General features: G+C 35.4%; 2 protein-coding genes and 1 non-coding gene across 7 annotated transcripts; all 3 read left to right on the forward strand.

Annotated features, from left to right (window-relative positions):
• Positions 1 to 12,293: 12,293 nt before the first annotated feature.
• LOC108475966 (uncharacterized) lies at positions 12,294 to 27,831 on the forward strand. 5 transcript variants are annotated; one of them, XM_017777980.2, is made up of 12 exons: positions 12,294 to 12,921; positions 13,006 to 13,153; positions 13,923 to 14,077; positions 15,102 to 15,284; positions 15,997 to 16,072; positions 19,251 to 19,328; positions 19,657 to 19,742; positions 22,327 to 22,400; positions 24,096 to 24,141; positions 25,115 to 25,224; positions 25,572 to 25,746; positions 26,976 to 27,831. In XM_017777980.2, exons 1-12 carry the CDS (start codon positions 12,664 to 12,666, stop codon positions 27,060 to 27,062), a joined length of 1,476 nt encoding a protein of 491 aa, XP_017633469.2. In that variant the 5' UTR covers positions 12,294 to 12,663; the 3' UTR covers positions 27,063 to 27,831. The 5 variants fall into 5 exon arrangements, with proteins under 5 accessions (XP_017633469.2, XP_017633468.2, XP_052881475.1 ...); XM_017777979.2 differs by having other exon boundaries at positions 27,357 to 27,831; XM_053025515.1 differs by having other exon boundaries at positions 12,294 to 12,900.
• Positions 27,832 to 30,803: 2,972 nt separating this feature from the next.
• On the forward strand, positions 30,804 to 33,220 carry LOC108475692 (glycosyltransferase BC10-like). Its single transcript, XM_017777677.2, has 2 exons — positions 30,804 to 31,659; positions 32,354 to 33,220. Exons 1-2 carry the CDS (start codon positions 31,105 to 31,107, stop codon positions 32,996 to 32,998), a joined length of 1,200 nt encoding a protein of 399 aa, XP_017633166.1. The 5' UTR covers positions 30,804 to 31,104; the 3' UTR covers positions 32,999 to 33,220.
• A 30,282-nt stretch (positions 33,221 to 63,502) lies between these two features.
• Positions 63,503 to 63,609, forward strand: LOC128290765 (small nucleolar RNA R71). The gene has a single exon (XR_008280552.1). It is a non-coding gene; the product is annotated as a small nucleolar RNA R71 (small nucleolar RNA).
• The last annotated feature ends 8,480 nt before the right edge of the window (positions 63,610 to 72,089 follow it).

A 72,089-nucleotide genomic window follows, 5' to 3' on the forward strand; every position in this document is an offset into this window, starting at 1 on the left:
AAGAAAACATATAGAAAATTAAACACATATGTTGAAATTTAAAATTTGAATAAATAAAACAGATTTTGATAATAATAAAAAAAGAGTAAACAAACAATTTTACCTTTTAATACGGCTTGATTGCTAGTATGCCAGAGAAAAAAAAATACAAGTGTATTTTAATTTAACCATTTGATTAAGATGGGCAAATTGATAAGCCTACATAAAAATTAAAAAATGAAGATGGCCTGATTTGTGTCATTTTAAAATTGAAAGGGACCTAAGAGATATTTAACCCCAAAAAGAATAGAGGAAAGGTTCAATTTGTCTAATTTTGATATTGTCAGGGACCTAAGAGAGGTTTAAACCAAAAAAGTTGGGAGCGAGGGATCAATTTGGTGCAATTTTAGAATTGGCAGGAGCTAAAAGGATTTTAACCCAAAACACTTGGAGGCTAGAATCCATTTTCGCTCCTTAAGGGGTGAATTTTGGGACGGTTAGTTTTTTTTTTTTTTACACCGTGAGTATGAAGCTATTATAGTTGTCGTAACCATTTTTTTGAAAAAACGGGTATCGGCTTGGAGAAAAAAAAACGAAAACAGGAGTCGCCACCAATCTTTTTAGGTGTGATCGGATCACCTTAAGTTAATCATTTTAATAAAAGTTAAGATTTACTAAAACGATAATTTTTGGTCTACGAAAATTAGAAAATGAGTTCGGGAGTCGGTTACGCACGAGGAAGGATTAGCACCCTCGATACGCCCAAAATTGGTACCTAGTTGATTAATTAGTGTCTTAGTGTCGAAAATTTGAAAACTTGAAAGAATTTAAAATATGACCCCTCTTTGTAAAGAAAATGCTCAAATGTTAAGGACCTTCTCGTCTCACAATATAAAATGTCACATCCAGTAAGTTAGGACACAACATCTTGAATTTTCGAGAACGAGCTTGCCTTTTATATAAAAATTCGTGTATTTCAAAAAGTTATTCAGTTAGTTAAGGTGAACGAGGAAAATCGAAACCCAGTAAGTTAGGGCACGTTTCCTCGAATTCTCAAACACTGAATATTGCCTTTACTTGCAAAAATCTTATTTCGAGGTAACAAAATGCCATACCCAGTAAGTTAGGGCACAACACCTCGTATCTCCGAGAATAAGCATTTTTCAAAACTCATGTCACGATTTAAAAGAGTATTCCGTTATTTAGGTTAAAGGAGAAAATCGAAACCCAATAAGTTAGGGCACGATTTTCTCGAATTACCAAATACGGAATATTACTTTATGAAAGAATTATTATTGGGTTGGATATAATGATAATAAGAATAATATTAAAGTAAAGTAAACAATAATACTATATATAAATATATATATATATATATATGTATATAATAGAAATACACACTACTATATAATAATAATAATAAATATAGAAATACAAAAGAAAATATAATAAAAATATTAAATTAAAGTAATAAAAACAATACTATATATAAATATATATATATACATAAAAATATACACTAATATATAATAATAATAGTAATAGCAAAAATAATGAAAATATGAGTAATATTAATAATATATTAGAATACAAAAGTAAAGTAATAACAATAGGGTGATAATAATAATAATAATACAAACAATAATACATATATATATAATAATAGTAGTTAGAAATAAAAATAATAAAAGTAACAATAATGATAGTAATAATATAAATAAATATGGAGAGGCATATATAATATAATAATAATATAAATAATAATATATACATGAGAAATAATAATAATATAAATAATAGTAAAATAATAAAATAATAAAACAAAGCTCTCAACTCTCTTTCTCCTTTTTTCTAAATCCGTTTGGTCCGGCTTTGCTTCAGTCATAGACCCTCCATGGGCATCATCAGTATCACAGACACTGCAATGGGGACCTAAAAAAACCTTTTTCGGTAATGAAAATATGGGTAAACTTCTTACTTTTATTTTTACTTTCGTATAAAAAAAACAAAATAAAATTGAAAGGAAAACAATAAACAAACAAAGAACTAAAGATGAGAATAGACAAAAGAAACCTCTTTTACTTTGATCTTTGATTAATCTCCAAAAACTAGCCTTTCCAAGAAACAAAAACAACCTTCTTTCCAAAAAAACAAAAAAACACCTCCAAAAAATAAAAAAAAATCTCCTCCAAAACAAAGAACAATCCTCCTCCAAAAAACCCAAAACCTTCTAAAACAAAGTCTTGAATGGCTTTTATAGCCAAATTTTACAAGTGGAGTGGTTGGGGTGGTTTAGGTGGCCAAGGGTGGTGGAGTTGGTGGCCAAGGTGGGTGGCCAACAAAGGTGGTGGAGTAGGTGGCCAAGGTTTTTATTTTTAATTTTTTTTTTGTGTTTGGGTTGGGATTAGGTTGGGCCAAAATTGGGTTTGGGCTTGTAACTGGATAATAGGCTAGGTTTAATTCGGGTTTGGTTTTATTGGGTCCCGGGCAAAATTTGGGTCTTACAGCTGCCCTTCTTTGCTCATTATCGTGTAACGAGAATGGAGCAAAGACTACAAAAAGACCAATTTTGCCAGGGCTCGCAGAGTCTTGAGTTCTTGATCTTCTTTAAAATGGCCTCTTGGCGGCTTCAATCACTTCTTGCAACTCGGGAAGGCGATATCGCTATCTTTGATCTGCTTCACTTTGTAAGCACAGGAATGTCGATTTACTATCTTCGATCTGTTCCCTATAAGTGCAGGATGCCGTCGATGTTTTCAACTTGTTCCTATAAGCACGGGGATGCCATCTTTGAAATCTTTGATCCGCTTCACCGTAAGCACAGAATGTCGATCTGTTATCTTTGATTTGTTCCTATAAGCACGGGGATGTCAAATCGATGTTTTCAACTTGTTCCTATAAGCACAGGGATGCCATGCTGAAATCTTTGATCTACTTCACTTGTAAGCACGGAATGTCGATCTGCTATCTTCGATTTGTTCCTATAAGCGCAGGGATGCCAAATCGATGTTTTCAACTTGTTCCCTATAAGCACAGGGGATGCCATGTTGAAATCTTTGATCCGCTTCATTGTAAGCACGGAATGTCGATCTGCTATCTTCGATTTGTTCCCTATAAGCAGGGGATGCCAAATCTGCTGTTTTCAACTTGTTCCCTATAAGCACGGGGATGCCATCTGAAATCTTTGATCCGCTTCACTTTGTAAGCACAGAATGTCGATCTGCTATCTTGATGCGCTCCTCTGCAACTTCGGAAGATAAGACTTGTTTTGATCTTCTTCCACTTGAAACTTCAAGGAGATCTGCTGTGGCTTTTAGCCTCTCCAATGCCATTTCGGAAGAAGAGGTTTGCTGAAACTTCAAGGAGATCTGTTGTGGCTTTTAGCCGCTCCAACGCCATTCGGAAGAAAAGATCCTCTGAAACTTCAAGGAGATCTGCTGTGGCTTTTAGCCGCTCCAATGCCATTTCAGGGAAAAAGAAATTTGTAATTTCCAGCCTGTTACCCTACTACTTAGGGGTTTAAGGCCCATCATCTTCGATCTATTTCCCAACCGCTTGGGGTTAAGATCGTAAATTCAACTGTTACCCTCTTGGTTGGGGGTTAAGATTTGTAAATCTTGACTGTTACCCTATTGCTTAGGGGTTTAAGGTTTGTAAATTCGGCTTGTTACCCTACTGCTTAGGGGGTTAAAGCCCATCATTTTTTATCTGTTTCCCTACTGCTTAGGGGGTTAAGATCTGTAAATCTTCAGCCAGTTACCCTCTTGCTTGGGGTTTAAGGCTTGTAAATTGACTTGTTACCCTCTTGCTTGGGGTTAAAGCCCATCATCTTTGATCTGTTTCCCTCTTGCTAGGGGTTAAGATCTGTAAATCTTTAGCCTGTTACCCTACTGCTTAGGGGGTTAAGGCTTGTAAATTTAGCTTGTTACCCTACTGCTTAGGGGGTTAAAGCCCATCATCTTCGATCTGTTTCCCTCTTGCTTAGGGGGTTAAGATCTTCATCTTCGATCTGTTTCCCTACTGCTTAGGGAGATAAGATCTGCAATTCGGTCTGTTACCCTATCGATTAGGGGTTTAAGACCCTTCGTCTTCGATCTGTTTCCCTACTACTTAGGGGGTTAAGATCTGTAAATCTTCGACTGTTACCCTCTTGCTTAGGGGTTAAGGCTTGTAAATTTGGCTTGTTACCCTCTTGCTTGGGGGTTAAAGCCCATCATCTTCGATCTGTTTCCCTCTTGCTTGGGGGTTAAGATCTTCATCTTCGATCTGTTTCCCTACCGCTTAGGGAGATGAGATCTGCAATTCGGTCTGTTACCCTACCGATTAGGGGTTTAAGACCCTTCGTCTTCGATCTGTTTCCCTACTGCTTAGGGGGTTAAGATCTGTAAATCTTCAGCCTGTTACCCTATTGCTTAGGGGCTTAAGGCTTGTGAATTCACTGATTCTAGGGACATCACCTGTAGAATCAGTTCCATATATCTATGCTTATGTCAAATGATTAGGATGCTATGATCGAAATGAATCAAATGCTCCTAACTAGATGTGTTATGAATGTGTCAAATAATTAGGATGCTATGATTGAAATGAATCAAATGCTCCTAACTAGATGTGTTATTATATGAATGTAGAAATGTCATGAGCCCTTTTTAAAAAGGCTTAAGGTATCATCGTGCGTTGTTCATTAGGACATTATCGCTGACGTATTACGTTGGCATCTTGTTCGGCTGGTATTCTTGACAAAAAAGTCAAAGAAACAATCACATTTTGCTCGGAAAGCTTGCCCCACTGTAATTTTAGAGTCCCTTCCATTGTACCTTTTAGGACATAAAGTTTGTGCCTCCTCGCAATTTCGGAGGAATAACATTTGGCTTCTTCCATCCATTCCATGCAACTCAAAGGCATAGTATTTGTATCATCTTCAATCGGTTTAATCTGTTACACTATTCCCTAGGTGTAATGACCGGATGTACATGAATGCAAAGTATCAATTCTTTTCTCGAGAATGACCCTCTTTTACACTTAGGTTGACATTACTCGTCATTTGTCGAGGTTGTATCACTGATGAAATGTCTCGTCTTTTGGTTCAACCAATAAAGAGTCCAAAGAGATAATATTTCCAACCTTTAGGCTTGGTGAGTTCTAAACAATAGTCTGTTTGTGTTCTTGTATTATTTAGAAACTTCGAGTAATATGCAAAATTTCTTTTGTGAAAGTGTTATTAGTCCATTAATCATTATTTCAATGCAAAATGCTTGAAAAGATCAAAACAATTAACAAGAAGGAAATTGGTTATGAGCATAGCTCGAAATGGATAAATTAATCAAAGATTGCAAATGCAATAAGAATGAAATCAACTCAAAACGAATGATTTAATCAAAGATAGCAATGCAATAAGAAGAAAATTTATTTGGACATATCTTGAGAAGAATCAAAGATAAAAAATTCAAAATGGGCAAAATGGAAGCGGATGCCCCGGATATCGCAGACTGAGCTTCTCTGTACCAACTTCTTGAGGACCTTTCTGAGTTCAATATGTGTTTAGGGGATCCGGAGTACTTTGTCGATGCCCCGAGACGTAGCATACTTCTTCATTGTTAATTAAGGTATAGCAAAACTAATGTATGCCCCACTTTGATCCAAATTTGAGCTGCCCTTTTCGAGTTTTCAACTTGAATCCCTTTTAGTCTCAAGGCTCCATTTGCGGGGTTTCGCCCTAGCTTCCTTTTTTTTTCGCTTTTTTTTTTAGATTTTTTTTTTGTGTTTTTGTGTTTTTGTGTTTTTTTTTTTTTTGCCTTTGCCTTTGCCTTTGCCATATAACGCCTAATCTTTAAACAGACTGCGACCTTTTGATATTGTACAATTGTGTTAGACATTATTTTCGGCACTCTTTATTGGCACCCTTTTTGAAATTTGATGATTGTCGACCTAGTGACATTGGCATATGAAACAACTTTTATCCTTTTCATGGGTAAACGATGACCCCAAAGGCGAATCGGTATTGGTTAGAAGCTTTCAAAGAGATCGGCCCATAACCTCCATGCCCCACATGAAGGGGCACATGAATTTTCTCTCTATAAATTTGGCATTTACAGTATACTGATGCAATCCCTTTCTATGGTGGGCCAGCAGAACCCAAATCTCATGATTAGCCTGGCCATCGTAAAACCATTAGCATATGTCATTCAAAACCCTGCAACATCCTCATATCTTAGTAGCCAGGCGTATCTTGATATGATCATGCAAAAAATCTTTAAATACTAGGAAGTGACTCAATGACGTCTCGTTTTGCCTTTGTGGTAATGCAGACTCCGATGTTTACATCTTTCTCTTGTCATAGGCCTACTGTCTACTGTCTTTTTGTAAGAGATGATCTGTTTTCATCTTACTCTACCATCCTTAACAAATTAGAGAGTAGTCTACATCTCTATCATCTTCAGAGTGTTGAGATCCCTTTAGGCCCATATTTCGCTCAAAAGGAGACTCGAGTCAATGACAATATTACTCACATCATTGATATCTAGGGACCCGCTGAAGGCAGATTCCAAAGAAATAAATGATTCTAAGGATGATTATTTGTATGGTATGATCATGAATGAAGAATAAATGAATATTTGAAATAAATTCCAAAGAACAAAAGAATCTAAGAACAATTATTTGTACCGTATGAGATGAAATCAAAGAATATTTGCTAAAAAAGATGCATTTTATTGAAATAAAGACTTAGGATACAAGCCTATTTCACAAAAGGGGTTTAATTGCTTCCAGGCTTAAAGTAACAAGCGTGTTTTGAATATTACTCTAGATTAGCTCTAAAAACTACAAGAGGTTCCTCTACAGACTAATCATTCAAAACATTTCCAGGTTTGTAAGGACGAATGCCTCACAAGTTTCTCTACTCAGGATCCGATGCTACTAATCCTCTTCTTATTTTTCTATCTTTGACAGATTCCTTTAATCATTTGCTCTTATCATCGTGATTTGGTAACAGACTCTTTGTACCAGGGGTGTCATCAAACTTCACAATCCCCATCTCGAGGAGTCTTTCAACCGTCTTCTTGAAGGCATCATAGTTTTCTATTGAATGCCCCGATACTCCCGCATGATAATCACATTGAGCGTTTGAATCATACCATTTGGGGTATGGGGGTTGCAACGGCCTTATATAATATGGGGACACCACGTGTGAATCAAATAAACTTTGATATAACTCCTTATATGACATTGGGATTGGCGTAAATTGGAGCTTTTCAAAATTTTGCCTTACACTTGATTCCTGCTTTGTCGAACCTTGTTGCCCCTCGTAGTCACCTTTGGTTGATTGACGATTATTGACCTTGAGTGATCTCTATTGTATGAGCTCATCTTTGTTCACTTCATTCTCCTTTTCTTTGGGCCGACCTCTTGGTAGTTTCTCCAACTTCAATCTTGCCACCTCTTATGGCATTCTCAATTATCTCTTTGCCATTACCATATCGGAAAAACTTTTGGTAGTATTCCCAATCATATGGATGATGAATGGGGCCTTCAAAGTATTAATGAAGAGCATGGTCGTTTCCTTCTCCAAAAGAGGTGGCTGGACTTGCATCGCTATTTCCCTCCACCGTTGTGCATACTGCCTGAAACTCTCACTCGGCTTCTTTTCCATGTTTTGTAGTGTGATCCTATCTGGTGTCATATCAGTCACATGGTTATACTGTTGCATGAAAGCCTGTGCAAGATCTCTCCATGAACCGATCTTTGCACGGCTCAACTGATTGTACCATCTAGCCTCTGCTCCCATTAGGCTGTCCTGAAAACAATGGATCAATAGTTGATCGTTGTTCACATAGCCAGTCATCCTTCTACAAAACATTGTTATGTGCGCCTCTGGGCAAGTAGTCCCGTTGTACTTTTCAAACTCCGGCATTTTAAATTTATGAGGAAGCACCAAATCTGGAACCAAACTTAAGTCTTTAGCATCGATCCCCTGATGATTGCCAGCGCCTTCTAAAACCCTAAACTTCTCCTCTAACCACCTGCAACGATCTTCCAATTGTTTCGAGGATTCAGTGGCCATTCTTTCCTTCTCTATTAAATCCAGATCAGGAGTAATAGGGTTGACCGAGCTATCACCCAAATTATTTCTCAACCTAGATGGGAAATTTATGGGGATTCCAGCATCCACTGGCCCATGTTGAGGCCTCACTGTGACAGATGGCCTTCTAGGAGGTGCCTCAGTTTGTAGGGGCACATGAGGTGGGGTAAAACCCGGAGGGTAGGTAGGATCTTCATTATCTTCTCCCGCATTGATCAAAGGGCTTTTCCCCTTTTCTAATCCGCCAGCCAATAGACGAGTTAATTGATCCATCATGCTTTTCTGGGACTCTAACATATGGTCCCTCATATCTTGCTGTATCTTAGCCAGTTGCTCTTGCATCTGCTCTTGTAATTGTTCTTGCATCTCCCTTTGCATTTGTTCTATCCTTTCTAATCTACGGTCCATTGCTTTGGTTTCTGGCGGGTATAGTGGCTGTGTTCGGTTGCTTGATTCTCATTGGTTTCCAGATTAATGAAATAATTTTGTTTAATCAGGGTTCTTTAGTGAAAGTTTAATGCAAATGTTACAATGTAATGCAAATGTATGGAATGAATGCAAAAGAAAGGAAGATGTTGATCTTGAATTCAATTCCATTAGAATAACTTTTCTAGAAAACATATTTCTTTACATGAAAATATATTACATATGCGGTATTGCCCTTCATATCCCAAGTAAACGCTGATCTTTTCTTCATGGTCGAATCTTGTAAATTCTCTAAAAGATGCCTTTACTAGTTCCTTGCTGCTTAATCTGAGCCTCGATCTCTTGCTTACTTATCTCCATGATACTCATCAAAAGTGCCGGCTCTTGAATAATCTTCGTTGGCAATTAAATCAAGTCATGTATTCCTTCGTGGACTTCCAGCTTTCTCTCGTCATGCTTTTGTTGGCTTGAATCTCTGGCAATTACATTATGTATTCCTCCGTGAACTACCAGCTTTCTCTCATCGTGTTTACTTGGACTATATTCAGGCGATCGCACTATAATCTACTTTATCAAGAAATTCGTTTCCTTATGACAAACTATTCTATTTAGGAATTGAATTTCGAATCAACACATTCTTTTCTTTGATGTAATGTAATGCAAATGCATGAACGCAGAAAAAAAAGGAAGGCATTGCTTCTAAATTTAATTTCATTAGAACAACTTTTCTAGAAAGTAAATTCTTTTACATAAAACGGACTACCTATACGGCTTTTCTCTTGTATTCCAAGTGAAGACACCTATCTTCCTCTTCATATCCGGATCTTGTGGTCGAGTCGTGAATTCTCCAAGAGATGTCTATATTAACTCCTTTTTGCTCGATCCAGTTGCGACTCGTTGCTCACTTATTCTTGTGATACTTGTCAGCTCCTTTAAGAAGGTCAAGATGTGACGGCTCTCGAATAATCTTTGTCAGTTTCTGTCTTCAGGCAATGAAGCGAAGTCTTGTATTTCTTTACAAGCTATCAGTCTTCTTTCATGTGTTCACTTGGATCATATTTAGACAACCGTATTATAATCCACTTTATCAAAAAATTCGTTTTCTTATGACAAACTGTTCTATTTAGCAATCAAATATGAATTAACACCTCCTTCCTAGGATGATGTAATGTAATGCAATTATAAACAAAACAAAAATAAAACACGTTAGTGTAGGATAAATAAATAACAAATAAAGCAATTGGGTGACCACTAGGGGTTGGAGTGGCTCTACCTAGGTGGGCTCTAGGTCTCTCTATATGTGGTTTGGTTCTAGAGTAAGGGTACTGAACCAGCAGATTCCTCGATCCTCACCCATTATAGGCTCATTTGAATCGAGTTCAATTCAGGAGAATACATTTCCCTATGGCTACACGGAGATGAAAATCTCACGAAACCATAGGTACGGATGTATTCCGAAAGTGATCCACTATCTTGCACAGAGGTGAAAACCTCACGAAGGCGTAGTTTTTCACTCCTACTTAAGGGTGTGACCACAACGGTCATGCAATGCAATGCGAGAAGATATATGCATAGAAACTTGAAACAATTAAAGAAAATAGGAATAAAATGATGAAAAGCAGATCGAAAACGGGTGAAAGCGCAATAAAGTGATCGTATATCAAAACCAAATTCTCAATTTTCGAAAAAGACAAAAGTTAATCAACTTGTGGCTAGACTCTCTTATAAAACTCCCAGTGAGTCGCTAAGTCGTCGTAACCATTTTTTTGAAAAAGCGGTATCGACTTAGAGAAAAAAAGCAACAGAGTCGCCACCAATCTTTTTAGGTGTGATCGGATCACCTTAAGTTAATCATTTTAATAAAAGTTAAGATTTACTAAAACAATAATTTTGGTCTCTGAAAATCGAAAATGAGTTCGGAGTCGGTTACGCATACGAGGAAGGATTAGCACCCTCGATCGCCCAAAATTGGTACCTAGTTGATTAATTAGTGTCTTAGTGTCGAAAATTTGAAAACTTGAAAGAATTTAAAATATGACCCTCTTTGTAAAGAAAATGCTCAAATGTTAAGGACCTTCTCGTCTCACAATATAAAATGTCACATCCAGTAAGTTAGGACACGACATCTTGAATTTTCGAGAACGAGCTTGCCTTTTATATAAAAATTCGTGTATTTCAAAAAGTTATTCATTAGTTAAGGTGAGCGAGGAAAATCGAAACCCAGTAAGTTAGGCACGTTTCCTCAATTCTCAAACACTTGAATATTGCCTTTACTTGCAAAAATCTTATTTCGATGTAACAAAATGCCATACCCGAGAAGTTAGGGCACAACACCTCGTATCTCCGAGAATAAACATTTTTCAAAACTCATGTCACGATTTAAAAGAGTATTCCGTTATTTAGGTTAAAGGAGAAAATCGAAACCCAATAAGTTAGGGCACGATTGTCTCGAATTACCAAATACTGAATATTACTTTATAAAAGAATTATTATTGGGTTGGATATAATGATAATAAGAATAATATTAAAGTAAAGTAAACAATAATACTATATATAAATACATATATATATATGTATATAATAGAAATACACACTACTATATAATAATAATAAATATAGAAATACAAAAAGCAAATATAATAAAAATATTAAATTAAAGTAATAAAAACAATACTATATATAAATATATATATATACATAAAAATATACACTAATATATAATAATAATAGTGATAGCAAAAATAATGAAAATATGAGTAATATTAATAATATATTAGAATACAAAAGTAAAGTAATAACAATAGGGTGATAATAATAATAATAATACAAACAATAATACATATATATATATATAATAATAGTAGTTAGAAATAAAAATAATAAAAGTAACAATAATGATAGTAATAATATAAATAAATATGGAGAGGCATATATAATATAATAATAATATAAATAATAATATATACATGAGAAATAATAATAATATAAATAATAGTAAAAATAATAAAATAATAAAACAAAGCTCTCAACTCTCTTTCTCCTTTTTCTAAATCCGTAGTTAATTAAAACTTTTATTTCATCATAGACCCTCCATGGGCACATCATCAGTACCACCACACACTGACAATGGGACCTAAAAAAACCTTTTTCAGTAATGAAAATATGGGTAAACTTCTTACTTTTATTTTTACTTTCGTATAAAAAAAACAAAATAAAATTGAAAGGAAAACAATAAACAAACAAAGAACTAAAGATGAGAATAGACAAAAGAAACCTCTTTTACTTTGATCTTTGATTAATCTCCAAAAACTAGCCTTTCCAAGAAACAAAAACAACCTTCTTTCCAAAAAAACAAAAAAACACCTCCAAAAAATAAAAAAAAATCTCCTCCAAAACAAAGAACAATCCTCCTCCAAAAAACCCAAAACCCCCTAAAACAAAGTCTTGAATGGCTTTTATAGCCAAATTTTACAAGTGGAGTGGTTGGGGTGATTTAGGTGGCCAAGAGTGGTGGAGTTGGTGGCCAAGGTGGGTGGCCAACAAAGGTGGTGGATTAGGTGGCCAAGGTTTTTATTTATTTATTTATTTTTTTTTGTGTTTGTGTTGGGATTAGGTTGGGCCAAAATTGGGTTTAGGCTTGTAACTGGATAATAGGCTAGGTTTAATTTGGGTTTAGTTTTATTGGGTCCCGGGCAAAATTTGGGTCTTACAATAGTAATTGCATGTCTGCATTATCCTTTTTTTATGTTGAAATATTTTTTAAAAAATTACATTTAATTATTTAGTTGATTTTAAAAATATTAAAATTATTAAAAATAAATAGTAAAAATTAAATTGAAGCGAAATTGAAGATGCATTCAACATTCACTGTAGAGCGAGTAGTGAAGCAAAGCCTGCTAATTATGGTGGTGTAGCATCCACCCGGCGCCGCTTCAGTGGCATCCCTACCTCGTCTCTCCACGTAGTTCCGTCCCTGGTCATCAACCGCCAACTAAGCTATGAACTCCCGGTCTCAGTACCAGTATCAGCACTTTTATTTTATTTAATTCTTAACCAATAATTTACCTACCCGCCGCAGCCTACCTTCCGTCGACAACCATTTAAGCTGTACGTTTTAATCACCTTCCTCACTATGGATTCAACCTTCTTCTCATTTCTCTAACAACCAAAAAAGTAGGAAAAAAATGGCTACTCATAATCTTGCTGTTATCCTCAAAAACCAGTCAAACGACGCTGAATTCCTCCTCCTTAAGCAAACTCCACCGCCTAAATTCAGCGAAGACCAGTACGATTCTTATGTGGATTCTGATCTCTGGGACCTTCCTTCCACGCTTCTCAACCTTCAACACGATCACTCCCACCCTGGGATCGTTATCCAGGGCGCCCAGTCCTCTCACAACATTGATTTGACTAAATTTGATGTCCAACTTGCTCTTACTGGGGTCAATTTTATTTCCTTTTTAAATGAATAATTTCATTTTCGAGTTTCTGTTATCTGATGGTGGTTAATTCGTTATTCTTTCTAGGTGCTGGAAAAATTGGGTTTAAAGGTGAATGATGTAGGGGAGTGGAGTTTGTTCAAGTATGTGGAGGAAGCTGAGTTCGGACCTGGGTTTCCAGTTAATACTGTGTTTATTATGGGCAAATTGTTGGACGGAAATCAAAATTGTCAAGGTATGTTTATTGTACTCGTTCATCAAGCTAAATATAGTTGGTTTAACTTTGTATTGGCTAAGTCTTCTAGAATCTCGATGCTTATTTCTAAAAATGCATAAGAGAAGTTATTGGGTGAAAAAATAAAATGGAGATTTTTAATTCATAGATTAACTTGATCTACAAAGGGCTTCAGCTGAGAGTTTGTTAAGTTGTAAAATTGATCAAATTGGGGCTCGCCAAAAAGAGGGCAGATTTTATCTTTAATTGTTACCAAAAGCTTATTAGCTATGAAGCACGGACACGCCGGAAAGTCCCTCGTACCTATCTCAACAGGTTACCCGACATGGACATGCCGGAATACCTACCAGACACATCAAAATACGGAAAAAAAAAAATCAGATACGGCGAGACACACAAGGACACGGGATTTTGGTGGTTGAAAATAGTTGAAAACATCATAATAGTGATAGAAAATCTCTGTTTGAAACCTAGATCTAGACTTTATCGTTAAGATTTTCTAAACTCTAATCTGGTGCATGTGAGAAGTTGAGAGAGATATACTGAGGGTATTTTACAATATTTCGACACCATTGACAGCAGCTGGAGTGGCAGTGGTGACCCTGTTCTGTATTGTGTCGTACCCGTATTGTGTGTCTGTGTCTGTGCTTCATAGCTTATTAGAATGTTATTGTTCAAACCCTATGGGTTATGATTTTGTTGACTCTGTCACCAGAATATGCTGTAGCACAAGCAACTTATTGTTAGAAATGCTCCATTACTTGTTCAGGGCTGTGGAAGTGGATGTCTACTGAAAGCTGTCTTACTTGGCTTCTGGAGGTGAAACCTTGTAGTGATCGTGTAGGGCCTTTGGTAGTTCTTGCTCTTATAAACGACTCATTGCAGTCTGCTGCATGGACATTACCACCCATGTTGCGTTATCAGGTTTGCTGTCTTTCGAGTGACTGACTGATAATGATCTATCACAGCATGCTGCATTAGCCATAAGGAAGAATGTGGTCTAGACATTAACAATTTAGGGGTGTTTATGACCAAATTTTATGAAAGTATAACTTCCAAGGGCAGTAGATCGATTCTTAATTCCCTATTATTAGAAATCCATCTCTTTGTTTTCATGCTTCGATGAAGTTTGCTCCAGAAAGGCAAGTTATTGGAGAGATGATTAGGCTGTGCTTTTTAATTTTTCAAAGTGAAAATATGAATATGAAAGTCCACTGCCTACTTCTAGCAAATGAAGATTCTATTGCCAAAGAAGCTTTAAGTACAACTTTTAAGATTGCAGATTTTTAGCCTCTGATGTCCAGTTGGCTAGGAGAGTTTTTCTGGAAGTTTAAGGTCTGCTTTTCTGGGCACGTATTTTCATAGTTTTCAACTTATAATACACTTTTAGCAAGTACGAATTTGAAGTGTACAGAATTGATGTTTAACCGCTAGTGTGCTGCTAGATACAGGTAGTTCCTAGTGCTTGTAACAGTATAAGTCTATAAGACTATGAATGGAGTTGTTTATTCTCTGCTATGTACATCATCCTAGAAATAAAAATTGATTTATTTCTCATCTATGTGCATACATTTTGGGTTGCCCTTTATCAGAGTTTTTATTGACCGTATGACGTGTATTCGTCATAATTTCTGGAATTTTTAAGGAAGGATTCCTTTATGAATGTAAAGGCTGTCAGCCTTGTTTGTTTTAACATCTTTCATTAAGTCTCCATAGGAATCCTTTCTTAATGTTTGCGTCTTGGAACATATATATATATTATATGCATATGCATATCCATATATGTATACCTTTATGTACACATATACATATAAAATAGGATTTGGCTTAAGATTGTCCATCTTATTTTACTTGGAGAAAAAGGATTGACATTTTTTTATTGTCGTGATTACTTGAATTTAGAATTTAGCATTAAAATGTCTTTGTGGACTGAGATTTATTCTTTCAGGAGTATCCTCCTGGAGTTGTAATTCTACCTATGCGAAGTAAAACAAGGAAGCCCTTCCTTACAACGAACTTGGTAATATTTGCACCCAAACAAGTTTCAGATACAGTTGGGGATTGCAGCTTTGTTGCTCATGGAGATGCATTGATTGTGGATCCAGGATGCCGACATGAGTACCATGAAGAGGTATGAAAAACCTATTTGTTAGCATGAGTTGTCCCGTGCTTCCTTGAACAAACTAATTTCATTATGAGCTGCATTCTGCTATGTCAGAGTTATAGTTTGAGTATGTTGTCCAAGTTAACACCTCACTTCCTTGAAAACAAAAAAGGTGTGCTTATCCATGAATTGCTTTATACAGGATTCTTTGCTGGATTTCCTAGTTTATCTCTCAATAAAAGCAGTAACCTCTAAGTGAGCTTGCAGCTTCTCTGAGAATTGTGAGATGTCAATTTAACTGGTCTTTCAGTTCAATATAGAAGTTATTTTTACAGAAGCAACTTGAGAGTGATTACATAATGTTCAGTTTCCTAGTTTGATCATGAAAGGAAAGTCTGTGCTTTACAATATAGGTGGCATCAGTTTCACACTTTATAGTATGGGAGCATTTTCACATATGAATGGAATATTTCTATAGCAATTACGTTTTCTCTTTTGTCAAAAACAAATTAAAGGCTAGATACTCAAGTAAAATGGGAAAAGAAGACGATCATATAAACGCGTGAATCTTTGTTTAGCTCAGTACCTAGTCCATATCATTATAAAATAGTAAACTTTTACCCCTTAGTAATTTATATGATTTTCTTTTTGTTTATGGTTATCTAACTGTGTAGTGTTCATTTTGGCATGTTTTACTTATAACTCAACATGATATTGACATTATTGTTTATTTGACCAGCTTAAGCAGATCGTAGCTTGCTTGCCTGAAAAGTTAATTGTCTTTGTTACTCATCATCATCTTGATCATGTTGAAGGTCGGTTTCACAAAGTATTTCTATCTGATATTATGTGATTTTTGCATTATTTAACATTTTTCATCTATCTAATTACCTCATTAAACCTAGGTTTATCTTTCTTAAATATACTTATTTTCTGCCCTAAAAATTCTCAAAAAAAGTGCCAAAGGTTAGAGTAGAAGGCCAAGTCGGGGGGGGGGTTGAAAAAGGAAACCCTGACGCTAAATTGATCCAGCATCGCAGCGCCAGAACAGCGTTGCACTGCTGGCCCTGCTGAAATTTTGGTGCAACAATGCCCATCGCAGTGCTATAGTGCCCATTGTGGTGCTGTGGTGTCAGTCCCTTTGGTCAGTTTTGTCATTTTTGCCCCTTTTTTATCTTGTTTTAATTTTCACCTTTGATTCGTCTGTTTCACCGAAGAAAGATTGTTAATTGATTTTAATCTACAAATATGAAAAATAAGTAATAATTTTTAATTTTAATTATAAAAATAATTATTGAACGTGGTTGATCTCCTCGGGATTTCTCCTACGTCACAAGCAGCCCTAGTGTGTTGCCTCCAATGGTGCTCTACATGGATGATTGCTGGAGCCTTCATGAGTCTTGGGGTTTTTCTAATGCTAGTTGTACGATCGACAATCACAAACAAAAGTCATGTTCTTTGGTTTCACATTTTGACTGAAGAGAGTTGTAATGGCTTATAGGCTTGAGTTAATGTGAAACAAATGAGGCCTGGAGGCTTAGACAAGGGCAGCTAGGGTTTAGAATGCCTATTGCAGCTTTGTCTTGGATATAAATAATTATCAAGCAAACTAGAAGTTGTTAATAAATATTTTTTTTTTCTAAAAGTTAATAAAGGATTTACTTGTGTTACTAGTGTTAAAACTCCAATATTGAAGCACAACAGTTACCTTCGGACTCCTAGTGTTTAATTTAACTTTAAACTGTTTAAATGAATTCATCCTCATATAGCTATAGGTTCGGCCAAGGCGGTATAATTAGGATTAATTCTCTTTGATTTATTTATCAGATGAATAAATTAATCTAGTCCTTTAATGTAGCAAGTAAATTCAATCTTTTACCCTTCTAAAGGCTAGCCAAAATCGAACACCCAAGTAAGCAATGTAATCACTGATTTTTCTTAGGATTTCAGAGCCTGATTTCTGTTCGACTTTTCACAGTCTATATAAAATCTGAATAGCTTGATTTATATTGTCAATCTCTTTAGTAAACACTTTCACTTCACAAGAGTTAGAGTTTTAGTTAAATTCCAATTCTCAAACTGGGACTTGGAAATCAAGATGACAATTTTGTAATTTCAATTTAGTCATTTTTAAGAAAGTCAAATTTGATTGAATCAAATTCTACCAAAGTGAGAAATTTTTTCTCTATTTGAACATTTTAAAAAAAATTGGTCAGGACATAGTATGTAATAGTTAGGAGATCATTGTACCTATGTCTTAATTAGGACTTTCATGAATGTATGAAACAATACGTTATCTTATTCTTTTTGTATAAATCAACACATTATCTTAATCATGTATGAATCTCATCCATTCTTAATTGAGAGATTATCTTATCCAATTAACCCTGTCCACTTTGTTTAATTTTAAACATATATGGATTTTATTCAAAACTTGTTATCAAATTTTCAAAATTGAAGTTTTCGAATTTTTAGCTTCAAATTTAACCTTTCATTTGCGAGAAGTTTATTTTTCTGTACATGGCTCATTCAACTTCACTATGATTCATGCCATACTCCAAACATCTTACCTTAGGCATCCGTTCTTGGGACCCATTTGTGATGAGTTGAAATATGACAATACTCATATAAGATGACATGATATCACAAGTTAGAGTGCTAGTTACACAACTGTCACATGAGAACATTTTCCATGGACATCTGGATGACTCCAATGAGTGAAGTTCTCACAATGGGTCATGTTCGATGAACTTGTTTCCCAAACAAGTGCCTACTTGTTCTCCCAAGTATCCCCATATTTTAACCTAAGAGATCTGTTGCTTACTTCACAAGTAAGAAGGTAACATGTATTAGTCTCTTGTCTTGTCAATGTCTTGTCTTGACAATACTCAACAAAAGCGTTTTCTGGAACATGAATTTATGCAGAAGAATTCCATAATTATGACTTATAATTCCTTTGCCAGGCCTTGTATGTTTCATGAAATTCATCCCATTAGTACCTTAATAATTTAGAAGTTATTGTACTATCATGAAGGAAAATCTTGTATTACTGCCTATTAGTGATGATTTTGCTTTGTTAACTAATATATCTTATTTCCAATCTAATTGGCACTAGGGCATTTGTTCATTCAGGTTATATTGTAAAAAATGATAATAAATGGGGAAATTTTGAATCGACCAGCTTGCTATTTGTAGATTATTGGGAGCTTTTTAACTTGTGGCTCATGGTTAAGTCTCCCATTTGTTAGGGCTGTTCCCATCTTTTACTAAATTTTCATTATTTTCATGGGAGAAAAGAACAATCATCCTTGATCAATGTAGGATTTAGGGTTGATATGTTCGGGCTTTTTAACGAATAGTGAGGTTGATATGGTCATTATCTTGTGGGAACAAAGGTCTTGGACTTATAGATAGGTAGAAACCTATCTTCTAGTATTTAGTATCGAGCTTTGAATAGGGAAGTAGTGAGCCTTTTAAGTAATTGGGTCATTGTAGGTACTCAGTTTTGGCTACTAACATTTATCTCTTTCCAGATATGATAAAATTATGTTTTAGGAAATTGCTCTTTTAAGGTTAATAACAGAGTTTAACTCAGAACAGATAGCAATGTTGCTTCACTTAATATCTCTTCCGGAAAAACAACTGTTGTTTGGAATAATTGTTGTTTAGAACAACCGTTGTTTGAGAATAGCTATGTCTGGAATAGTTATGTTTAGAACAAGGTTTCAGTTCGGTTCACTTTAATTTAATTGGCTAATTGATTTTTTGCTCACCTTAATTTGGAGCCATATTTTCATGATTTTTCAAAATGTTATATACTCGAGGCTATCCCTTACGATTTCCATGCCAACTGAGATTATTTCTTCCAAAGTAACGTGCTCTTAGTTGTATATTAATGATTATAATTACTTTTCTAGATGCATGATATGGGTCCATTTGCTTTGCTGTCATGAAAAGTCTATACTGAATATATTGATTTATGGTTTTTCTCAGGTCTTTCAATTATCCAAAAATGCAATCCTAATGCTACACTGCTAGCGCATGAAAATACTATGCGTCGCATTGGGAAAGGTCAGAAATGGTGTTTATATTTGAATTCTTATCATTTTGTTTCTATAGCCTATCTGCTAACCCTACTAGTTAAAAAGGGAGGCAGAACTCTAAGTTTACTTTCCTTTAATTATGGATTCACAAAAAACAAAAGGCTACTGAGGATATTTTTCTTTCTTTAACTTGTGAGGCATATTAGTAGGTAAATGCCTCATCCAAGCCTGATGATTCATTGCATGACTGAAACAAGTATATACCCTATTAAATAGTTTGTCATAATGTTACTCATAAACTTGACTTACCTCAAGATTCTTTGTTTCATGGCTTAGTTGTGGTCGTATGTTGACAGGTGACTGGTCTCTTGGTTATACCTCAGTTTCTGGAGAAGAAGACATTTTAGTTGGTGGTCACAGATTGACTGTCATTTTTGCTCCAGTATTTCTCTTTTAACTCTTGATCTCTTACAAATTGTTCATTCTGTTCTTTTTGATTAAATGATTAGGTTGCACTCTAGTCTAGACATTGTGACCTGGTCCTACCTAAACAGACAGATTGCAAGATAGGAAAAAATAATGGGGAACATATTTTTGAAGTTGTGACGTAGTAATTTTCTTGAAAGTTAACCTTGTGCATTACTTATCCTGAAGTTGTTCGAGTTAAACTTTGAATGAGATTTATGGAAAAACTTCATTGATATTCTCAAGTAGGGAATACTTAGAACTTAAAACCAGGAGCTTCTATATTAGTAGTACTCTATTATGGAGTTGTTACATTTGTGATGTTGGGATTGATAGTTTAACTCATCAAATGGGGACCAAAACCTTCTAGCTCATTAAAGGGTGATTGAAACCTTAGAACCTGAACTGCTAGGGGTTCAAAATTGATTAGAGTATTTGCCTTTAGTTTGATTCTTATTTTTGTCCATCCTGCAGAACTCTAAGGGAGTTGTCTACCTTAATGTACTGACACTTTAAACTTTTTTTATGCATTAATAATTTTCCTTTTAAATAGAGGTTTACAATTCTAAGAAAGCAAAAATATAACAGCAAACTATCTTAATTTGTTAGGAAAGTTTATTTAAACTAATAAGCAAGTTCTAGGGAATAAAATCAGAATCAAATCCTATTGAAGATATGTTGACCATTGACTACTGACAGGCTTGTTAATCAAGGCTGATCTGATTTCTTAAGGCTAAAAGTATTGGGATTTTATTGATTCTATTTCTTGTGAAGATTGTATTTCCTTAAGTAGTTCAACATAGTTGTGTATATATATCCATGTAAATACTTGAGTTAATTGATAAGAAAAAGAGTTCCTATCAACAAGATACGCGTTTTACTGAAGACCAATTCCTTTAGTTTAGTTTAAATTTAATTTGTCCCTGTATGTAATTTTTGTGAATTCTTGTTATTTAGATTTCCTTTTTCTTAGTATTATTTTTGTTATTTTCTTTTATTTGTATAAATAGGTAACTAAATTCATTAGTAAAATCATCAGTTTTTGGCTTCTCACTCAAAACCTCTTTATGGTATCACAAGCCAATTTTCTCTAACCGAGTGAATAATCTTTCTTTTCCATCAAATCTTCAAGATCGTTATTTGTTCTTTGCTTACTCTTCTATTCATTCCTTCATGGCTCAAGTTGTAACTAATGCCAACGCTCCTCCAACTCCTTCAAGCATCTTGGTTCAATTTAATCCTGTCTCCCAGCTTCCTCTCAAACTCAATGGAAGCTCTAATTCTTCCAATTGGACTATCAATATAGGGTTTGAGTAGAGTTTGATGTCTCTGGGCAATAGGTAGATAGCTAGGTGGCATGGTAGAGTTAGGGTTTGAGTCATTTGGGTGGATGACAAGTTTAGGTCAGGGCGGGTGGATGAAAGCTTAGTTTGTGGTTGGATTTCAATTGATGGTAATTGAGTTTGATTGTGAGGCTTGGGGTGAATAATGGAGTAGGAAGGTTTTTTGGATCAGGTTTAAAGAAAAAAGATGACTTGTTGTATATGAGTTTATAAAGGGCTAATGAATAAGATAAGGAAGTGGAGTTGGTATGACTACCACGGTTTTTGTCGAGATGGGTTTAGGAGGGTTTGATGCATAGGATAAGGTAGAGAGATAGGTAGAAGCTGCCATGGTTTGGTTTTGTTCAGTTAGAGGGTTTACCTTCGTATTAATTATACCGCTACTAACCTATTTACTGGCAATTGTTTTATCTATTCCTTGACACATTTGATCAAACAATTGGTTTTCGTTTTAGCAATACTTTTGTGAATATGCTACAATGTATGACCTAATATGTGTTCTTTGTTTGCACATGCTCGAGCTTTTTGCGTATTTCTGCTCTCCACTCTGTCGACCATTGTTTTGCCATTGTTGAGGATTGTTGGCTTTGATGCCACATTCTTACATTCATGATCTTGGGATTGATAGTTCATCTCATTAAATGGAGATTGAAACCTTAAGACTCCTTAGAGAGATGCAAACCTCTTTAAGGTTTTTGATAGAAATTCTGCTTAGCCTTTTATTATTTCATATGTCCCTTTAAATAAGGACCATGCTTATTGCATAAAGAGGAAACGTTTTCTTCAAAGGAAAATAAATAAACTGAAATAAAAACATAATCAAGAAACTTAAGGAAAAAAAATAGGAGCGAATCCAAGCCTTAATTAAAGAACCCAAATTAATGACCTTTCCCAACATAGATTTGACACGTAACATTTGTTTACTAAGTATTAGGAAGCCCAAGGTGCAATTCCTGGTTGAAAATTCCAAGATCATAAAGGTGTTTGTCAACTAATATGGCATCTGCAAAACAACATAATAAGAATGCATAATTATCAGTGCAGTGCTTGGCTAGTTTGTCTGTATACCATCCTCACTAAATGATTACATGTTCACTTATAATACAGCCAATGCCCCTCTTCTTTATGATCACTAATTTTTTTGATCTCTTATATGAAATTTGGATATGCAACTTTCTCTTTTATCTGGATCTAACAAAATTATTCTTCTTAATTCAGGGACATACAGATAGCCACATGGCATTGCTTGATGTTAGTACTAACTCATTAATTGTGGGCGACCATTGTGTGGGGTAAGACTTTTTCGAAAATTCTTGTATAATAGTATAGTATAATAAAAGAATCTAAAAGAAGATGCTTTATAAGTTCGTGCATGAAAAGTACGATTTACGGAACTCTAGTGTTTGCGACAGATATGCATATTGACATTGGTGAGATGAGTGTTTGCAACAGATATGCATATTGACATTGGTGAGATGAGTGTTTGCAATCAGATGTGCATATTGACATTGGTGAGATGAGTGTTGCAATCAGATATGCATATTGACATTGGTAAGATGAGTGTTTGCATATATTTACTTTGGTAGAAAGAAAGATTTGTCTTCTTCTTGATTAAACTAAGGTTGTTTTTGATAAAATTGGGACTCAAAACTGAAAAATAAGTGCTGAAATTTGTACGCTGTATTTGTGCTTTAAAAATTGTTTGCTCTAGAAATTTAAAAGTTCAAAAAAATACAATTAGATTGTTAATTGCAAATGCTGAATCCAAAAAATTGTATATTTATATTTATCTGTATAGCATTTGACTTGTATAAAACCATAGATTAATTTGTTTTGAGACAACTTCAATATAGTTTTAGAGATCTTTCTTTCACTCTCCATGTTAGTATACTTTTTTTATTATTAGAAACTAGAGGCAAAAATATCACTTGGAAACAAAAGCTTATTATTACTATCCATTGATATATTTTAATACAATTAATAAAATTGATTAATCTCAAGAAATTTAGAAGTTTGTCTCATTATAATGTCAAAATCATATATGACTGAAAATTTTACTTTCATGAAATTTATTTTTGTAAATGATGAGCTCATTAGGCCTTAGGCTACATGCTATAGCTTTATACCTCTTTCCTCTCAATAAGCTCCGTTCCCTTAGTAAGATTGAACCTAACGCTGTCATTCAAGATGGAAGTCCTAAAGTTATCTAGCCATTGGGACGTTGGAGTGAGACAAGCACATGAACATACAAAAGTAAAGGGAGAAAAAAGAAAGAGATATAAAAAACTTGTACTTATTGAAGTGTGAATAAATTTGCTATAGTAGATGGTAAAACAAGGTTCTACAAAAAGGGTCTTTTGCAAAGGTGTGAAGAGTAAAAGAGATCCATATGTTAAAATTGTTTAGCAACTAGGATTCAATATTAAAATTGTCAAATAGCAAAACTTTTAGATCCATCTTAAGCAAACAAATCGTACATTCATTAATAATTAAAACTTAAGACTTATATATATATATTAGCTTAAAATATATTCTAGCAGGTGATGACATGATAAGTTTTTGTTAGTTTACTTGAAGAAAATAGTTGTGGAGGCAACCTTTTGGCAACTTTGATTTTTCATTAATCAGAATATGTTTCAAAAAATTTAATCTTGCTTAATGAACAGAGCAGTTCCATCAGGCTGGATGTGAACTTTATGTTGTGGGGTGTGCGACTTATGCCCATCCAATCCTATGAATGAAGATGTTTTAATACCTATGGTTTGAGATTGGTCTGTAGCTTTTAAAGGTTTTTAGCATATTAAATATATGGATTATTCACTTATGTTCCTATTGTACAATGGGTTGCAGAAGTTTGTGTCTTGAAAGATGAACCCATGAAAGATGACTCGATTTTGAACCTAAACAAATAATATAAGCTTTTCTATTTTTATTTCTTATTTTGTTCATGGAACTCCCTTGCTAATATGCCTGTTGGTTTGTTACAGTCAAGGAAGTGCTGCTCTGGACATTACTTCTGGTGGAAACATGACTGTAAGTGCATTTAAAAGCCATAGTATTTTTTTTTTTTTGGCATACTATTTCAGTGGCTAAATTCAATAAGCTTTATTTATTCAGTTCTTGTTTCCTATCATTTAACTAAACATTAGGTAAAGTTTTTCTTTAATTGTTTTTTAATTTAAATGTTATGGGAGAACATGAAAGGCATATTGAGAGTGTAATAGTAGAATTTTATTTTCTGAACCAAGACCATAACCAAGTTGATTGTTGGCATATAATAAATGCATTCTTTCTGAAGTTACTTCTGTTTTGCTTCTTTTAGCATCAAATCTTTTTGTTTGTATGGCTTCTGCTACTATCTATGTTATCAGCTCAATCTTGCCTTGCAGATTTTATTTTCTTCAACATAAAAGAAATGGTTCTATCTCAGTTTTCTTAATGCAACATCATGACTTGAATGGTGCTGATAGCAGTTGGGGAAAGGGAACAGTGCTTACTGTGGAGAAACAGGGGGTGCTTAGTATGTATTGAAACTTGATCAGTTGGGTTTAATTTGCACCTGAATAAAACCCTAACCTCCACGACATTTACTTAGAAAAACCCTTTACCTTTTTATTTGTACCCAAATACTATGTTACATGGACTTGGGTATGCATGTATGCTCAATTTTGTCTAAGTTTTTCTATATATTTAGAGAACTATACCCTCATATCTATGTCCGAATGTGTGTTGGGTATGGATGTTGAATACCTGTATTTTAGGGAAGATGAAAAGTTGGAGTAACGTAGCACAAATAAGCCCAAAATATAAATCAATCTTTTGTTTGAAATAGGAAGTTATTTGGGTACAACTGGAAGAAATGGCCCATCTTGTTACTATAAAAGTATAGGGGCTTACTTAAGAAATGTAGAATAGCTCAGGAGTTGTTTAGAGTATAGGGGCTTTTCTTCTACTTGAGCCTTTTTTATAACATTGTTCCTAAAAGAAATTTCTACTTTTTATGTAGGAATACTTCCAAACAAGTTACAAATTTTTGGAGCTTTCACCACATACCCTGATCCCCATGCATGGGAGAGTCAACCTGTGGCCAAAGAACATGCTTTGTGGATATCTCAAGTATGAAGCTACTACTTCTTTACCCGAAATATTTGGAAATCCGTCTTGGGACCCTAGAAAATCTCTTTTTATAGCTAAACAATTGACAATTAGCATTTCTCATTTCTGATTATCTTTTCAAGTTTTATGTTTTATTTTGGTAATATCATTCATAGGTACTTACACAAAGTTATGCAATGTTGAGAAATGATAAGTATGTATATATATATATCAAATCTCATTTTGTTTGTTGTACAACAGTATATATGGTGCCATTAATCATTTTTAATGGACAATATGATTCTCTAGCATCATGGAATTGCAAACAACTTAGAATTTTTCTTGACAGAGAAATTCCTTCTTATCAGGAACCGAAGGAATAGAGAAGAAAGCATTTTGAAAGCCATAGAAAATGGAGCAGAGACATTGTTTGACATAGTTGCTAATGTGTATTCTGGGGTAGACTGCAGTTTATGGACTGCTGCTGCATCAAATGTCAGGCTACATGTGGATCATCTAGACCAGCAAAAGAAGCTACCAAAGGTATTATTTACCAAATGTTAGGATAAAATATTTGTCTGTGCTTATAATCGATTGCATGCTTTTATAAAACTGCACTGAGTCTCTACTCGTCATTTTCCTCATATCTAGCATGTATTGTTCTTAAAATTTTTTGTTTGATTATTAATGTTATATAAAATCAAATCAAAGTAACTGAAATTGGTCAACTTGTACTCGTATGGATTAGGAAAATGTTAGATTAATTACATATTTTAACAGTACTTTTCAGGTCCATAGTTATACATGAATCTTCAGCATGCTTTATGCTGAAATACTAGTTGAAACATTAGAAGTTCCAGCTGAAATTGCTGGAAACTTGACACCATGATTAGATAGTTGAATATTTTCTCAAGCATGCTTTTAAATGATTATTTTCCTATATTAGTTGGTATTGTGTTCTGTTATCTCTCATTAGATTTCATATGGTCCTAGATTCTACGTTGGGTCTCTCCATACAAAGCCAATTGGTTTTACGTTAGAAGTTTAACATGGTATTAGAGCCCAAGGTGATTTTGTTCTTGTTGCCTCTTATGAGTTTGTAATATGGTCAGCCCTTTCTCGGTTTTTAGCCCCCTTACATGTCAGGGAACTGTTGGGGTGGTGTTATGTCACACTGGTTAAGTACCTCTCTTTTGGTTGTTAGTATTGGGTTTATACTTGACGAGTGTGGAGTGATATTTTTCACATTGGTAAGTCTTGGGTTTCTTGTACTCTTATATCAAGTTGAGTGTTTCCATTTATCTTCGATGCAATTAGAATTCTTCTTTACGAATTGGATAATATTTATTGATATTTACAATAAAGATATTTGAAATGATAATTTAGAAATAACAAGTAAAACTGTGGTCAATACAAAATTTTTTCAACGTAAGTGTATGTAAGGAAAGATTTAACTAGTCACTGGAACTAAGAATGTATTACATTATAGATTATTGATACTAGATAATTAGGTTGGTTGTCCATTATCATCATAGCTATGTATCGATGAGTGTGGATTATGTAGCTTCAAATGATTAGTATGTGTAGGAAACATATCCTTTTAATTGTTGCTATAATTTTTATCTTGTACAGTTTTGAAGTAGCATGTGCCCGAGGGACCTATGGTACTTAAAGTTAGATATTCCTTTCAGATTTAAAATTGTTAGGACAAAGCATTCTAGTGTTTTTACATTATTGAGACGAAGTGGAACCTTTACTGTGAGAAAATGCAGGGCTTCTCTATGGAAAACTTCATTGACAGTCTGGTTGCATTTGAGAGCCTTGTGGTTGCTTTTGAACCGAACTCTGGAGAGCTTTAACATTGGACCACCACTCACCTACCTGCCTTCTCTGTTGGATGGCTTTCTTATACATGCAGCTTCTCTGATTCACATAGCTAAGGAGATCCTGAAAACTAGTACATTTTACATGCAATTATGAAGTCATTTGAGATCTAAACCAGTTTCATTATCTGATGATAGAAATTCACTAGTGATATTTAATTATATATTTTCTTCTGGGGCTCATTCAGGATTTGCATTTTATCATAAATTTTGGCTATTGGGATAGAAAGTTTCGTTATCCGACCCAGTGTGCTCAATTGAATCCTGTAGGAATTTTCTGTTCAGAGGTTCCATAAAACTTGGGTGCCTTTCTTTCTGAAGTGGACATGTGCATATGTTAGTAGCAGGATTCAGTTCAAGTGTCCGAAGCTGAAGATATCTAGTCTGCTTATTACTGGGACAGTGATTGGCATTGCTGGGTATTCACTAGGTAAAAAGGCATGCTTTCATTTGAGTGAAACAGGGAAAGGGGCATGATTTGGTTTTTGGAGTTCGTGAGAGGCTCTGGCAGCCATCTAATGGTAATTCAATAGTCAATTATTATTTTTTATTTTCTAGCTTACATAATGGGTTACAAAATGGGTTATTGGAACAACAGCTTTATAGTTGACATTATATTTGTTTGAATTGTTATATAGATTGTGAAATGTTAATGGATGGTTATGACATCATATTAATCCTTGTGAGGAATAGTATACCATACATGTCAAAATGGCATTGTAGGTTAAGTTCAAAGTAAACCAAATGAAGTGTGGTTGGTTCAGCATGATAAAATGTAGGGTAATTGGAGAAAATGTTTGAAGTTAGATTGCTTAATCATTATGATTAACTGCGGGATGTTGCACCACCCACCCTTGGAGCCCTCAACAAGCCTTTTAACTGCTGCTACTTAATTATTCAATAAGGAAAACGCTTAAATTAGAGAGGAAGGTTAGGAAAAGTAAAAGGATCGAGTATTATCATAGTTGAAATCAGTAAGGGAAAAGAAACGAGAGTAATTTTAAAGGAAAGGATTTACCAAAATGGTTAAAAAAAGAAAAGATAAAAATGATATTTTACTATTTCAAGAGATACTCAATTTCCATGCCTTTTGTAGCTTAAATAAAAAGTTTTTGTTATCTTACTTTTCTTCCCAATCCAATCCAAACATAGATTAGGGACACGGTAAATGGTGAAGGTGCAATTCTTCCCAATTTGGTCAAACTGTAATCAAGTGACCAAAGTTCTTGCAAAGCCAAAAACAAATAAAGGCTTTTTAACCATGATTTAGCCCAACAGCAAACAGGAACTTGACACTTCCATTGTCGAATTTCAAGTGAAATTTTCCTTCTGTCTTCCAACACATGGTATATACATGGTATATACATGGTTGGCCGATTTCAGTGGGTGAATTCATGCTTATCCACCATTTTTGATATCTGGTAACACCCCCAGTGCCACAAACTGTAGTCTCTCTCTTTATCCATCTTCCAATATATTGATGTGAATTGTGAACCCAACCTAAAGTTGCATGTCAAAAATCGAATTAGAATAAGTTTTAGAGAAGGAAAAACTCAAATTACCTTAGTCGAGTCCAACCAAATGCATAATTTTGAACGAATCTCAATGCCAAAAGAATAGGATTAGAATTATAGAGATATTTTAAGGCTTTGCTTGGTAGATTGGCAAGAAAATTAAAAGGGTGAAAAATAATTTTTTTTTTCTATGGGTGTGCTTAGTAAAAGAGATAAGAAAATGAGAAAAAAATCACTCTATTTTTTCATCTATTGCTTGATACAGTTAAAAATAGAAAGAAATAAAATAAAATAAAATATTTAAAAATGTATAATTTTAAATTAAACATATCTTTTTATTTTCTTTCCTCTCATCATTTCAATTTGGAATGATTGATTTTTATTCATTGATATGAAAAATAATTTCTCTCTCTTGTCTTTCATTTTTTTTTTCTTAACCAAGCACACTTAAAATTTAATTTTTTCCCAATTTTTCACTTCCTCCTCCCATCGTTTACTTTTTCAACCAACCAGACATACGGTAAGAGATGAACAATAATGAAGATAAACAATTGCATTAATTCTTTTAAGGATAAACATAAAAGTATCATGCGTGAAAATATTAAAAGAACATTGATAACTTTTATTAATTTATTCTTTTTTTTATCCACATTAATTTTAAAATTGAATTTTTTTTCAAGTTGATGCTTAATTTTTCTCAACTTTCTTTTGAGAGAATATTATATCATCACGTCAAGATTATATAAAAGTTATATAAAATGTTTTTTGTTACACTTAAACCTAATAATTTAATAAGGTAATGAATGTGTATTGGAGAAGTTATTTTAATTAAATATCTCCTTTTCTTTGGCATGAATATGATTAATTTTAGTTGTATTTTCCCTTGATGTGGACAGCTAATAATACAACACATTTCATCCCTTTTTTTTCATTATTTTTTCACTAGTTGGTATGGAACTCATATCTTAATCACATCACATCCTTTTTTTAACCCATACATATTAATTATATATTATTCTTTCTTTTTCTTTCAGTTTCTCTTATATTTGTTTCCTTTTCCGTCTATTTTCTAAAAATAAATAAATAAAAATATTGAATTTTTCATAACTTAATAAAATGGGTTTTGTTGGAAGAAGAGTCCTTGCAAGTTACATGAGAGTGGGAGGTCACTTTCTTTAGGCAAAAGTTATTAAAACATGACAATTGTCACAACTAATTAATTGCTCCAAATATCGCTGATTATGTGGGTACATTAACATCATGATCTTCTCCATTCACCCACGTGATTGAGTGATCGGAATGTTTGATTTGTCACAAATACTTAGCCCTCAAAAACCCCATCCCATGCATCTTCCAAGAACCTGTGTGATAATACGTAAAGACCAACTCTTGAATTTCCAGCCACTAAGTTCTCACATCCTAAACATGACTTTTTCCCAGTTATTAGTTTGAAAGAAAAATAATAATTAGAAATCGATTAAATCAATTTTAAAATATATATTTTTAATTTTTATGAATTTTTTATTTTTATCTATTAAATTACTTATTTAATTTTTTAATAATTTTATTATAGATTATAATCATATCTTTTTTAAACATGATATTTAGAATTATTAATAGTCACTCCTCAATCTTTCAATAGGAATATAATACGCTTCAATGTACTCAAATTTATGTTATCTTACATTGAAAACCGATACCGGTGAATAATGTATTAAATTTTAAACCTGGTGCAAAAGACAATGTAGCCATCGGGTTGGTCAAAGTCCAACACGCAAACCACTTTACTTGGTTGGAATTTGGAAATAGAGAAAATTCATTGATTGGCGGCGAAACATGGAAGAGTTTGGTATCTTGTTTTTGAAAGCACTTAGCCTTTTCAAATACTCGCTTCTGCATCATTAAACAGCATGTTCTGTAGCACGTAGAAAACGCTCTCTTCCCTAATTTCCTTATTAATAAGCATCAACGTAACTTAAACCCAAAATAAAGGTTCCCCCTTAAAGTTGGATTTATTAACTAATTAATTAAATAAATGGCAGTTTTGACTTTCTATTCTCTATGTGACCTTCCCATCGCTTTTTCCAGTGGTCTAGAAAGCCAGCCACCTCCTCACAATACATTCATTCATAAATTCCACTCAGCTGACTCACACGTTTCTCCATTCGTTTTGCCTCTTTCTCTTTCTAGAATTTTCATCACTTCTTCGTTTTATCGATCATCATCTGTTTTATTACAAAAGCTTTCCATTGGGTTAGTTCTTTAATAGCTAAAAAGTTATAATCTGCAAGTCCAGCTTGCTGTGTGGAATTTAGATTTCTCCCAAGTGTCTTGTTTGTTCTTTTCTTTTTGTCCATCTGCATTGGCATCTCTTGTCCTCAAAGAAAAGAACTGTCAGAAAAGAAAAATCCCTTTTCTTCTCTGCAAGGCTTTGTTTTGAGTTTCCATATATATATATATATATATATACAAAACTCTCGGACTAAACTCCCTTTTTGGCAAATATGAAGGGTGAAAACAGCAATCAATCCATCTCTTATTGGAAGCTCTTTAATGCACAAATGCATTTCTTCAATGTCCTCTCTTATTTTTTACTATTTGGGTGCGGCCTCTCTCTTGGAGTCATACTCAGTTTTCATCTCAAAAACTATTCTCTTGCTTTACATATCACACAGTTACCTTTGAGTACAAGATCAGCGTCAACATTGGCTCAGCCGCCGCCCTCCCAACCATTTAATCCGGTTTCTGGAACCTCTCATGGTGACCGCATTGGATTAACAGAATTTCTCGAGCCACCACATGTGATGCATGACATGGATGATAAAGAGCTACTATGGAGGGCTTCTTTGGCTCCTCGAATCCCACAATATCCATTCCATCGAGTTCCAAAAGTTGCTTTCTTGTTCTTGACAAAAGGGCCTGTTCCATTAGCTCCTTTGTGGGAGAAATTCTTCAAAGGGCATCCAGGGCTGTATTCCATCTATGTCCACTCCGATCCATCTTTCAACTTAACAGAGCCTGAAGGCTCAGTGTTCCATGGCAGAAGAATTCCCAGCAAGGTTAGATTTTAATTTTCCATTTCCTTTTTTTTTCATATATGTCAGCATATATTATATTCACTCTCGTCTGATAATAAATCCTGCCATTAAACAACATTGTAGATAATGGTAAAAAGGTATTTATTGTGAACATGGAAATTCAATGCGTACGCTATTTTTAGGAAGCATCTGTTTTTTGTTGTTCTTCGATTAATATTATACATGTACAAAAACACACTTTTGGGCTAATAAAACAAATATAAAATTCATTTAGGCCGGCAATGAATTCTTAAGAATTCACCATTGGCTCCAGATTTTGGCTCTATTGAAGTTGCCATTCTTTTTCGATATTTACAGTCACTTTATTTGCTTTCCCTTATTTTTGACCCTTTTTTGGATCCAAAAGGCTTTAAACTGTGTTGCCTTGAATTTCCATTAATCAAACAACTTTTTCTTAATTTAGTAGTGGAACCCATTTGTACTTACAACGAAAAGATAAGAATGATCCATGCCCTAAATTTGATGACAATAAATCATTAAAGCACCATGTGCATACTTTATAAACACAACAGTGAAAGGTAGGCATATGTAAGATGCCCTATATTAAAAGCATTACAGCACAGCCAACCGGGTCCTACATGTTACTGTTAATTTGTGATTTTATCAATGACGTGAAGCTTATTTTTATTTTGGCATTACCTGATGATGCATGCAGGAAGTTGAATGGGGGAATGTGAACATGATCGAAGCCGAGCGCCGGCTTCTAGCCAATGCACTGATGGATTACTCTAACCAAAGATTTGTTCTTCTATCCGAAGCATGTATTCCACTCTTTAACTTCTCCACTGTCTACTCTTACCTCATCAACTCCACTCAGAGTTTCGTAGAGTCATACGATTTACCGGGCCCCGTCGGCCGAGGCCGATACAGTCGGAGAATGAGACCTCAGGTCACAATTCAACAATGGAGGAAAGGAGCTCAATGGTTCGAGATGGACCGTGACCTCGCCATTGAAGTTGTTTCAGACCAAATATATTTCCCAGTGTTCCAAAAGTATTGCAAGGGCGCTTGCTATGCTGATGAACATTATTTGCCGACCTTCGTGACCATGAAATTCGCGAACAAGAATTCCAACAGGACATTAACATGGGTAGATTGGTCCAAAGGAGGGCCTCACCCAGCTAAGTTCATAAGGGCAAATGTTACAGTTGAATTTTTGGAGAGATTGAGGAGCCAAAGCCAATGCCAGTACAATGGAAATGCCACAGATATCTGTCACTTGTTCGCCAGGAAGTTCTCGCCCGATGCTTTGTACAGATTGTTAAAGTTTGCGCCTAAAGTTATGCAATTCCATGAATAATATATTCATACAAAGGGGTTTTTATTATTCTTTATTCATTTTTGTATTCATTTCGGAACTCAGGGAAAAATAAAAACCTTTGGATGCCGAATTAAATATTTATGTTTAATGCAGAATAGAAGATGTAACATCACAAAAAATGTTTTTAGAACTTTTATAGCAAATGAGCTGTCAAAATGATTGGGTGCTGATAGCATTGAATGGCAATGATCTGCTTCTTTGCATGTCTCTCTTTTGTGGTCCTTTTCGCGCATTGAGTTGATAATGTTAGGTGGATATAATTTTGTGTAAGTTAAGCTTCGTGTGAAAAAAAAAAAAAAAACTGTAATTGTGGTGGTTGACAATTTCCAAGTTGTCTGTTGACTTAAGATGTAAAGGACTTTGGTATATGTCATAATTGCCGCAAAAATATTTTTCTTTTAGCTTTTGGTTCTATTCTCCTTTCAATCGGTTATAGTTTTGTTTTGTTATCCTTCAATTGGTATCAAGTGCATGAGTTAGGGTGTTTTTTTTTTTAATTGATTGAGGGGAATAGATTATTTGGTTTCAACTTAAACTCTTTTACTTACATCATAATTCTATTGCCATTGAATAAAAAAAAATAGTTGGTGGAATAAGCTAAAGCATTTAAACAAATCAAAATATTATTAATTGAATTAATTGAAGTTTCGAACTCTTAATCATTAATAAAATTGAATTAGTTTTGATTTACGGAATTAACGAAATTTGTAACATTTTTCTAAGATAAAAATACAATGATGTTATCAATGTTATTAACTGGATGTTCAATATTTCACCTTTCATATTCTTTAATCTTAAACTTTTATCTTCTTGAAACCTCTTTCCTATTTATGTATTAGAATATAAAGAGTCTAATCTCCTTATATATAGAGAGGAGTATGCTACTTGTAAAGAAGATGAAAAATATAGAATGCAATAGAAATCTTCATATTATCATATATATATTCTATCTATTATTTTTGTTTATAATACGTTATCGGCCGAGTGCTTAAATTAATCTAAGAGTCTTGTGTTTCTTGTTAGTTTAGATCAAAGTATGTAATACATTTTATCATGATGTCCATCATGATAAAATTACTTATGTTTATAATTTGGTTTCATTTTTTTAAGGGTTTCACTAGTCCAGTAATTTGTTAAAATTTTCTAAAATAGTCAAATTACTTGTAATTTATTTTATGACTAAATTGTTATAATTATTTGAGTATTTTTTCCCCTGTTATGTTATGCTTGAAAGTTTTGTTAAGGGATTACTTATGTTTGCTTGAAAGTTTTTTAAGGAACTTCTTATATTTATATTTCTGTTGTAGCTATATTGTCAATGTCAAACCTTGCAAAACTTGAATCTGTGTCTCTTGATATTACTGGAAAGAATTATTTATCTTGGATGTTAGATGCTGAAATACACTTAGATGCAAAACGTAATGGTGAAACTATTAATGAAATAAATGAAGCATCTAGTCAAGATAAGGCTAAAGCTATGATATTTCTTCGGCATCACCTCCATGAGGGACTAAAGACTAAATATTTGACTGTTAAAGATCCATGTGTCCTTTGGAATAATCTAAAAGAAAGATATGACCACCAGAAAATTGTAATACTTCCTAAAGCTCGCTATGATTAACTACATTTGAGATTACAATATTTTAAATCTGTGAGTGAATATAACACGACTATGTTTAAAATCATTTCCCGGTACAAATTATGTAGAGAGAATATAACTGATGAGAATATGTTGGAAAAAATACTCTACATTTCACGCAAATTGTAATGCCCCAAAAACATATTTTTAGTTTTTGTAATTTTTTAACACAACTGTGTATTTGCTTTAGTGGTTAAGTGTTTTGGGTATGTGTGTGAGGTCCCAAATTCAAGCTCTAGCTTGGGCAAATTTTGTTATTTTTGGAATTAAGCCCTGTCTCTGTTCAATGGGCTTATATTTAATAATCTATAAATTCATATTAGAATGAGCTTACTGGTTTAAGTGGTAAAGGAGTTGGTGTGATGGAGGTCAAGTATTCGAATCCCCACGCGAGCAAGGGAGTTTATTTTTGCTCGGTTAATTGGAAGAGTTTTAGTGGAATTGGAACTCTGAGGTAGTTGAGATTGAAATGTTAGTGGGGGGTTAGGATAGTGTTGTATCAGTTTTAATTTTTGTTTTTTTTCAAAGAATTTCGATTCTCTCCTTCTTCCTTTCAAAAAAAATTCTTATGTTGGTTTCGTTTTTCCTCTCCTCTGTGTTTTCTTTTGTTGCCAATTCAATTGTTCAACTTTGGTATTCCGGCTTTTCGATTGCTTGTGCTTTGGTAAGTGGGGGTCAGGTTTTACTCGAGTTAAGAGGGTTTTTTTTTTTGTTTTAGTACCGTTCTTATGATGTTGCTTTCATTAGTTTAAATTCTGGGTTTTGACAGCAACGAATCACGAAGGACGGGGCTATTCTCTTACAGAATCTTAAGTGGAATCGTTCGAGGCGTTGGGGTAAGTGTCGAATGCTCATTTTGGACTATTTTGATTTTAGGATTTTGATTCAACCAAGAGTTATAACTGATTTTGAAAGAATTGTGGTATCAATTTTAGGTGTCGGTCTGTTTGAGAGTGTTTTTGCATTGAAACAATACCAGGTGTGTATCCAAAAAGTAGAAAAATAGGATTCAGCTGTGCGTGAGACACAGTCGTGTGATGGTCGGGGTGTGGCCGTGTGAGACACAAGGGCCAGGCCAAGTTGGGCGTATGGGCCACACAGGCGTGTGGATTCTAGGCCAGGCCGTGTAGGCCACATGGGTAAGGCCAATCTGAGCGTGTAGGCCTATTTATCTAAAATTTTCCTTAGGGTTGCATAGGTCGTCCCAAATGACTATGGGCCTACCGTAGGGTCAGTAAGGGCTAAATAAACCCTAAACTTGATTATCTGTTTGCTTGATATACTGATCTGATTAGGATACTGATGCATGTCTACTTGCACTATTATCTGTATATTTGTTATCTATGTAGGCTTATATGTAAGCATGTAAGCATGTTTGACTGCTCATCTGTATTTGTATATTTCTGTATCTGATATTGGAGATGGGATGATGTATTTTGGAGGATGTATTCTGAAAGGCAATTTACGCCTATTATCTGGTAGCATGGCTGCATTATATCTGTTATGTGCCGCATCGGTACAACATGGTGTGTAGGGCTGGGTGAGTATTTTAAACCCCACATAGTGTGTAGGGATGGTCGGAGATGGTGTGTAGAGGATGGGGGTAGGATATCTGATTTCTGATTCTGAATTGCATATCAGTATCTGAATCTGTAATGGGCTTAAGCCCGAATCTGTATCTAACTGATTATGATTTTCTGGTTGTGTGTATGCTTAATTCTGTAGGGTTACACACTGAGTTTACGTAAACTCACTCTTTTCTGTTTATTTTGTATAGGTAATCCACAGTCTTAGGTGGATCGGTGCAGCAGGGACTTAATGGTGACCACCTTTCCATAAAACCATTTAAGTTTTCGATTTATGGTTTTATTTTATATTTTGGGTGATATGTTGAGAGTTTTTAATTTCTGGGACTCTCTAGACTTTATGATTTTTAACTGTGGTTTTGGTTTGTTTATCATCTGCATGCTATGACAAAATATTTTCTGAAATCAGGATTTCAAAAACAAACTAAGTTTTAGAATTAAATGGTTTTTCACGAGCTTCCACTGTAAAACACGTTTTAAAGGAAAAATAACTAAGTAAATAACGATTTGAAAATGGTTCTAAGCAAATATGAAACTGATAACTAAAAGGCTTTATCGTGATGACTACGTTTTTAAAATCCATTTCTTGTGACATCATCAGATTCAGCCATAACATTTAGGTTGGGTTTGAGGTGTTATAGTTAGTAGTATCAGAGTCAGGTTGCAAAACTCTGCTGTGAATTTTGGTTCCAAATTTTGGTTTTAAAGAATTAGTTTTCAAATTATTTTAAAACACTCTGATTAAGTATGTGGTACACTGAGTCTCCGGTGCCAATTCTATAAGTTTTCTGAAACTTAGATAGATTATTTTGAAACACTGTAATTTGTACTATTTGAAACTGTATTGAAATAGTTAGAGACTGAAACTTCTGAAAACATCTCTAAACTTCTGAAATTTTATGTATAAAACATTTGTTAATAAAAATTAAAATTGATGCATAAAATTCTTAATGTAGAAAAAACTTTAAAATCACAATGAGCGTGCGAGCTATCCGTGGACGAGGTATTCGAGGCTGAGGTAGAGGCCATAGGGAGCTCGAGTTGAGTTCTCATCTCTGGCTAGCATGCCAAATCTGGACACTAATGTGACACCTATGTCACCTGCTACTGAGACTAGATCTCAGAGTCGTTCGGCTAGGGATGACGTACTGTCCCAAGCCATGTTAAGGATATTAGAGAAAGTTGCTGGGCCCAATACTGGATCTGGGGGCTGACGGTCGATAACTGAATGACTCAGTCTAATGGTGCTGAGTTATTTAGGGGTGTCACGGGAGTCGCCCATAACGTGGCCAAGTACTAGTTGGAAGCCACCGAAAGAATTATAGATGATCTAGACTGTACTCATGAGCAGAAATTAAAAGGGTGCACTTTCCTTGCTTTGCAATAAAGCATACCAGTTGTGGTTAACGGTTAAGGAGGACACTCAGCCTAATCGCCTGACTTGGAAATTCTTTAAGACTGTATTCTAGAGCAAGTATGTGGAAGCTAGCTACGTGATGCTTGCTGACGTGAGTTTCTGAATCTCACACAAGGTGACCGATCTGTGGCCGAGTATGAGGCCAAATTTCTGAGGTTGAGCCACTACGCTCGAGGCATAGTGGTGTCTGAGTATGAGAGGTGTGTTAGGTTTGAGGATGGCCTAAAGGATAATCTAAGGGTTTTGATTGCTTTGCAGAGGGAGCGTGAGTTTTCTGTTTTGGTAGAGAAGATGAAGTTCGTTAAGGATGTTAAACACGCGGAGCACCAGAATAGAGATAGGGAGAGAGGTAACAGCAAGAGGGATTTAGAGTCCTCGAGTTCTGTGCAGAGGCCTAAGGAAAATGTCAGATCTGATGGGCCAGTTAGAGTGGAAGGCCTTGTTACTTCTACTAGGATGCTGCCTTGTGGAGATTATGGGAGACGTCATCTGGACGAGTGCTGGAGGAGGATTGGGGCTTGTTTGAGGTATGGGTCTCTTGAGCACCGTATTAGAGACTTTCTGCAACGAGTAGATCGGACGCAAGCTCAGACGCAAGCTCTGAGTTTTGTATAGCCTCAGAGGGCAGTTCAGCAGCCACTTAGGGGTCGTAGACAGGCTAGAGTTGGTAATGGTTTGGGTCGTAGGTAGATAGCACCTGGTAGAGGTGTTGGTCAGACAGAGGTAGCCTGCACTAGTTTATGCTGCATGACGCCGAGAGGATAGAGATGCTCATGACGTCATCACTGATATGTTCTTTAATTTTGATGTACCATTCATTGCTTTGATAGACATAGGTTTTGCTGATTTCTATGTAGCTTGTACTGTATCTGCAACATTGGGAATTATGGTTGAAAGCACTGTTAGTTAGGTTACTGTACTGAGTCCGTTGGGGTAGTTTGTCCAGGTTAGTAAACTATATAGAGATGTTCCGTTAGTGGTGCAAGAGACTATTTTCTTGGCTAATTTGATGAAGCTTCTGTTTAGGGAATTCGATTTAATTTTGGGTATGGATTGTTTGGTTAAGCACCGAGTTAGTTTGGACTGCGCGACTAAGAGGGTCGTTTTGAGGACTAAAGACGATAAGGAGGTGGTTGTGATTGGCGAGCGTTGAGACTACTTGTCTAATGTGACCTTTGCTCTCGTGGCTAAAAAACTGGTTTGAAAAGCATATGAAGAGTACTTGGCTTATGTTAGTGTTTTTGATTCTGGGAACTTTTCTGTTGGGGATATCAGAATTGTAAAGGATTTTTCGGATGTTTTCCCTAAGGAGTTACCGGGTTTACTTTCGAATAGAAAGGTGGAGTTTGGGATTGAGCTTCTTTCGGGTACAATTTCAATGTCCATCGCTCCTTACCGAATGGCACCAAAAGAGCTTACTGAGTTTAAGGCTCAACTGCAAGAACTTTTGATTTCATCTATCTTAGTGTGTCTCCATGGGGAGCACCAGTTCTGTTCGTTAAGAAGAATGATGGGACCATGAGAATGTGCATCGACTATCGGCAGTTGAACAAGTTGACTGTGAAGAATAAGTATCCGTTTCCGAGGATTGACGACTAGTTTGATCAGTTCAGAGGGGCTTCAGTGTTCTCTAAGATTAACCTTCGATCTAGATATCATCTATTGAGGGTTAAGGAAGTTGATATCCATTAGACCGCATTTAGGACTCGATATGGACATTACGAGTTTCAAGTTATGCCTTTTGGTCTGACAAATACTCTGGTTGCATTTATGGATCTGATGAACCGAGTGTTTCAGTCTTATCTGGATCAGTTCGTCGTGGTCTTCATCAACGACATTTTGGTATACTCTAAGATAGAGGATGATCATGATAAGCATCTTAGAGTTGTGCTTCAGATTCTGCGTGAGAAGCAACTTTATGCCAAGCTAAGCAAGTGTGAGTTCTACTTGCGTGAAGTGACTTTTCTAGGGCACGTGGTTTCTGCTGAGGGGATTCGTGTTGATCCTCGAAAGATTGAGGTTGTGCTGGACTAGAAATAACCTAAGAACGTATCAGAGATCCGTAGCTTTCTGGGTTTGGCGGGATATTATTGGCGGTTTGCCGAGGGGTTTTCTTTGATTGTAGCTCTTCTTACTAAGCTTCTGCGTAAGGGTGTTCCTTTTGTCTAGACTGTTGCACAGTAAGAGAGCTTTGAGACGCTTAAGTTTGTTCTGACTCAAGCTCCTGTTCTGATACAGCCTGAATCTGGTAAAGAGTTTGTGGTTTACAGTGCTACTTCACACGTTGGGTTGATTTGTGTTCTAATGCAGGATGGTAAGGTTGTGGCTTATACATCCCGTCAACTTAAGACATACAAAGGGAATTATCTTATGCATGACCTCAAGTTAGCTGCAGTGGTTTTTGCGTTGAAAATCTGGAGACACTATCTGTATGGTAAGAGTTGTACCGATCATAAGAGTCTCAAATATGTCCTTACCCAGAAGGAGTTGAACCTTAGACAGCGACGATGGATTGAGCTATTCAAGGATTACAACTGCACGATAGAGTATCATCCTGGTAAGGTCAATGTGGTGGCTGATGCTCTAAGCCATAGAGTGATGACTGATTTGATGGCGATATTTGCTCGCCTTAGTCTGTTCGATGATGGAAGTCTGTTAGCCGAGTTGCAAGTCAAGCCGACTTGGATCGAACAGATTCGATATAAACAGTTAGTGTGTAATGGCCCGAAATTTATGGGTATCAAAAATCGAGTTTTTGGCTTATTATTTTAGAAAATTGGGTTCGTAAATATTTATTAGAAATATTTACGAATGTTAGTTGGGTGATTAATTAGATTTTGGCTAGGTGAATTAACTTGAATTAAGGTTAATTTAGTGTAAGGACTAGATTGAATACAGTGTAAAAGTTTAATTACAGACTAAAGAAAATTGAAGGGATTAAATTAGTAAATAACCCATAAAAAGGAATAGTGCCAAATGTATGGAAAATATTATTCCATGTGTATGTATAATATACATATATTATATACTTAGTAATTAAGAAATTAATATAATAATATATTAATACAATATAATATAATATAATAATAAAATAAAGCATATAATAAAACATAAAAAAATAAAGAAACAAAATTGAAAAAGAGAAACAAAACGTGGGAATGAAAATTGGGAGAAAAAGAAAGGAGAAAAGAAAAAGGGGAAAATTAGGGATTTGAAGCTTCAAGTTTAATTTGGTAAGTCAATTAAGTCTTTTTCTTTATAATTTTGATGTTTTTAGAGTCCTGGAGACAAATATTACTTGATATAAGTGAATATTTTGAAAGTTAATAGATTTTTAGACATGAGTTATGTTGAACAAATTGTTGAATTAGGGATTTAATTGAATAAATTTCAAGTTAGAATTGATTAAGGGATTAAATTGTAAAAGAAGCTATAAGTTTTATGTTTAAGGGACTAAATTGAAAGAAACTTGAGATTAGGGTTTTACCATGAATATTCAATGTTTAGGGAGAATATGATAGGAAATTGAATAGAAATGAAGTATGAATTGAGTGATAAAAGTAAATGTGTTAATTAGTATTAAATTGAAAATTTAGGTATGAATTAAATAGAAATTCAATTATTTTTTGTGAATTATTGTTGTATTAATAGTATAAGTTGTTTAATTTCCGTAGCTAACGTAGTACTGGAGACATCGACGAAGAAAGGAAAAGAGAAATTTAATGAGGAGTAATCCAAAAACAATTACGGTTTGTATTTCTATAAATCGAACTTAAGAATTATTATTGCATTTATTACATACATATATGGTATGTAATATAGAGGTAAGTAATGTGTAACGACCCAAAATTTTAAGGTCATTAAAAAAATGAGTTTTTGGATTTTCGATTTTGAAAATTAGATTCGTAAATATTTATTAGAAATATTTACGAAGTTAAGTGAGAGGTTAATTAGATTTTAATTAAGTAAATTTAGCTTAATTAGGGTTAATTAAGTATATGAATTAAACTGAATAAAGTGTGAAAGTTTAATTATAAACTATAGAAAAGTCAAGGGATTAAATTAACAAATAAGCCTATATAACAAGTGTGTGGTAGGTATAAATACATGTGTATTATTTTAATTGGTACAAATGTATGTATATACATGTATTTACTTATTATATAAGTAAATAGTAATATAAAGTAAAATATATTATATTATATAACTATAACATATTGATTAAATAAAGAAAATAAAAGAAATAAAACATAAAAAAAAAAAGAAAGAAAGAAAGAAAGAAGGCATGATTAGCGGGGAAAGAAAGAAGGAAAAGGAAAGAAAAGAAAAGAGAAAATTAGGGTTTTAAGATTTCAAACTTGATTGGTAAGTCAATTTATTCCATTTTCTTGTAATTTTGGTGTTTATGGAATCCTAGGAAGAAGTACTATTTGAATTATGTTGAAATTTAGGAAGATAGTAAATTTTTATATGTTGATTAAGTTGTATAAATTGAAGAATTATGAGATAAAATGATAGAAATTCAAGTTAGAAGTGGGAGAAGGATTAAATAATAAAAGAGATATAAGTTTTGTTATAGTAGGGACTAAATTGTCTAAATTGTAGAATTGATGTTTTATATTGAATATGAAGAGTTGAAACTTGTTTAATGTGATAATTGAATGAAAATATAGGATTTATTTTGAAGAAAAAGAATGGTTATGGTGGAAGGACTAACTTGGAATTTATGTAAAAGCTACATGAAAATAAAAGAGTGTCTTATTAAATAACATACATTGATAATTTTAAATGTTAAATTTTATGTAGCCAACGTAGCACCGGAAACGTCATCGAAAAAGGGAAAGGAGAAAGTGAACAAGGATATCGAGTAAACTCGAGAATTTCGGTTTGTATTTCTATAAACTATGCTTAATAATTTAATAAATGTAATTGTTATTTCTTTTTGATTAATTAGTATGTATGATAAATACTATGATAGAAAATTGTTACTGTTTCTGTATTAAAATGAAATGATTCAAATACCCTATTAACAATATCAGGCTAAGCCGGATATAGTTGGCATGCCATAGGATTGGAAGTGTTTAGGGATATTCTGACTGTGTGTCGATGAGACACTATATGTGTCGACTCATTATTCTTTCCAGATTCGTTCAAGAGGTACTCAGACTGACATTATTCTTATTACTATTACTATTATTGTTATCTTTATGATGTATTCCGACTTCAGCCGATGAAACACTGTATGATATCCTGGTGTGTGGGTTGGATCCGTGTATCCGTCCAGGTCTGAGTTATGTTAATAGGGGTAAATGAAAGTACTAAAGACAAATACTGACTGCTATTGATTATGTGACTATGACTGTTATATGATTATTAAAAGGTATCGAATGATATGAAATATATATAAAGAATTGCTTAATTACATTTAAGAGCTATAAGATTAAGATAAGGGATTAAGCTATTAAGATTATGAAAGTAAATGTTTTGAGTTACAATACATATATACGGCTTATTTTTGTTCTAAGCATTAGTTTATAGAAATACCACTGAGTGTATACTTAGCGTACGGTTTGTTTTCCGTGCGCAGGATTAGGTACGAAAGAAAGTTAATGACTCAGCATCCAAGCCAATCCCGAGCTCAAAGTGGTGAAATACCTTTCTTTTGGTAAAATGGCATGTACCTAGGCTGATAAGATTTTATTTTGTAAATGATAAGAATGAGCATGAAAGATGTTGCAACATGGTATGAAATATGCATATTTTGGAAGTTAAACTTACATGAGTTTGACTAGTATAATAATGCAGTATAACTTTGATATGAATTGTGGTACATAATCCTTAAGAGGTATTGAAGTGAATGAATGAATATTTGCTAAGTTTGAATGGCATAATGAATGATATTTGATTTAAGAACTATTAGTAAATGTTTGGGTGTGAATTAGGTGTGTTTAGCATGTGAAAATAGCTTAAAAATGGTCAAAAACCATGTTTTCACACGGCCAAGTCACATGGGCGTCTGCTCAGGCTGTGTGGCTCTTTGTTTATGTCACACGGCCTGTCCCCACGGTCATGTGTGCAAGTCAGATTTGCACACGGCCTGGCCCCATGATCGTATGATTTTGTGATAGGTTTTAAGTATTTATAATTACTCGTTCTTGAACTAACTATTTCCACGATGTAGGCAAGTGTACCTATCGAATAGTAGTATAGTTTTAGCAAGACCGGATTGTCGAACCCAAAGGAACTAAAAGTACTAGTAATGACTGTCTTTTTATTATCTAGACTAAGAATAAAGAGGTTTTTGTTTTAACTAACTAATTATCTAAACTAAGAACGCACAGAGAATGGAACTGGGGAATTGCTTTTGGAAAAATAGATTGAATGAAGACAATACCTAAGGAAAAATACACCTAGACTATACTTGTTACTCTGGCTCCAAATCGGACAATTTATTCATTTAACTTGTTCCGTAGAGATCTTAAGTTATGTTATTATCCCTATTTAAGACTAATAACATCTAATCCCTAGATTGAATAATCGAGACTTTTCTCTAATTAACACTCTAGGGTTGCATTATCTCGATCTATGGATCCCCTTATTAGGTTTTACCCTAATCCGGCAAAATCTTGTCACCCTATGTCTAGGCGTGCAATCAACTCCGCTTAATTATAACAAATGTACTCTTAAATAGGGTCTGTTCCTCCTCTGAATAAGAGCTTATCTTGAATCGATATCCTGGGATATCAAAACAAGAATTAAGAACACATAATTAAGAACAAGTCAAATATTTATCATACAATTCAGAAAATAATAACACGATTCGTCTTAGGTTTCATTACCCTTAGGTATTTAGGGGATTTAGTTCATAACTAAATAAGAAAACATCTCAAAATAATAAAGAATACAAAACATAAAGAAAACAAAACATAAAGAAAACCCAAAACTCCTGAAGGGGAATTGAGGAGAGATCTTCAGTCTTGATGATGAATCTGGTTTCTGAGATGAATCAATCAGCTTTCTTGGAGTAATTCCTTACCTCCTACTCTGTTCTCCCTTTTCTTCCTTCTCTAGGGTGTATTTATAGGCTTTGGAATGCCTAAAAGCCCTCAAAATTAGCCTTTTCCGAATTGAACTCAACTTGGGCTCGGCAGGGACACGCCCGTGTGACACGCCCGTGTGACACGCCCTAGTGCGAATACTTCAAGCCGTGCTCGAGCTTGCCAAATTGACACCGCCTTGTGGTCTGCCCGTGTGAGGAGGTTCAGGCCTTGTTGATTACGTACTTTGGCCCATTTTCTCTGTTTTTGGCTCGTTTCTCGTTCCTTTCGCTCTCCTATGCTCTCCTAAGTGTAAAACATGAAATTAAAGCATTAGGAGCATCAAATTCACCGATTCTAATGGAAAATAATCCATAAAATGCGTTAAGCATGGGGTAAAATATGTATAAATTACGGTTTATCAAATACCCCTACACTTAAGCAATTGCTTGTCCTCAAGCAAAATTCTCAACTCATAATAAAAATAAATTCTTCTTAACTTTTAATTTCTATCGATAATATCTCAAAATAATCCATAGGTAATCATACATTGAGAATTCAACTAAAAGAACATAAAAGTTTCAAACATTCCAAGTTGAGTATTTAATCATGCAAATATAGGTGTCTCTTCTCATTTAAGTAATTACATTTGATTCAGAATACCACAGAGTTTCACATCCTCACTACAGATTCACTTAAATCACTTGAGGTGTTTAAGGACAATAAATGAAGCACTCAATAGTCAATAATGAAAAGTCATTACCATAGGTTTGCATGAAAATCAAATCTCCACCACTATAATTTAAGATGATACATTAATTAAAAGGTCTTTAGAGGGTTGTAATGAGGTTTGGTTAGGGGGTGTGGTGACAAGCTGAAAGAAAGGGTTAGAATCAAGATTGAATTGAAAAATTACGTAACTAGAAAAAGAGTTAATCATCACTTGCATACAATAGAGCTTCTTCTCAGACTATGGAATTTAACTTCTGAAGCTTACAAACAGAAGATCACTATTAATATGTATACGTGTTTTTTTTATGAACACATTAAATTACAGAGTAGAATAAAACATAGCTAAGCAACTATTTCAATTCAAATCTTGATAAAAATGGGGCTTAAATTAATTTAGGGGATTTCAACAATAATGGGTTAAAGGTTAATATTAAGGGTAATACAAGAAATGGCTTGTTAGGTTCAAGGGGGTTCACTAGGGGTTAATTGTGGAGGTAAGCTTTTCATGGCATGAGTGGGTTAATCCTAAGTGCCTTAATCATTTTGACATATCAAATCAAATGGTGTGGTCTCAACATGAATAATCAAGCAAGTTCTAGAATAACAGTTCCTTACTGGCGCACTCAAAGCAATAATAAAAGTGAGCATGAAAGAATTAATAGATGCTCAAAAGGCTCAAAAATCTCACAAAAATTATGGCTTTTTGATGTTTAAAACTTGTGAATCCCAACTCAAAGCAATAGCTAAATTTTGGGGAAATGACCTAAAATTTTAAATTCTTAAAAATCAACTTATCATACTTGATTCTCTAATGTCTTAAAGTTTAAACAATCAATGCATAAATGCTTATGTTTTAATTCAAGATATATAATTTATCCTAAATATGATATGACAGCTTTTCAAGAGAACAAGGCAGCCATTCAGGGATTTTTCTGATAATGAAATAAATACCTCCCACACGTAAGATGTACATTGCCCTCAATGTACAAAGATAGATATTATAATATAAAAATAAGATAGGGGGAGAAGTGAAACTTCCTGTATGGTGAATTTCTCGAACTGGAGTTCTGGAGAATAATCGGTTCAAGAGTAGAAGAGGATACTCCGGCGGTCGTAGAGGTTCATTAGGCCATAAGTCCTGTGCCAAAAGGATATTATCTCTAGTGGTAGCTATGGTCATGGGCGAGCAGGACATGGCAGTCGTGGAGAACCTTTCCCAGTGGAGTTTTAGTTCCTATGTGATGATAAGCTTAAGAGCTCTATATAACTGTGATAAAATCAGGAACTTTTTAGGGGATATTAGGAAGAATAATTACTCAAAAAGAAATAACCGAAATTAATAATTAAAAATAAAATTTCTAAAATCTAATAAAAATAAAAAGTAGTTTTAATAAAAATTAAAAACATAAAATAATAAATAAATGTCTTTAAACATCTTCATCGCTAGATAGTTTGCGAGGTGGGACTAGCGATGAGATGTGGAGGTGCTGACAAATCTGCTGTAAAGTAACATCAATGTTGTCAAATTATTGAAAACACTGCTGCTCGAATCGAGTGAGGCACTCAGATATGTCAGCATATGAAGCCGCCGCATGAACTAGACGAGAGAGTGGTGGTGGTTGAGATGGTGGGTCTTCATGCTGTGAAGGGACATCATCAGGAATGTCCTCGTAGGCCTCCTCCTCAGTAGATTGGGCGAGACGATACTGGGGAGGGTATGTTCCTCGGCACCTCTCGATCATCCTCATGCTAAGCATGCTTGATCCCTTGTGGAGACCTTTGGCCGATGAGGGTGAGGGATGATTCTTGGGCAGCGGTGATGAGGAGCCCGAAGTGTCGCGCCAGTCAAGTCACGTAAGGGCCAATGGAGATGACCCCTTTCCGATGTAGCTTCGTCTGGTGCTGAATCGCGAGGGTGATGAAATAGGCAAGGTTGATGACGTGCCCGTGTGACATACACCATAAGAAGTAGGCGTCGTGAGTGTTGATGACGCCAGTGTTCTCTCGCGTCCCTGTAATCGTGTGAGCTAAAATGGCGTGTAGGTACCTCAGGGATGGTGGGAGAACTGATGCCTTGGAGTGGCTAGGATTGTAGGAGGCTATGCCAGGGGCCAAAGTGTGCCAGCACTTCGAGGGAGAAAAATGTATGTGGCGAGTGAGAGCCTGTAGTTCATTTTCCTCCTCGAACTCCTTCATATATAAGCCTAGTGCAGCATTGAACTCTGGGACGCTTAGTTGGAGAACTAACCCGCCTAGGCAAAACTGGACTGTGCTAGGATTATCATTATTTGTCGTTACGGTATAAAGATGGAACATTGAGCATAGTTCCATTGTGAGCTAAAGGTATGTTGGTTCGATGATCCCAAAGAACAGCTCCCAAGGGTCGGTGGTTAGGAGAGCCCGAATCGCATCAGCCATTTGAACTTGTTCTACGACAGCCCAGTTGATACAGTGGCCTGCAATTAAGGGTCGGGCCCAAAGCATTTAGAAAAGCTCTTCTTGGGGCCCTCGGGGAACTGCAGGAGAGGGTGACAAATTTCTGTGGTTGGACCCGCGGAAGATGACGCTCCCTTTTTTTTCTTCGAGGCAGGTACGGCGGTTTTCTTTCCTCGTGAAGACGACATTAAAAGCCTGTAATATAAAGAATAACAATAATAGGTAAACGAATTCGAAGAAGTAAAATAAATGAATTTGAACTAACTATTTCAGCCAAGACTACTAATATGAAGCAAACTCAACCATAATAACAATGAGAATGAGAATAAAAATGTAATGGGTATGAAGTTTTTCTAATCTTAATTTAACACGGAATGTATGATAACTAACCTAAAAATGCAAATTAAATGATAGAAAAAATGAAAAATAGTTTAAAAGATATGAAGATTATGTTGATAATAAGTATCAGAAATAAGTAAAATAGAAGTGAAAGGAGTAAACAAACACTAAGGGAAATAGATTAAGTGTCAAAAATGATGGGAAGCGGCGCACGGGCGTGGCAGAGAGGTCGTTTGGAGTTTCCGTGGCTAGGGTTAGGGTTTTTGAATGGGGAAGAAAGTGAATAGTGCAGGGTATTTATAGATTTTGGGCTACACGGCCAGAGCACACGCCCGTGTTCCCCAATTTCAGCCCGTGTGATTCGTAAATTTTGAATTTGGGCGCGTCTGATATTTAGTACACGCCCGTGTTCTTTGGGCATGTGGGTGAACACGGCCGTGTCGCAAGGCCGTGTCTGGCATTGTTCGCTTCTCCCACGCCCATGTGGGAAATCTCCACGCCCATGTCAATCTAACAGGTTCGACCATGATTCTTCCACACGGGCATGTCGCATGCCCGTGTTGTTTTGGCAGGCTCGACCACAGCCATGTCGTACGACCGTGGCATTTTATCGCAGCCCGTATTTAGGGAAATCTTTGCCCTGTTTTTGTACGACCCTAAGCACGCCCATGCTCGTGGCCGTGGCCCTGTGGAAAACCTGTATTCAAGAACTCCGTTAGTAAGTTAGATGTTGAAGACTAAATTTTTAAAGAAGTTAATACAGTTAGTGCTCGGTTTGCCTCCCAAGAAGCATTTATTTATGGTCTAAGCTTCACTTACCTCTCCCTTGAATAATCATGGTGGTTTGAGGAGTTTATACTCCTCATTCCTGTCATCAATCTTATCAAAATAAGGTTTTAAACGGGTGTTGTTTACCTTAAAAGTGCTGAACTTGGGGTGCCTTACCTCGACCGTACCGAATGGAAAGATACTAAGTACCGTAAGAGGGATTTCTTCATTCGGTGTGGTAGTGACAATGTAGGGATCTGCGGTATCTAATAAGACTCTGTCTCCAATCTTAAGTTGATTTGGAAAGGTATTGAGCTCGTTCTGTCGTAGATTTAGTTTGTCGGGTGTTCTTGGTTTATGCGTCCACCATTCATCGAGTTCCTCGATTTGTAATCTTCGATCTTCATTAATAGGTCCTCTACTATTGCTTGAGAATGACTCATTTGCTTCCTTCAAACTCATTTCCTGTAAAGTAGGTTGTACCATATTGTTAGTTCTAGGAGAATGGGTTAAATGATCATCTTCAATTCCCGATGTGTTGCCAGGATTGCGAGTTTGAAGGGTGATTGTTTCGTCTCCTACACGGAGTGTGAATTCACCTGTGCCAACATCAATAATCATTTTAGCAGTTGCTAAAAAGGGCCTTCCCAGAATTAAAGGAGTGTTGCTATCCTCCTCTATATCTAGAACAATAAAGTCAACGGGAAATATAAATTTATTGATTTTAACTAGTACATCTTCAATAATACCCCTAGGGAACCTTATAGTTTTATCTGCTAATTGAATGCTCATCCTAGTCTGTTTGGGTTTCCCGAGACCTAATTGCTTAAACATTTTGTAGGGCATGACGTTAATACTAGCCCCTAAATCAGTTAATGCATTATTAACATCTACACTACTAATTAAGTAAGGAATTGTAAAACTCCCTAGATCTTTTAGTTTGTTTAGTAGTCTATTTTGGAGAATAGCTAAGCAAACTGCGTTTAGCTCCACGTGTGACGCCTCGTCCAACTTTCGCTTATTTGCTAAAAGTTCCTTTAAAAATTTCATTGTGTTCTGCAATAGGGCTTCAATAAACGGTAAGTTAATATGTAATTTTTTTAAGAGTTTAACGAATTTACCAAATTATTCCTCTGAGCGGTCTTTCCTTGTCGAGTTGGGGTATGGCACACGAGGTTTATATTCGACATTTACCGTTTTGTTTTTATTGTTATCTACCTCACCTCGACTTCTGCTTACCACAGTTTCTTCCCTCGGTTCTGGTTTAGGCTCAACAACTCCTTCTTCATCTTGAATATTAATTGTGTTGACCTGTTCCCTTGGGTTGGGTTCAGTATTACTTGGCAAGCTACCTTTGTGGTCGTTCAGAAATTAGTTTGGAAAGCTGGCCTATCTGAGTTTCGAGCCCTGGGATCGAAGCTTGTTGATTTTTAAGTGCTTTGTCTCGGTGTTCTGGAAACGAGTTTCTGACACCAAAATAAAATTTGAGAGCATCTCTTCAGGTTCGGCTTCTTTTCCTGTTGATAGGGTGGTTGTTGGTAGCTTGGAGGTGGTTGTGGTCTTTGATTTCCTTGACCGCTCTACGAGAAATTGTGGTGGTTCCTCCAACCTACATTATAAGTGTTATTATATCGATTGTTTTCAAGTCGAGGATTATTACCCATGTAATTTTATTGCTCGTTATCCATGTTGTGGCTGTAAGGTTGGTATTCCAAATGGCTTGTTCCACCTCTACTTGCTTCGCACTGTATCGCACTGTATTACTGGGTAAACCTGCGAAGAACTAAGAAAACCATCAATCTTTTTATTTAAGAGTTCTACCTGTTTAGAGAGCATGGTGACCAAATTGACGTTTTAAACGCCGACTATTTTCGTTGGCTTTATCCTCATGACTTGCCACTGATAGTTATTCAGTGACATCTCCTCTATAAACTCATAGGCATATTCAGGTGTTTTATGATTGATGGTTCCGCCAGCAGCTGCGTCAACCATTTATTGAATTGAAGGATTCAGGCCATTATGGAACGTTTGAACCTGTAGCCAAAGCGGTAACCCATGATGAAGACACCTTCTCAAATATTTATCATACAATTCAGAAAATAATAACAAGATTCGTCTTAGGTTTCATTCCCCTTAGGTAGTTGGGGATTTAGTTCATAACTAAATAAGAAAACATCTCAGAATAATAAAGAATACAAAACATAAAGAAAACTCAAAACTCCTGAAGGGGAATTGAGGAGAGATCTTCAGTCTTGATGATGAATCCGGCTTCTGAGATGAATCAATCAGCTTTCTTGGAGTAATTCCTTACCTCCTACTCCGTTCTCCATTTTTTTCCTCCTCTAGGGTGTATTTATAGGCTTTGGAATGCCTAAAAGCCCTCTAAATTAGCCTTTTTTGAATTGGACTCAACTTAGGCTCGACAGGGACACGCCCGTGTGCGATTAGTTCAGGCCGTGCTCGAGCTTGCCAAATTGACACGGCCGTGTGGTCTACCCATGTGAGGAGGTGCAGGCCGTGTTGATTTCATACTTTAGCCAATTTTTTTCTGTTTTTGGCCCGTTTCTCGTTCCTTTCGCTTTCTTATGCTCTCCTAAGTGTAAAACATGAAATTAAAGCATTAGGAGCATCGAATTCACCAATTCTAATGAAAAAATCATCCATAAAATGCGTTAAACATGGGGTAAAAATATGTATAAATTACGGTTTATCACCCCACAGCCATGGGAACCCTACGAGCTAGCCACACGGCCATGTGTCCCAGGCCACATGGGCGTGTGCCCTTATCTTCAAGGTAAAATTTCCAAAGTTGCCGATTTTTTCCCGAATTACTTCTAAAGCATGTATTGGGCCCCGTAGTCACATTTTAGGGACTTTATAGTGTAATTTGAGAAGTTGGAATACAAATTTATGACTCGATTTTGTATAAATCCTAGTGTATAAGTCTGGTAATGCCTCGTAACCTTATTTCGGTGACGATTTAGGGTTAAGGGGTGTTACATAAAGCTATTATTGTATTGAATTGAATTGAGTTGTGAATATTTGAATTGCAATGTATATTGACTGTTATCTAAAAATTTAAGTTAAATAAATACCCTATTAATAGTGTCGGGCTAGGTTGGATATAATTGGCATGCCATAGGATTGGAAATGTACATGGATACTTCGACCTTGAGTCGATAAGGCACTAATAGTGTCGTACCATTACTTTGACTTTGTGTCGATAAGGCACTTTGTGTGTCATACTGTTATTGATACTTCGGTTTAATCCGATGAGGTACTATGTACCGTATTGTTACAGTTTTTTCCAGCAATGCCGATTAGGCACAATGTGCCGTACTGGTGTGTTGGTTGGATTTGTGTATCCACCAAGGTCTGAGTTATGTTAATAGGGGTAAATTACCGTACTGGACTATTAAATGACTGTGCTACTGTATTGAAAATCGATTGTCATTGATTGATATTAATTTGAACTGAATGTTTCATTGAGAAAGAACTTTAAATATAATTAGTGCTATTAGATTTGAAATTTAGTAGCTTAAATGCATTTTGTGTTAATAATGATTTAAGCATTGGTTTATAGAAATACCACTGAGTGAATACTCAACGTACGGTTGTTTCCGTACGCAGGTTAGGTACGAAAGCGACTAACAACTCAGCATCCAAGACAAGCCCGAACTTAAATACTTGGTGATGTATCTTATTTTGAGAAATGGCATTACCTAGGTTGTCTTTTGAGATTATTTTGAGTATGAATGTTATTAGTGTAAGAATGATAAAGGTTTATATATATTTGAAGACTTATGCCATATAATATGGTCTTTTCATAGTTTAATTTGAATTGATTTTGAATGATACCAAAGTATACTGTCTGGAGGTTCTATGTTAAACACTTACTAATACACTCAAGTTAGATCGTAACATTGATGATTTTAATGTGAAATGGATGTATTTAATCATGTTTTGGATTGGTTAAAAGATTGAATTTTAAGTTGCTTATTATTAAATTTTGTAGGGTTGGTAAACTTGGACTATAAGGTTCATTTTAAGTCCACACAGCCTGGTACACAGGCATATGATCAGACCGTGTGAGACACACAGCCCTTACAAAGGTATGTGAGTAGACTGTGTGTCTCCTGCATCTAAAAATCTAGTAAACAGAATGCTCAGGTATGGCCAAACGGGAAGAGACACAGGCGTGTGTCTCAGCAGTGTAAAGTACACGCCACAGTACATGGGCATGTGCATGGCCGTGTGAAAACTGCATTAGGTTCGAATTGAAAATAAATCCACACGGGTTAAGCACACGGGCTTGTGCCTTGGCCGTTAAATCTAGTTTGCTCATGGGCAACAAGTTAGAGAAGTACATGAGTAGAGGACACGGGCATGTCCTAGCCGTGTGAGTCATACAGGGTGACAACACGGGCGTGTTGTACTATTGATTAAGAGAAATTTTGAAACTTTTACGAAAAAAAATTTATAAGCTTCTGATTGAATTCCAATCTGTTCTTAATATCTTTTATGGCCTTGAATATCCATGAAAGGGATCAATACGATATATTACTGAATTATACAATGTTTAATTTTATTTTATTTGTGTTATAAACCGTAGTGACCGGTAATGCTCCGTAATCCTATTCCGATGTCGGAAAAGGGTTAGGAGGTGTTACATAGTGGATGAGACACTAGGTGTGCGGTTACGTCAGGTTGAGAGTGGTACTTCTTTTGATTTTGGGTTGAATAATGATGGGGTTCTATATTTTCGAGGGCTGATTTGTGTACTGAATGACTCAAATTTGAGACAGTCGATTCTGAAAGAGGCGCATAACAGCCTTTATGCTATATATCCCGGTGGTAATAAGCTGTATCATGATCTCCGTGAGTTGTATTGGTGGTCGGGGTTGAAGCATAAGGTTACGAATTTCATTGCTCGTTGTCTAACATGTCAGCAGGTTAAGGCTGAGCATCATTTACCTTCGGGTTTTCTACAGCCGGTTAAGATTCCCTTTTGGAAATAGAAGCGAGTGACGATGGAATTCGTCAGTGGGTTGCCTTTAACACCCATTAAGAAGGATTCTGTTTGGGTCATCGTGGATCGATTGACCAAGTCTGCTCACTTTATTCTGGTTTGAACTGATTATTCACTGCAGAAGCTAGCGATGTTGTATATTTCTGAGATAGTAAGACTATATAGGGTTCCTGTCTCAATTATTTATGATAGAGACCCTTGCTTCACTTTTCAATTTTGGAAGAATTGCACGAGGCTCTGGGATCAAGGTTAGACTTTAGTACTCTATTCTATACTCAGACAGATGGTCAATTTGAGAGGGTGATTCAGGTACTGGAGGATATGCATCGGAGTTGTGTGATTAATTTCTGAGGTAGTTGGGAGGATTATTTGCCTCTAGCTAAGTTCGCCTAAAATAACAGTTTCCAAGCTAGTATTTAGATGGCACCTTACAAGGCTCTGTGTGGGCATAAGTGTCATACTTCTTTGTATTGGACTGAGTTGGATGAACGTCAGGTTTTGGGTCCTGAGTTGGTTTCTGAGATCGAGGATAAAGTTAGATTGATTTGGGATCATTTGATAGGCAGAAATCGTATGCTGATCTGAAGAGACGAGATATTGAGTACTCTGTGGGGACTTCGTATTTCTTAAGGTTTCATCGTGGAAGAAGGTTCTGAGCTTTGGTTGTAAAGGCAAGTTAAGCCCTAGGTTTATGGATTCTAAAGTGTGTGGAATCGGTTACTTATCAGTTGGAGCTATTTTCAAAGTTGGATCGTATCTATGATGTCTTTCACGTCTTGATGTTGAAGCAATATTGATCTAATCCATCTCATGTTTCTCTGTTGAGGAGATAGAGGTGAGATTGGAGTTAACTTTTGAGGAGGAGTCAGTTCGGATCCTGGATCGAGATATTAAGGTTTTGAGGAGGAAGCCTTTTCCTTTAGTAAAGGTTCTGTGATAGAATCATGGCTCTGAGGAAGCCATGTGGGAACTTGAGGACTCGATGCGTCAGTAGTATCCTTATCTGTTCTGATTAGGTAAATTTCGAGGTTGAAATTTCTTTTAGGGGGTAGAGTTGTGACGCCCCAAATAATATATTTTTGGTTTTTATAAATTTTTAACACAACTGTGTATCTGGTTCAGTGGTTAAGTGTTCTAGGTATGTGTGTGAGGTCCCAAGTTCAAGCCTTAGCTTGGGCAAATTTTGTTATTTTTGGAACTAAGCCTTGTCTTTGTTCAGTAGGCTTATATTTAATTATCTGTAAATTCATATCAGAATGAGCCTACTGGTTCGAGTGGTAACGGAATTGGTGTGATGGAGGTCAAGTGTTCGAATCCCTACGCGAGCAAGGGAGTTTATTTTTGCTCGGTTAACTGGACGAATTTCAATAGAATTAGAACTCTGAGGAAGTTGAGATTGAGATATTAGTGGGGGGTTAGGATAGTGTTGTATCAGTTTTAATTTTTGTGTTTTCAAAGAATTTTAGTTCTCTTCCTCTTTCTCTCGAAAAAAGAACTTCTTACTTTGGTTTCATTTTTCCTCTCCCTTGCATTTTCTTTTGTTGCCAATTTAATTGTTCAACTTTGGTATTCTGGCTTTTCGATTGCTTGTGCTTTGGTAAGTGGGGGTAAGTTTTTACTCGAGTTAAGAGGGTTTTTTTGTTTTAGTACCGTTCTTGTGATGTTATTTTTCATTAGTTTAAATTCTGGGTTTTGGCAGCAATGAACCGTGAAGGACGGGGCTCTTCTTTTTCGGAATCTTAGGTGGAATCATTCGGGGCATTGGGGTAAGTGTCAAACGCTCATTTTGGACTATTGTTGACTTTGGAATTTTGATTTAATAGAGGGTTATAACTAAATTTGGAAGACTTGTGGTATCGATTTTAGGTGTCGGTCTATTTAAAAGTGTGTTTGCATCAGAACAATACTAAGTGTGTACCCAAAACGCAGAAAAACGGGATTCGATGAAAGCAAAATTACAATCTGTCGACGCCACACGGCCGCGTGGTAGGCCGTGTGCGACGACATGGTCGTGTAATGGTCAAGGTGTGGCCGTGTGAGACACACGGGCTAGGCCAAGTTGGGCATATGGGCCCATATGGGCATGCCACAGGGGCGTGTGGATTTTGCACCAGGCCATTTGGGCCACATGGGCAAGGCCAATCTGGGGGTGTGGGCCCACACGGGCGTGTTGGCCCATATATCTGAATTTTTCCTTATGGTTGCACAGGTTGTCCCAAACAACTATGGGCCTACTGTAGGGTTGGTAAGGGCTAGATAAATCCTAAACTTGATGATCTGTTTACTTGATATACTGATCTGATTAGGATATTGATGCACGTCTACTTGCAATATTATCTACATATATGTTATCTATGTACGCTTATATGTAAGCATGTGAGCATGTTAGACTGTTGATCTGTATTTGTATATTTTTGTATTTGATAGATGATGTATTTTGGAGGAAGTGTTCTGAAAGGCAATTTATGCCTATTATCTGGCAACATAGCTGCATTATATCTGTTATGTGCTACATCAGTACAACACGCTGTGTAGGGCTGGGTGGGTGTTTTAGACCCCACATGGTGTGTAGGGATAGTCGGAGATGGTGTGTAGAGGATAGGGGTAGGATATCTGATTTCTGATTCTGAATTGTATATCCGTATTTGTATCTGTAATGGGCTTAAGCCCGAATCTGTATCTGACTGATTATGATTTTCTGGTTGTGTGCATGCTTAATTATGTGGGATTACACACTGAGTTTACGTAAACTCACCATTTTCTTTTTATTTTGTACAGGTTATCCACAGTCTTAGGCGGATCGGTGCAGCAGGGACTCAACGGTGATCACCTTTCCATAAAACTGTTTAAGTTTTCGATTTATAATTTTATTTTATATTTTAGGTGATATGTTGAGAGTTTGTAATTTCTGGGACTCTCTAGACTTTATGATTTTTAACTGTGGTTTTGGTTTGCTTATCATCTGCATGCTATGATAAAATATTTTGTGAAATCATGATTTCAAAAACAAAGTTTTAGAATTAAATGGTTTTTCACGAGCTTCCGTTGTAAAACACGTTTTAAAGGAAAAATAACTAAGTAAATAAATATTTGACCATGGTTCTAAGCAAATATGAAACTGATAACTAAAGGGCTTTATCATGACGACTACGTTTTCAAAATTCATTCCTTGTGACATCATCAGATTCGGCTATAACGTCTAAGCCGAGTTTGGGTGTTATACAAATAATGTTCTCCTGTAGACACAATATCATGGAAAAAGTTTTAAGAAATATTCTGAGTTAAAATCTTGTCTTCTTGTGGCTAAACAAAATATTGAACTGTTAATGAAAAATCATGATTCACGTCCAACTAGCTCTATTCCATTACTTGAAGTGAATGTGACATCGTAAAATGGAAACGGTAAAGGCCACACTAGCAGTCGTGTCGAGGAAATGATTGTGGTCATGGTCGTGGTCATGGTCGAGGATGTGGACGTGAACGAGGTGGTCATTTCAGGAAAACCCCCCAGAAGTGGGATCGTAAGGATGAAAAGAATGATAAAAATACAACTAGGAAAGTGGAAAGTTTATGTTATCGTTGTGGAGGTAAAAACCATTAGTTCCATACCTGTCGTACACCAAAGCATCTTGTGCAACAATATCAACAATAATTGAAGGAAAAAGGGAAGAAAATAGAGACAAATTTTTTTTGTGAGAATGAAAAAGATGATTATGGCATCTTTGGTACAACTCACTTAGAAGTTGTAATTTCTTCAGCACCTCTGAAGGGAATAACTGATCTTTTAATTTTATTATTATAGTTTTAAAGAATAAATTTTCTGCAAGTTTGTTATGCTATAACAACATGGTTATTTGATGCATGATATTCGTAACAGGTTTTAAAGATTTATAAATGAAACGTTCTTGAGACTAACTTATTATCACGATTAAGGCAAGTGTACCTATCGAACAGTAGTATAGTTCAGTAAGACCGGATTGTCGAACCCAAAGGAACTACGAGTACTAGTATTTACTTCCTTTTTATTATCTAGCCTAAAATTTAAGAGGTTTGGTTGTCTAAACTAATTACTAACTAAGAATGCACAGAAAGAAAAACTTGGGAAAATACTTTTGGGAAATTCGATTGATTGAGACAATACCTAAGGACGAATCCACCTAGACTTCACTTGTTATTTGACTCTAAATCAGATGATTTATTCATTTGACTTGATCCGTAGAAATCCCTAAGTTATATTATTATCTCTCTCGAGACTAATAACTTCTAACCTTAGGTTGAATAATTGAAATCTCTTTCTAATTAACACCCTAGAATTGCATTAACTCGATCTATGGATTCCCTTATTAGGTTTTACCCTAATCCGGCAAAATCTTGTCACCCTATCTCTAGGCGCGCAATCAACTCCGCTTAATTATGACAAAGTTACTCTTAGACAGGGTCTATTCCTCCTCTGAATAAGAGCTTAACTTGAATCCATATCCTGGAATATCAAAACAAGAATTGAGAACACATAATTAAAAACAAGTCAAATATTTATCATACAATTCAGATAATAATAACAAGATCTGTCTTAGATTTCATTCCCCTTAGGTATTTAGGGGTTTAGTTCATACTTATGAAAGAAAACATCTCAAAAGCATAAAGATAACAAAACATAAGAAAATCCAAAACTCCTGAAGGAACTTGAAGGGATATCCCCAGTCTTAATGATGAATCTGACTCTTGAGATCGATCAATCGGCTTTCCTTGAGTAATTTCTTGCTTCCTCCTCTGCCTCCCCCTTCCTAAGTACCTCATCAAGTGTTTAAATAGGCTTTGGAATGCCTAAGAGCCCTCAAAATTGGCCTTTTCCGAATTGGACTAAATTTGGGTTCAGCAGGGACACGCCCGTGTGACACACCCGTGTGCGATTATTGAAGGCCGTGATCAAGGCTGTTAAATGGGCACAGGTGTGTGATCCATCCGTGTAAGTCGTGCTTCAATCCTGCCAAATTGACACGGTCGTGTGACACGCCCGTGTGAGGAAGTCCAGGTCATGTTGTTTTCCAATGTGGGTCCATTTTCTCCGTTTTCGACCCGTTTCTCACTCTTTTTACTCTCCTATGCTCTTCTAAATATAAACATGAAATTAAAGGATTAAGAGCATTGGGTTCACCAAATCTAAGGAGAAACCATCCTTAAATGCGTTAGGTATGGGGTAAAAATATGTATAAATTACAGTTTATCAAATACACCTACACTTAAGCATTTGCTTGTCCTCAAGCAAAACTTCAACTCACAATCAAAATAAATTCTTCTTAACTTATAATTCCTATTAATAATATCTCAAAATAATCCATAAGTAATCATACATTGAGAATTTGACTGAAAGAGCATCAAAGTTCCAAAACATTCCAAGTTGAGTATTTTATCATGAAAGCATAGGTGTCTCCCCTCATCTAAGTAATTACCTTTGGCTCAAAATATCACAGAGTTTCACATCCACACTAAAGATTCACTCAAATCACTCGAGGTGTTTAAGGACAATACATTAAGCACTCAATAGTCAATAATGAAAAGTCATTACCATAGGCTTGCATGAAAATCAAATCTCCACCACTATATATTGAAATGAACATCAATTAAAAGGTCTTTAAAGGGTTGTAACGTGGCTTTGGTTAGGGGTGTGGTCACAAGCTGAAAGAAAAAGTTAGAATCAAGATTGAATTGAAAAATTGCCTAACTAGAAAAAGTAATTAAACATCAATTGAGTACAAGTGAGCTTCTTCTCAAAAGATGGAATTTAGATACTGCGGCTCAGCACTACCGAATTACTACTAATATGTAAGTATGAATGTTTTTTCTTTTTTTTTAAGAACAAGTCAAATACATAGAAGAGCAAAGCATAGTTAAGCAATTAGTTCAAATCAAATCTCGACAAAAATAGGGATCAAATTAGGGGATTTCAACAATAATAGTTTATGGGTTAATATTGAGGGTAAATCAATTAATGGCTTGTTAGGCTCAAAGGGGTTTACTAAGAGTTAATTATGAAGGTAGGCTTTTGTGGAGTGAGTGGGTTAAACCTAAGTGCCTTTATCATTTTGACATATCAAATCAAATGGTGTGGTCTTGACATGCATAGTCAAGCAAGTTCTATAATAACAATTCAATACTGACGCATTCAAAGCAACAACAAAAGTGAGCATGAAAGAAATAGTAGGTGCTCTAAAGGCTCAAAATCTCACAAAAATTACGGCTTTTTGATGTTTAAACCTGTGAATTTCAACTCAAGATAATACCTAAACTTGGGAGAAACAACCTATAAAATTTTAAATTCAAAAGTCAACTTATCATGTTTGATTCTTTAATATCTTAAAGTTTAAACAATCAATGCATGAATGCCTAAGTTTTAATTCAAGATATATCAATAAAAATCATAAATTAATCAAAATTCATTCTAACCATGGCATTAGAAGGTCACATGAGAATAAGACACAATTCAGGGATTTCTAATAACGATATGAAAGACCACCCCACACTTAATATGTACATTGCCCTCAATGTACAAAGGTAGATATATTGAAAAAGATAGATTGATAATCATAAGATAGAGAGAGAAGTGAAACTTCCTGAATGATGAATGAATTCCTTGCACTAGAGTTTTGGAGAATAATCGGCGTGAGAGTGGAGGAGGATACTCCGGTGGTGGTAGAGGTTCATTAGTCCATAAGTCCTGCGCCAAAATAATATTATATCTGGTGGTAGCTATGGTCGTGGTCGAACATGACATGGTAGTCGTGGAGAACCTTTCCCGGTGGAGTTTTTAGTTCCTATGTGACGATGAGCTTTGGAGCTTTTTATAACTGTGACAAAATTAGGAACTATAAAATTAGGAACTATAAGGAAACATAATTACTCGTAATGAAATAGCTAAAATTGAAAATTGTAAAAACTCAAGATAAAATAGTATAAACAAGAAATAAAAAGTAATTTCAAAATATAAAGATAAAGCTAAGATAGATAATAGGTGTTTATAGAGAAATTGGGGCACATGGCTGTGGGGCATGCCTGTGTGCCTTCGTTTTAGCCCGTGCATTTCGTGGTTTTTGAAATTGGACGCATCAGTGTACTCGGCCATGTTGCACGACCGTGTCAATCTTCGCTCGCTTCTCCCACGCACGTGTATGAAGGCATACGCCCGTGCTAAATTGACAGGTTTGCCCACAGTTTCAAAACACGGACGTGTCACACGCCCGTGTTATTTTGGCAGTTTTGCCTACGGCCATGTCGTACAGCCGTTGCAACTTATTGCATCCTGTGTTAGGGAAGAAATTTTTGCCCTGTTTTTACACAGCCGTATCACACGGTCGTGTTTCATCCCGTGGTATGTGCACGGCCTACGGTATGCCGTGTTCCTGGCCGTGTGGTTCTGAAAAATCCTGTGTTCAGTGACTCAGTTAGTTAATTAAATGTTAAAGACTAAAATTTAAAGAAGTTAGCACCGTTAGTGCTCGGGGTACCTCCCGAGAAGCGCTTATTTATAGTCTAAGCTCGGCTTACTTCTCTGGTGCGTGATCATGGTGAATTGAGGGGTTTACACTCCTCATCCCTGCTATCAATTTTATCAACATAAGGTTTAAGACGAGTACCATTTACCTTGAACGTGCCAAATTTGGAATGGTTTACCTCGACCGTACCGTATGGAAAAATACTAATTACCGTAAGAGGGGTTTTTTCATTTGGTTCAGAAGTGGCGATTCGAGGATCTGCTGCATCGAGTAGTAATTTGTCTCCAACTTTAAGTTGATTTTTGGAGGAATTAAGCTCCTCATGGCGTGGTTTTGGTTTATCATGTTTTCCCAATTTATGTGTCCGCCATTCATCTAGCTCCTCGATTTGTAACCTTCGTTCTTCATGGATAGGTTCTTTGTTGTTGCTTGGCTTATGTATGTTCTTCGAGCTTGTTTTCTGCAAAGAAGGTTGCACTATATGGTTAGTTTTAGCCAAATGATTTGTACAGTCACCTTCGATTTTTAATGTGTTATTCGAATTACGGGCTTGGAGGGTGATTGTTTCGTCTCCCACACGAAGTGTGAGTTCACCTATGCCAACATCAATAATTGTTTTGACGGTTGCTAAAAAAGGACTTCCTAAAATTAAGGGGATGTTGCTATCCTCCTCTATGTCTAGAACAATGAAATCAACTGGGAATATAAATTTGTCGATTTTAACGAGTACATCTTCAATAATACCCCTAGGAAATCTGATAGTTTTATCTGCTAATTGAATGCTCATCCTAGTTTGTTTGGGTTTCCCTAGACCTAGTTGCTTAAATAATTTGTAAGGCATAACATTGATACTAGCCCCTAAATCAGCCAACGCATTATTAAAATCTAAACTACCAATTAAACAAGGAATTGTAAAACTCCCTAGCTCTTTTAGTTTGTTAGGCAACTTATTTTGTAGAATGGCTGAGCAGACCGCGTTCAGCTCCACATGCTATACTTTATCTAACTTCCATTTATTTGTCAGAAGCTCATTTAAAAACTTGACTGCGTTTGGCATCTACGAAAGGGCTTCAATAAACAGTAAGTTAATATGTAGTTTCTTTAGAAGTTTAAGGAATTTACCAAATTGTTCCTTTGAGCAGTCTTTCCTTGTCGCATTGGGGTATAGCACGCGAGGTTTATATTCTATAATCACCGGCTTTGCCTCATTGTGGCCGACCTCATCCTTACCTATGCTTATCCCCATTTCTGGCCTTGGTTTTGCAACTAGCCCTTCCTCATCTTGAATGGCAATCGCATTGAGTTGCTCCATTGGGTTAGATTCAGTGTTGCTTGGCAGACTACCTTGTGGTCGTTCAGAAATCAACTTGGCAAGCTGTCCAATCTCAGTTTTGAGCCCTTGGATTAATGCCTGTTGATTTTTGAGTGTTGTCTCGGTATTCTGAAAACGAGTTTCTGACACTGAGATGAATTTTGTTAGCATCTCCTCAAGGTTCAGTTTTTTCTCTTGTTGGTAGGGTAGTTGTTAGAAGCCTAGAGGTGGTGGTCTCTGATTCCCTTGGCCTCCCCATGAAAAATTAGGGTAGTTCCTCCAACCTGCATTGTAAGTATTGCTATAAGGATTGTTTTGAGATTGAGGATTGTTACCCATGTAATTTAACCATTCGTTCTCCATGTTGTGGCCATAAGGTGGGTATTCTGAACTACTTGATCGCCTCCACTTGCTTCGTATTGCATTACTGGGTGAACCTGTGAAAAACTAAGGAAACTATCAATTTTCTTATTCAAGAGTTCTACCTGATTAGAGAGCATGGTGGCCGTATCAATGTTTTCGTTGGCTTTGTCCTCATGACTTGCCACTGATAGTTATTCAGTGACATCTCCTCTATAAATTCATAGGCATCTTCAGGTGTCTTATTATTGATGGTTCCGCCAGTAACTGCGTCAACCATTTGTCGAGTCGAAGGATTCAGGCCATTATGAAAGGTTTGAACCTGTAGCTAAAGCGGTAACCCGTGGTGAGGGCATCTTCTCAAGAGGTCATTTTATCTCTCCCATGCAACGTAGAGTGTTTCTAAATCCATCTGCACAAAGGAAAAAATATCACTATTTAGCTTTGTTTCTCACTTTTCAGTCATTTGTTCCCAAGTAGTGATTGGCCCCTGTGGTAACGAGTTCAGCCACTGTTTAACTTTGTTTCTCAATAAAAAAGGGAATAACCGAAGACGAATGGCGTCATCAGAAACGCCATTAATTTTAAATGTATCACATAATTCCAAAAAGTTTGCCAAGTGAGCGTTGGGATCCTCGTGTTGCAAACCATCAAATTGAACAAACTGTTGTATCATTTGAATTGTGTTAGGTTTTAGTTCAAAAGTATTTGCGGCTACAGCCGGTCTAACTATGCTCGATTCAGTTCCTGTTAAAGAAGGTTTAGCATAATCATACATAGTGCACGGAGCAGGATTCTGATTAACAGCAATCACAGCAGGTAGCGGATTTTCTTGGTTTTCAGCCATCTCCTCGGTTGTGGTTGAAGAATCATCCTCTTGCTCGTCCTCTGTGTATCTTAGGCTTCGCCCTATTTCTCTCTGGTTTCTGTGAACTGTGCGATCGATCTCACTATCAAAAAGTAGTGGTCCTGACGGGTTTCTTTTGGTCATAAACTAGAAAAACCTGTCAGAAGGAAATAAGAGAAAAATTAGAAAAGAAACTAAAAATTTAAATTGTAATAAAAGTAAAGTGGCTAAAGTAATAAAAATCGAATTTTTCTAATATCCTAGTTCCCCAACAACGGCGCCAAAAACTTGAGGTATGATATTCGTAACAGGTTTTAAAGAGTTATAAATGAAATGTTCTTGAGACTAACTTATTATCACGATTAAGGCAAGTGTACCTATCGAACAGTAGTATAGTTCAGCAAGACTGGATTGTCGAACCCAAAGGAACTATGAGTACTAGTATTTACTTCCTTTTTATTATCTAGCCTAAAATTTAAGAGGTTTGGTTGTCTAAACTAATTACTAACTAAGAATGCACAGAAAGAAAAACTTTGGAAAATACTTTTGGGAAAATTCGATTGATTGAGACAATACCTAAGGACAAATCCACCTAGACTTCACTTGTTATTTGACTCAAATCGATTTATTTATTCATTTGACTTGATCCGTAGAAATCCCTAAGTTATATTATTATCTCTCTCGAGACTAATAACATCTAACCCTAGGTTGAATAATTGAAATCTCTTTCTAATTAACACCCTAGAATTGCATTAACTCTATCTATAGATTCCCTTATTAGGTTTCACCCTAATCCGGTAAAATCTTGTCACCCTATCTCTAGACGTGCAATCAACTCCACTTAATTATGACAAATTTACTCTTAGACAGGGTCTATTCCTCCTCTGAATAAGAGCTTAACTTGAATCAATATCCTGGAATATCAAAACAGGAATTAAGAACACATAATTAAGAACAAGTCAAATATTTATCATACAATTTAGATAATAATAACAAGATCTGTCTTAGGTTTCATTCCCCTTAGGTATTTAGGGGTTTAGTTCATACTTATGAAATAAAACATCTCAAAAGCATAAAGATAACAAAACATAAGAAAACCCAAAACTCCTGAAGGAACTTGAAGGGATATCTCCAGTCTTGATGATGAATCTGGCTCTTGAGATGGATCAGTCGGCTTTCCTTAAGTAATTCATTGCTTCCTCCTTTGTCTCCCCATTCCTAAATGCCTCCTCAAGTGTTTAAATAGGCTTTGGAATGCCTAAGATCCCTCAAAATTGGCCTTTTCCGAATTAGACTAAACTTGGGTTCGGCAGGGACACGCCCGTGTGCGATTACTGAAGGCCGTGGTCAAGGCTATTAAATGGGCACGGGTGTGTGATCCACCCATGTAAGTCGTGCTTCGATCCTGCCAAATTGACACGGCCGTGTGACACGCCTGTGTGAGGAAGTCCAGGCCATGTTGTTTTCCCATGTAGGTCCATTTTCTCTGTTTTCAGCCCGTTTCTTGCTCTTTTTACTCTCCTATGCTCTCCTAAGTATAAAACATGAAATTAAAGGATTAGGAGCATTGAATTCACCAAATCTAAGGAGAAACCATCAATAAATGCGTTAGGCATAGGGTAAAAATATGTATAAATTACGGTTTATCATTATTATATTATGTTTTCAAATATTTATGAAATAGTTATATATTTTGAAAATCTGTGTGATATTTATTTGTTTTCTTTGAAAAATATGAATACCTCTCAAATTCAATTATCAATAAATGGTGAAGACTTATGCTTAGCAGATAGTGCAATTACTCATACTATGCTTAAGAATAAGAAATATTTTTCTCATTTAACAATGCAAAAAGCTAGTGTGAGTACTATATCTGATAGTACCAAAATATACAAGGCTCTAAAAGAGCAAATATATTGTTGCCTAAAGAAACTAAGTTTCAAATTAATGATATGTTATATTCTCCTAAGTCTCAAAGAAAGTTGTTGAGTTTTAAAGATATCTATCATAATGGATATCTTATTGAGAAAATAAGTGAATGGAATGATTAATAACTTCAAATTATGAGTATAATTCAAGGAAATAAAAATATTTTGGAGAAATTGTCTGTACTCTACTCTAGTTTGTACTGCACGAGAATTAGTACAATTGAAGTACATGCTATAATAAATAAGAAGTTTACTAATGACTTTATTATTTGACATGACCGATTAGGCCATCTTAGTTCAATTATGATGCAAAAAACTATTGACAATTCATATGGACATTCGTTGAATAGCCAGTAGATTCTTCAAGCTAATAATTTTTCATGCGATGTTTGCTCTCAAGGCAAATTAACCACTCAGCCATATCCAACCAAGATAAATTATGAATCTATCACTTTTCTAAAACAGATACAAGGAGATATATGTGGACCTATACACCTTCCATGTAGACCATGTAGATATTTTATGGTTTTACTCGATGCTTCAACTAGATGGTCGCATGTATCCTTGTTATCAACTCGCAACCTGACTTTTGATTTCAATATGTAGATATTAGAAAACAGTCTTGCTGAATCATTAATAAAAAATCTTCAATTGTTTTCAGGATCGTTACTTGTGAAGTCAAAACTTCCAATTCCTGCTCGAGGACATGCCATACTACATACAACATTGCTAATTTGAGTTAGGCCAACAAGTTATCATAAGTTCTCCCCGTAGCAAATGGTTTTTTATCAAGAACCAAATATTTCCCATCTGAGAATCTTTAGATGTGATGTATATGTTCCGATTACTCCACCACAATGCTCTAAAATGAGTCTGTAAAGGAGGTTAGGGATATATGTTGGATATGAATTTCCATCCATAATTAAGTATCTTGAGCCATCAACGAGGAATTTATTTACAGTTCGATTTGTTGACTATCATTTTAATAAGTTAGTTTTTCCAACATTAGAGAGAGAATAAATAACTAGGAAAAGAAGATTGACATGAATTATCATTGTCTCATTTTGATCATCGTACGCAACAATATGAATTGGAGATTCAGAGGATAATTCATTTACAAAGTTTAGCAAATTAATTGCCAGATGCATTTATTGATCCAAAAAGAGTGACAAAATCACATATACCAGCTGTAAATGTTTCGAACAAAATTGATGTCTTTGAAGGAAAAACTCTAGTTGCTAGTGAGTCTAAAGCATATTTGAAGCATGGTAGATCAGTTGGTTCCAGAGGTAAGAATCCTCAAAAAAGAAAAGGAGAAAAAAAATAATGGTTAGATCGAGGAAGCAATGACTTTAAAAGGATCTGCAAAAGAGATTTTAGACATGATTGAAGTTCTAGAAAAATCTCAGGTACCGATAATGAAGAGGTCTCAACAAATTATGTTACGTTAAGAATTAAGTAGAACCAAAATCAAATCGATGTCGATAACATATTTGCATGCAATGTAGCACTAGATATTTTGAATGACAATGTGGATCATAAACAAATGTCAATTGAAGAATGTAGACAAAGAGATGATTGGCTAAAATGGAAAGAAGCAATTGAGGCGGAGTTAAAACCTCTTGCAAAGAGAGATGTATTTGGACATATAGTTTGTACACCTAAAGGTGTAAAACCTATGGGGTATAAATGGGTTTTTGTGAGAAAGAGAAATGAAAAGGGAGAAATTGTAAGATATAAAGTGCACTTGGTTGCACAAGGATTTTCACAAAGACATGGTATTGATTATGAAGAGACATACTCTCCTGTGGTGGATGCAACTTTTTTTAGGTTCTTGATTAGTTTGGCAATAAGAGAAGGGTTTGATTTACACCTAATGGACATAGTTACAACCTATTTATATGACCCACTTAATAATAACATTTACATGGAACTCCCAGAAGGCTTTAAACTGCCAGAAGCAGTTAATTCATGTTCTCGAGAACATTACTCAATCAAATTAAATAGATCCTTTTATGGATTGAACCAATTTGGGTGCATGTGGTATTATCTCCTTATGAGTACTTATTGAATGAAGGCTATAAGAATGATCCCGGTTTTCCATGCATTTTTATAGAGAGGTTTGGATCAAGATTTATTATAATTGTTATGTATGTTGATAATCTAAATATCATTGGGAATCTTGAAGAGATTTTAGTGACAATGGAGTGCTTAAAGAAAGAATTTGAAATGAAAGACCTTGGAAAAACAAGATTTTATCTAGGCTTACAAATTGAGCACTTAAAGAATGGAATCTTTTTTCATCAAACAACATATATAGGAAAAGTGCTAAGAAGATTTTACATGCATAACGCACATCCGTTGAGCATCCCCAATGGTTGTTAAGTCACTTGATGTAAATATAAACCCTTTCTGTCTGCAGGAAAATGATGAAGATTTTCTTGGTCCTGAAGTACCATATTTAAGTGCTATTGGAGCATTGATGTGGCTTGCTAGTCATACACGATTGATATATCATTTGCTATCAACTTATTTGCAAGGTTTAACTCTTGCCCAACCTGAAGACATTAAAATGGGGTTAAGCATGTATTTAATTATCTTTAAGATATAAGAGATATGGGTTTATTTTTCCCTAACCTACCCAAAACAGAATTGGTTGGTTTTGCATATGCATGGTACTTATCTGATACTCATAATGCTTGATCAAAAACTGGTTATGTTTTCATATATGGTGGTACTTCAATTTCTTGGCTCTTTATGAAACAAACAATTGTTGCTACTTCTTCTAATCATGCTGAGATTTTGGCAATCCATGAGGCTAGTCCTGAATGTGTGTGGCTAAGATCTATAATTCATCACATATAAAAACATTGTGGTTTATGCTCTAAAAAAGAAGCTCTAATAGTCTTATATGAAGATAATATAGCTTGCATTGTACAACTTATGGAAGGATATATTAAGGGCGATAAAACAAAACATATATCACCAAGAATTTTTTTCAGTCATGATCTACAAAAGAATGGAGATATAAATGTTCAACAGATTCATTTAAGTGAGAATTTGGCAAATCTTTTTACTAAGGCACTCCTCACTGCTACATTAGAGAAGTTAATTTTCAACATTGGATTGCATTGTCTCAAAGATTTTAAGTGATGTTTACATGAGGGGGATTAAATTCACACCACATTTTTTTTTGGATTGTGATATACTATGAATCAAAGGATTATGTACTCTTTTTTCTTTCACTAGGTTTTTGTCCTACAGGGTTTTTACTAGTAAGGTTTTTAATGAGGCATATCCTTTATACAATGAACATGTAAGGGGGATTGTTATGAATGCTATTAAGTGGATGTTCAACATTTCACTTTTCATCTCCCTTAACCTTCCATCTTTCATCTTCTTTAACCTTAAACATTTCATATTCTTGTAACCCTTTTCCTATTTATATATTAGAATATGAAGAGTCTAATCTTCCTATATATATAAAGAAGTATGCTACTTGTAAAGATGATTAAAAATATAGAATGTAATAGAAATTATCATATCCATATTTTATCTATTATTTTACTTACAAAAATGACAATTTTTTATTTTGTTTTCGTTCAAAAATTTTAAAAGAAGACAAATAAATAACACATTTACATCACTAGATTAAAAACATTACATTAAAAACATAATAAAAATATTTAACCATGTTCATTGCAACACTAAGTTAACATTACATTAATATTATCTTTGATAATATTTTCCTTTAGTGCATTATATCAATAGTTATAAGTTTATTTGATTTAAATATATTAGACTTATATTTATATAATATAAATTGGGATTATAAATATGTAATATATATTTCTAATTTTAATTAGCCGGTGTATTATTTGTCTTTTTTTTTGTAGAGTAAAACAAACAAGATAATTTAACTATATAATAATTCTTTGAGCAGAGTTGTCACTTGTTTGGACTATAGGAGAAATTGCTAGCACCTCTCTTAGAATCTCCTCAAAAGTCTTCAGTCCTTGCTATTTATCAAAAGTCATTTTAGCCAAACATCTGTAGTTTTATTTTGATCGCTAGGAAGATGTTGAATATCCAGCGAACCTCCATTCAACAACAAGTGGTGAATACGTCTGATGAGGGCGGAGTTCGAACTTGACAAAAAGGAATTTTGAATGGCTTTTATGACCTTCAAACTATTTGTTTGTATCAATACACCATCATAGCTCCTGTTATGAATGAGAGCTAATCCATAAAAAATATCCCACAGTTCAGTATCAAAGACTGAGCATTTGCCAAAATTACTATTATATCCCATAATCTTTTCCCTGTTTCTATTTGTTATGACTCATCTCGCTAAAGTATTCTCCAAAATAATTTGAACCCCCAATCAGTCAATAGATTGATCCAACTTTCCAGCATCTCGACATTTGATCTTTATCCCTTCCATCTGGATACATCCTCCTTCTAAAAAGAAATAAACTATTTTGCCCACATATAAGAAATCTTAACAATCTCCCCTATGCTCCAAGAAAAGCCCTGAAAAAGAAAAAGGTTCTGATTTTTCCAAACCACCAAATTAGTAAAACAAATAAACATGACCAATTTACCTCACCGACGACTGGTTTTGCAAGACACTGCAAATTAGACTTTACCCACTAAAAATGGTCTCCTATAAAACAAACATCCACTAGTTTCATTTGGGATAACTTGTCTCTATATTTCTTTAGATGTCATATAGTCATGAAAGACATGCAAAATATCTTCAGAATGATAATGACATATACCACAAGAACTATCATACCCTATTCCTTGGTATATTCCATGTTAGTCATCAACCTCTATTTTACAGCAAGCCATATGAAGAATCTAACCCTTTGGAATCCCTTAAATTTCCTTGGTATATTCCATTGTGTATCATTCGATATCTATGAACTTTCCTAAATATACCAATAAAGACTTTTAAGAGAGAAGATACTGTTTGAATTTCAAGACCAAATAATCCTGTCATAACCTACAGAGGAATGGGGCAAGGGAATACCTACAATACATTTAATAATTACCTTCGCTAACCAAAGATAAAAAAAACTCCAAGTTCCATGAAACCTCCTCATTGACTATATCATTAAGCATACAATCTAAATTAATATTAACATGGGTTGGAATATGATCAATCAAAAGCCCTACCTTCGGGATCCAAGTATCTCTTCAATACCTAATATTGGTCCCATTACCAACTAACCAATACAAATTTTCTCGATTTAAGGGCCAAACCTTCGAAAAAGCTTTCCATAGAGAAGAGCATTTCCCTTACGAGAGATTATTCGATAAAGCATCTTTCATATAATATTTGGACTGAAGAACACTAACCCATAAGGTAGCTTGTTTGGAGACTAAGTTGTACCCCAACTTCATCATTAAAGAGGTATTTTGGTCCTTTAAGTGTCTAATGCCAAGATCTCCACAGGACCGAGGTTTACAAATAGACTCCTAATTGACCAAAGAAACCTTCTGATAATGAACCTCCTACGAATTGTCTAACAATGCATTCAATCTCATCACATATTCCTTTAGGAATCATCATGGACTGCATAAAATAGTTCAGAATAGATAAAAGAACTAACTACGCTAAGGTAGCTCTACCAACTATAGAGAGTTTCTTAGCATCTCATTTGTTTAATTCACTGCAAATCTTATCGACCACAAAGAGCAAGGTATAATTTGAAATACTTTCGTGAAGAAGGGGTACCCCGAATACATGCCAAGGTTGTGAACCCTATGAAAACCGAGAATATCACACAACTATGAGCTAATAATATCATCCATACCTTTTGAGAAATAAATATTAGCCTTCCAAACATTAATCTAATACCTAGAATACCTACAAAATCTCTCTAAAATATCTTTAGGTGACGAAATTTATTGTAGGTCTGCATGACCAAAGATGACTAGATCATCTGCAAAAAATAGAAGTAAGAGAGTTGAACCAGATCTCAAAAATCTAATGGGCCGCCAAAGGCCACTCTCAATGGCTTGATAAAAGCTATGACTAAGGCATTTCATGCATAAGTCAAAGAGATACAAAAAAGCAGACATCCTTGACGAATACCCTTTACGGGATTAAACTTTTGTGTTGGAGCTCTATTTTATAACACC

Source organism: Gossypium arboreum, chromosome 3, assembly GCF_025698485.1.
Source record: "Gossypium arboreum isolate Shixiya-1 chromosome 3, ASM2569848v2, whole genome shotgun sequence".
In the NCBI taxonomy this organism is placed as follows: domain Eukaryota; kingdom Viridiplantae; phylum Streptophyta; class Magnoliopsida; order Malvales; family Malvaceae; genus Gossypium; species Gossypium arboreum.

Coding starts and splice junctions, on each gene's coding strand:
- LOC108475966 (XM_017777979.2), top strand. CDS start 12,664: ATGGCTACTCATAATCTTGCTGTTATCCTCAAAAACCAGTCAAACGAC. Junction 16,073..19,250: donor TCATCTTGATCATGTTGAAG/GTCGGTTTCACA, acceptor GGTTTTTCTCAG/GTCTTTCAATTATCCAAAAA. Junction 19,743..22,326: donor TGACTGTCATTTTTGCTCCA/GTATTTCTCTTT, acceptor TTCTTAATTCAG/GGACATACAGATAGCCACAT.
- LOC108475692 (XM_017777677.2), top strand. CDS start 31,105: ATGAAGGGTGAAAACAGCAATCAATCCATCTCTTATTGGAAGCTCTTT. Junction 31,660..32,353: donor GCAGAAGAATTCCCAGCAAG/GTTAGATTTTAA, acceptor TGATGCATGCAG/GAAGTTGAATGGGGGAATGT.